The sequence below is a fragment of the Nannochloropsis gaditana genome (assembly GCF_000240725.1).
Source record: "Nannochloropsis gaditana CCMP526 unplaced genomic scaffold scaffold001, whole genome shotgun sequence".
Taxonomy (NCBI): domain Eukaryota; class Eustigmatophyceae; order Eustigmatales; family Monodopsidaceae; genus Microchloropsis; species Microchloropsis gaditana.
The window spans coordinates 166,336-233,313 of NW_005803952.1; the positions used below are offsets into that span (position 1 = coordinate 166,336).

Consider the following 66,978-nt stretch of genomic DNA (forward strand, 5'->3'; position numbering starts at 1 on the left):
CGTGCAAATACCTTTTATCTGAGGAAACTGGACTGTATAATGCACTGCAAATACAGATAAAACAAATAGCGGCCCCAGAACCTTAAACTACCTCTTGATGCTCGCGATTATTAGGATAGTTGTCGGGAGGGTGAATAAATGACAGAAAGAGATGAGAGTAAAGCTTATATTTTCAGTGAACAGCAACGTCGTGCAATGTCGGATATGGCGCCTTCTGACATAAAATTAAGTGCTGAAAAGCGGAGATGCCCAATCATGAACGCGGAGAGCGAGGAAATAAGGGCGAAGTGAGGCTCATACAACCGCCGCGATCGTCTTGAGAAAGGAGAGTGCGGGAGGATCGCAGTCAGGGAACGTAGTACATGTTTATACCTTTACTTCGACGGAACGTACAAGCCCTCGCGGTCCGGGCGGTCGCCGCAGCCTCCGCTTAGAGCGCTCTCGACGACTTGTGCGCATTGTCTGCCCTGATCTGCTGTGCTCGAGCTTATGTTCTCCAGAGGACGTCTTCCCGGCTAGTGCAGACTTCAGGAAGAGCTTGACGATATACGCTTGTTGTGTATATCATATTTACATGCCTTACTGCTTTTTGGTCGTCGGTCTCCTTCTCGAAGGCGCGGCGTAGCTGTCTTTCATCCTTCCTCCCGCCATTACACATTTTACAGGGGCGTTTGAGCACCAAATTGAGTGCGTACAAGCGAATTTAAGCTAGGAACAGTGTGAATCTGTGCGATGTCGGCTGATGAAATTGCGGGGGCCTTTGCACAGCACTACTACGGCACGCTGGACAGCAATATCGCAGGGTTAGGAGCATTATACGTAAGTCACCCGGGAAGAATGGAAAGCTTTCGTCAATGAGGATGAGAGTAGACATACACATCGTCATATATTAAGGTGTAGGTTTGTATCTTTACAAGTGTGAGATCTCTTTTTGAATTTTTCGTGTCCTTCCCGCCTGAGGCGCTTTAAGACTGGTGCAGAGTTCTAGGCTTGGAATTGGATGCAGGTGCTGGCGATTCCCTTTTGTGTATCCGTGGGAAGTCTGCCCTTTCTTCATCTTACTCAAACCGTTCAGTAGTTGATCATGCTAGGGCTGCTCAAGGGTCGCAATAGGTCTTATACTTTCTTCGTCACCGGAAATAACTTCGTTTTTCCTTCGACATCAACGTACCCCAGCGTGACGCATCTATGCTCACATTCGAAGGCCAGCAGTTCATGGGAGGAACCAATATCTCGCAGAAGATGGCTGGTTTGGGGAAGTTGGTGCACAATGTGCAGCGGTTTGATGTACAGCCGTCGTTGGACCCTTCAAATCTGATCATAGCTGTTGTGGGTCAGGTTAAGCTGGACGGACAGGAGAATCCGCTTCATTTTTCTGAATTTTTCCAATTGGTGGCATCTTCACCTGGCCAGTATTACATTCATAATCAGATATTCAGGCTCAATTACGCCTGAGCACGTAACCCACAATCATGCCTCAAACTTGAACGACGTCACATTCTAGGATCTTTTTGCCGATTTGAAGACGGAACACTAATTGAAACTGACTCGTTCGATACTGGCGAGCAGATGGTGTGCACCAGAGTAGGGAAAAGCATGATCTGAACAAAGCGCTCTTCTTTTACCGTTCTCTCGCTGATTTTTTTCGGACGTGTCCTTTTCTACTTTACAAAAGTTTCTCAAAATTTGAGTACATACCGCTCTCTCCCTCTCATCTGTGTGCTTTTCCAAGCAGCACCCGCCATTCAACTTTTTGCTGCGAGCGACAAAACATATCCCGAGACCTGCTTTGTCAACCGTGTCCACTAGCAGGCATCGGATCGTCCCTCCCATAAAAACCAGGAATATCCTTCCAATCTGTATTTGTCGCTACAAATCGTCATAGAGGTCAGCGTAGGATCCCGAATTACTTCGCCGCAGCTCACGACCCTCCCGTCCACTGTATCCTTGGTAATCGCGCAGGGGTGAATTCCTTGTCATATTCACGCCTACACCTGACAGCCCTCGCCCAGCTGCAGCGGTTGTGCTACCACTCGTTCCAGCCAACCCACCGCGGCGCATGAGGCGGGCCGTCTCCTCTAGGCGACCCAGCAACAGCCAGTTCGAAACACGCGCTCCTGTTGGCTCCCATCCGCGAGCTGTTCGACTCAAGGGCATGGGGTCCTCGTAGCCATGACTCGTAGTCAAATGCTCAACTTCGTCGGCTGCTACAAGATAAAATCCAAGCTCCGCAAAGCCCACGGCGCACAAGGTGGCAATGCCCGAAAGCGTGTCGGAGAAGTTTTGAAGACGCAATGCGTGATTTAGTCCTGATTCCCAGGTCCCGTGTCGCCAGGCAAACATTACAGAGGCCAATGCCAAAAATCCAAGACTGCTGGTGTATAGAATGATGCAGGATACATGCTGGGAAGAAAGGCGATAACGCCGGGCACAACAAGCTTGAATGGACACGTACACCAATGTGGCGAGTAATAGGATTTCCAGCGCCCAAAACGGTGTAAATGTCACCCATAGAGGTGCATTATGCGCAGCTCGTATGCAGGGGATGCTTGATAAGGGGAAGGGCGGCGAAGAAAAGCGCAGGCCGACCATCAAAGTAGCGAAGAGTATCAGTAGCCAACCCAACGCTTTGGAAAAGGATCCCGTCCTTAAACATATCGCGCTTATTAATGCAAGCATTTCCCACAAGACAATAGGCAAAATTGCCAACCACAAAGACACCCATGGTCGCCCAAAATTGCCTCCTCCGCTCTGCAGGAAAATGAAGAGTAAAATGTGCGCCGCGGTGATGCACAGTAAGAATGGTGTTGCATTAAGAAGCGCACGCATCACTATCTGGAACAAGGGCAACATTTCTGTACTTAAAGTCTTCTGAGCTTCTCTATGAGACGAAGGGGCCATAATTCGACTTTCATGCTGTACACCGCTAGTGCGCAACGAGCAAGTCCAATGCAAGGCCCAAAGCACCACCATCCAAGCCACGAGGTCGGCGGCCCAGAAAGGGGTAAAAATCAGCCAGTAACCTTTCAAAATTAAGCCCGTGCGAGCAAAAGGAGGCAATTTATCAAATTCCAGGCTCTTTAGCACGAGGAATACAACCCCCAGGAAAGTTAAGGCTAGATAAATGGCGAAACCTGTTAGTGCCCACTTCATCGTCCGCTCCAGGGGACCCACTCGGGGCAGATACACGAGACGAGAGCGTTTCTGATAAAAAGTAGGACTATTTCTATCCTTTATTACGTGATGCAGCTGTTTTTGAGGCGGCTGTTGCAGATGTGTCTCAGAATTAAAAGTGCCACCAATAGTCTGCGTCGTGCTGCCGGAAAGCAGCCGACCAGCCTCGCCTGCGCTCACAGGAACTCCACCATCGTTGCCATGACCGACAACTTGTCGACTCGAAAACATCCCGTAGCAGCAAGCGTCCGGTAGATCGGATCGAGAGGATGTTGAGAGAGGTGAGTGCCTGGGAAGGAGGGCGCCTGTTGCCGAAGAGATTTAAGGGGAGTTAGAGGAGGGATTATGCATCATTTCGGAGGACTTAGCTACAAGTGACATCCCAAAATAAGGACCGTGAATTTCCCCCCACATTCCTCCTGTGACGGCAACAAAGCGTGAAGTTTAGACTTGTTCCGTTCCCAACACAAAGAAAGCCAACCTCCTCTTCCTCGCTCCCTCACCTGGTCCTCGCCAACCTCCCCACCCGCGCCGTGCTGAGCCGATGTGTATTGGACACATCAAAAGAAGGCACGAAAAATTAGCGTGTTCGGGCATTTGAGCATGAAGAAGAAGAAATGTTGTATCCGAAAGAAAACCATTGCCGCACCCTTGCGTCAAATGTTGATAAGTTGATACCCGTATCTCGAGAAACTCACACAGCAAGCTACACCTGAGAGAGCCATTTTTGGCATCGACTAACTTAAAACTCATATGTTTACGCAGGGGGTAGGAGGAAATTGAGGTATGACATAGCTCAGCATACCTAAGTATAAGTGAATCTGGACCTCAGCTGTTGAAAGATGTAGACGATAGGTACCACACATGCCACACACTACTGCAGTCTGGTATTGAAGGTTAAAATCTCTTCAGACTCTCATTGTACCATGAAGTGTGACAAAAAATCGTTCGTAGGTTAGAAGCTACTTTATTGGACGCGCCTGACATAAAGAAAGACAAACCAATTTAGCTCGCGCGAAAATGCTCGTGGCTTAAGTTTTATTGATGCGTGTTCTATTTGCACACGTCCAATGATATCAAGGACAGGCTCGTTGACTCTCTTGAACCCAACATGACAAACATGCGACAATGCCCTAGGTAAGGGTGGCCCCATATATATGTCGTTTTTCAATTTCCAGACAATAGTATGGAATGACATTTGCCGACGACTTCACTCTCCCTCTTTTGACGTCAGTTATCGAGTTAACTCGTATTTTTGAGGATGGTGCCTGAGTCTTGAGAGACATATTCCCGAATTTCCAGTCCTAACCCTTTTGTAAATTAGTTGGGCTCAGCGTTTGGATGTCACGGCGTGAAAGCTTGCGGCCACGTATTGCACATTGGCCGTGTTGAGGCCTGCGATGGAGATGCGGCCATCGTCGGTTATGTAGATATGATACTTCTCCTTGAGCTCAGCCACCTCAGCGGGACGAAGTCCTGTAAAGCAGAACATTCCGATCTGATCAGTAACATGCCGCCATGAAAGCTTAGAACCTAATTTTTCCATCGAGTATCGCAGCAGTGAGCGCATCTCTATGATACGGTCCGCCATGGCCTTACAATCCTTGTAAAAAAGTGGCTTTAGCTCCGGGTCTGCAAATTTAAAAGGGGACATTACACGGTAAAGAAGGTTGAGTACAAATTTGCTATTGCCTTTGATGTTTTTGCCACAATGTTATCCAATCCAATTTCAAGCGTATAAGTGCTAAAAAACAAGTATAATGGAATGCAAAATGAGTTCCTATAGCATGTGCTGACATTAAAGAACCTACCCGTCAAGATAGTCGCAACCAAACGTGCGCCGTAGATAGGCGGGTTCGAGTACATGGGCCGTATCAGGATTTTCAGTTGAGACTCAACCCGCTTCGCTTCTTCAGCGCTCGCGCAAACCGCTGAAAGCGTTCCTACTCGCTCACCGTACAGACCGAAGTTCTTGGCGAAAGACTGGGCCATCAAGAAATTGTGCCCCTCCATCGCGAAATGCCGCAGAGCAAACGCGTCCTTCTCAACATTGCCCGACGCAAAACCCAAATACGCTGCATCGAAGAGGATGGCATGTCCCTTTCTTTTGAATAGTGCGGACAATTCCCTCCACTGCTCTTCCGAGGGGTCCACCCCCGTAGGGTTGTGCGCACAGGCATGGAGCAAGAAGATGGAGCCCTCAGGCGCCTGGTTAACATCCTCCAGGACGCCCTTGAAGTCCAAGCCGTTCGTCTCAGGATCAAAGTACCGATAGCGCTTTACCTCGAGTCCCGCGTCCCTGAAAATAGGAACATGGTTTCCCCATGTCGGGCTGGGCAAGTACAGTGGGCTGCCTTTGCCCATAAAGCGCGCGTAGAACTCCCCCGCCAAGCGACATGCCCCCGTACCGGAAATCGTTTGTGAACCTGCCACACGCTTTTCTTTCAAAGCGGTTGAATCTGCGCCGTATGCAAATTCGAGCGCTAACTGCACGTATTCGCCTACGCCTTGAATGCCTGCATATTCATGGTTCATCTTCGCCTCTAATACCTTTTTCTCAGCACGACGCACAGATTCCAAAACGTGAGGTTTCCCCTTGTCATCCCGGTAGGCCCCGACCCCAAGACTCACTTTCTTGGGGGATGTGTCTTTATTGAAAGCGTCCGTCAAACCAAAAATCGGATCCGGGGGTCCTAAGGGTATGTTCGCAAAGGTGGAGCCAGCACGATTCGAAGCAGCGAAAGATGGTAAAATTTTGCGCAAGGCTAAATTCGTGTGACAGAATGCTACCTTCTGAAACAGGAGCAGTGAATTTGCATGTGCCATTGTCTAGTGCTGTGCCGATAGATTGATTGATAATATCGTCATAAGTACCGGTCAATAGATACTGTTATGTTTGATTCTTCATCTTCATTGAGCTTGAGCTATGTGCATAGAAGGACGACATTGTAACCAAATGCTTCCACTGCGTGCTGTTTATTCGCCCCACGGGACGGTTTGCATTCGCGTGCTCCTCCTCATACACCACTGTCTCGCTTGCCCCGCCTATCCCTGGCCTTCCTCGCCACCAGCGGCAACTTGAGTTGCCGTGCCCGCAATCGCCCGCTCATCCGCTCGCCTCCCTCGCTCAAACGCAAGTAGGTCTAAGTCCACTAGCATCTCATGGTAGCCCGCCTACCGGCATCCCATCCATTGAACAGGAATGATGGACAAAAGACTCACATTCCCATGGTTGCTGCCGGTCATCTTGGCAGTAATGACGGCGGATGCCACCACGGACGCTTTCTTAAGTCACTTGCCCTCTCACAAAGGAGACCCGAGCATGAGCATGGTAAATGTAGCCGATGTTGCCTTGATTTCTGAAAGCCGATCAGGGAGCAACGACGGAAATTTTTTTATTTCGTATGGCATGGAACAAAACGGTCGCTTGATTCCTCTTCCTGTCCCCCACTCGCCTACCCTATCACGGCCTTCCGATGCGTCGCGAGTCTCCACACCACACTATGATAGCCGTGCAAACAGGTACTCTAGTATAATGTGGGTCATCAGAAAGCAGAGTGAAGTCCGGTCTATTGTACGAAACGCGAAACGAAGGCTGAAGACGTTATTGCACACTGTTTTCTTGCCAGTTGGGTTCCCGTCGAGCGTGGCTCCGGAATATCTGCGATATCAGCAATGGAATGTTGTACAGGATTTAAGCACTTACTTGCGTGGCATTTTGGCAACGCAGGCTATACTAGAAGGTGTAGGCGTAGGGCGGGAAGGGGCTACACCCTTGGCAGCGACACTCCAATGGATCACACGGGACGGAGCGTCTATGATGAGTGGACTCGTGTTTACATCCTTCTTGAGCACCAATTTTGGTGTCAATGCCAAAAGCTGGCGTCTCTTCGCCGATTTCATGGTTGATATTGGTATTACACTAGATATGTTAGCCCCACTTTTCCCCAAAAACTTTTTGCTATGCATATGTCTCGCCTCGGTTTGCAAAAGTCTCTGTGGAATCGCTGCTGGGGCCTCGAATGGCAACATAGTCGAGCACATGGCTAGAACCAACAATCTCGCCGAGGTACTAGCCAAAGGTGGGGCTCAGCATACAGCTGTGAGCCTTTTCGGACTCGGATTCGGGATGTGGTTCGCCCGCGTAGCCAACCAATCCCCTCGCCGAGTGTGGACGGCATACACACTGCTAACTGTCATTCACCTCACAGCTAATTACGCGGCCATGCGCGTGTTAGCCTTCACGTCCATCAACCGTCGCCGTCTTAACGTGCTGTTGACGGCATTTCGAGAAAACGCCAGCGTCTTATCACCAGCCGAGGTAGCTCGCCGGGAGACAATCATCGTGGACGTGGGGCGTTGGCGGCCCCCAAAGTTGTGGACCGCCTTATTTCAAAAGGGAAAGAGGAGGGCGACAGCAGAATTGGCAAAGGATGCTCATGCGCCTATCTGGAACATACGTTTGGGGGTACGTGTGAAGGACCTCACAAGGTTCGCCGAGGGGCTTACGGAGTTGCAACGCCTGTTTTCCCAAGAGCAATATATGTTGAACATGGTCAACGTCTTTGACGGTGAACTGCCGACAAGAAAAGTTACAAGGAAGATCCAGATTGCGGTGGCTTTACGAGAGGATGCAACAAATTTGACTCTGCTGAAAGCGTGTCTCCATGCCGATCTCATCGCGCGGAGAGGCTTTGAGGCCGTGAAAAGGAAAAAAGGGACAGAGAATATAGAGATAATCTCAAGTGTGATCTCTTCCACATATCAGGAATTGTGTCAGTGCTTCCCAAACATGGTGCAAGGACTTCGACGGCAGGGGTGGAATCTGGAACGCGTGTTGCTTTCACCCGAGGGATGGATATACCACAAGATAATTGAATGATTCTGCAGGAAAGAGACTTGGAAAGAGCCCTTCTTGTTGTACCTCTTCCTAATTTATATTTCTTTTCCGTCGGTCTATAGATAACAAATTTGAAAAAGCAGACGCCGGCCCTCTTTAGCCATGAATGCCTCGACAATCTCAGGAGCCTCGGTAGCCAGGTCGACGCTCTCCTCCAGCTGTGCAAATTGGATGAAATGGAAAGTAGTGAATAGTACCGGTGGTCGGGTATGATGGCGGGAATTATTACAACCGCTAAGGCAAGTCATAAAAGCCAGCAGATAGTCGGTTTCGGGGCGACATCGTCGTACTCTCACCAGTTGTGCAAGGCTTACGGCCACGCGGCCCGCAAGGACAGCTTGCTGCGGATCATCCTTCGTATCGATGCAGATGACGCAAATAGGCTCCAGGTCTTTGGCTTCGCGACTCTTCCCTCCCAGAAATAGTGACGAAGTGAGCTAGGCCTGCAAGTTGCTTGACTAGCATGGACCCTTAAGGAAAACGTACCTGCAGATCCTCTTGGACGGCATCGTATACTCTCAGGTCAAAGCATAGGATGACATCGTACGCTAATTCTTGAATCTCCTGAAGCCGCTCGGGTGCAGTCTTGATTCGCGCATTCCGACGCAAGATGTCCAGCAGTTTTGTCCGCCGATAAAAGTCTTGCAACCTGACGTCTGTCTCTGATTGGCTTTCAAGCTCTTTTAAAATGTCTGTATATGGCGTTCCAAAATCAAACGATATTTGGCCTTCGATCGTGGCTGCCGGCAAACGCACCATCCTCCCAGTGCCCAAGCTGGCTACTTTCGTGAAACCGGCATTGAGGAAAGCCGCGTGCGCCTCCATGGAGCGGTTCATATTACTCGAGCAAACCAGTGAATATCTAAGTTTGCAATTTGATCCTGTAGTCAGGGACTGCTGTCGACCAGGGTCACCCGTACTTTCATGTCCTGCTTCCGAGATTGAGGGCGGGACAGGCTTCTCTAGGTCCTTTCTGGGCAAATGCTGAGGCTCCTCGTCACTGCTCAGCTCCTCTTCATCGTCGTACTCTTCATCTTCGCGTTCTTCGTCATAATCGCGTGGTCTTTTACTGGACGAAGACATTCTCTGTGTAAGTGATGGGCTTTTAGAGCTGAAGCACGTCGTTGAATGGCGAATACTTGCCGTATAATCCAGCATCTAAAAAGCATAGCGTTGCTGCAGTACAGCAGAGCGAAAATACCCCAAAAGCATACAGGGCAACATCATACCGTCTTCTACAGCAACAAAATTATCTGCTTGTCCCATGCATCGAGACCTTTACGTTGGTGTACTGCTGCCTCCTGCCTGCTTCCACTTTTGTGGTTGCTCTTCACTATTTTCTGCAAAGAAATACCTCTTGTCCAGCCAAGAGTGACGTAACATCCAGTTTTTCTCATATCCTTCGCTTGCTAGAGCTCGACTCGTGCACAATTTTTCGTTCAAGTTTAGATGTGCGTGTGGGGCTCCTACACCTGTCCCTCAATGCCTCAGGCTAGTACGAGATGGAGAAACCCCGAGGAGGGCTGCTTTACCTATTCCTCTCCTTTTTCAGGCCCGACTCCTTCAATTCAACATTCGTCCGCACGGAATTACAATACTAAATGACTATTACATCATCGCTTGAGACAAAAACATTCTCTTTCTACAATACCCGTCTCTGAGGTTAAGGTACGGCAATGCGAGATAGGAGCTGGGGAAAGGGAAGGCCGCGGGTTTATGTGAGCGGGACGCGAGGCGACGCGCAAGTTGGGATGGAGCTAAAATTTAGAAAAAGCTTGTCTTGCTTAGTCGGGAGGCAGAGAGACAATTGGATTTTCAAACGGTCCTCAAGCAGCATGCATATTTGCTTGCGTGATGTGACGTCTTGCAAATTGACATTACGGGTCATCATCATAGTTACATGACACTGACGTGATAAAATTAAAAATATCTCAGGTAAAGATTTGAAGTTTAAGCCACATCATTCGCCTTGAAATCTGATCTATTATAAGAAAAGGTATCGTAGGTTTTGTTTTCAATCAATTTTCAGTTCAGCACATCCGTCAACTTGCTCTCAGTCTACCCCCGCACCTTTAGTAGTTAGCGTGCTAATATGCTCAGCTCCTAGTCCAGAGGTCTCATACATCGATAATCAAGGCCTACTCGGACCCTTCCTATGACTCAACCTTCCCGATTAGCTCAACATCTCGATCTGTTTTGCCACGTTCGAGACCAGGCCTCCGCGTAGATAAAATTAGCCCTGGAAATTCGGCACTGTCACAACCATCGCTTGCCTCACTCGAAAATAAAGGCTGGTCGGGTATAGAATCGGACCCATTCGGGTGGTGGCTGCCTGCACCATGCAATTCAAGATGTCCTTCACGTCGCGAGTCTTCCTCCTGGCTTTCTTCGCCGGTGAACAATGTGTTCAAACCTTGCAGCTTGATACTTAGCAGTGCAGCGCGGTGTTCTTCTTTTCCACATATGTCGATTGCTTCGCTGAGGGAGCATAGCCGACGTCGCCGCACAGATGATTCCGGCCACTGCGGAAGCAGCTCTGAGACCTCCATCACAAAGAGCAGCAAGTGGCATTCCTCGCCACGCTTGTTCCTGTAGCTTGTCTCTGAGAAAGGCTCAGCGTGAACCAGGCCATGTACGCCTCCCTCTTCGTACGTTTCTCGTGCAGCTGCCTCCCGGGCAGTCTCGTCCCTCTCCCAACCCCCCTTGGGGAGGATCCAGTCTCCCGTTCTGGAGCTGATTAGGACCACGTTCCCGTCTGAAGTCAGCGGAATGCATCTAGATGTCCAAATTTAATTGTGAAGAAGGCGGGTAAGTGAAAAGTTATGTCAGTGAAGGGGGTTGTAAAGTCGCATCACAGTGTCGCTGTAGAAGAGCCCTCAAAATAGCAAACGCTTGACTCTGAATCAAGCTCTGGCAACATGCACCAACTCCTGTAATGCCTCCCCGGAAAAAAAGGATACTTGTGCGTATCAAGCTTTTTCACTCACCCAGTGATGAGGCGGACGTTGCCATTGTACCGTTGCAATTGACGGCCCATGCGTGGAGTCGTCGAGACAGGTCGCGCAACCAACATCTTGCGAGTTCCTCCTCAATAGACTCACTTTTGATCAATTACTTCTATTATCGCCTTATTTTCTCAAAAATAATATGCGAGCTGCTCGATCAAAAATTGGGTGGCGAGCTTACACGAAAGCCAAGCAGATCATGTTCGCCATGGGATCCTCCTTGTCGAGACTGTGCTCGAGAGCTTTACTTCAATTCGTCACAGACGTCAATAAGAACTTTTTAATACGAATGACACAACATTATATCACTCAACTTTCCTGCTTTGCGAAAGTTGTGAGCAGGGACCGCGACTGCATGCTTCGTCTGCTAGTAGTGCTGCAGTTTTGGAGGAGAGATAAGCAAAAAGAAACGCTTGGGTATGCGCACCTGTTGTCAATAAGGAAAAAGAGAAGTAGGGCGTGGATATGAATGTATTGGATGCTGATAAACTTGCTAGACATGCACTAAAAAGCGAAACAACACAACGTCCCTCGGGGTCTCCGCACCACCAAGCAACTCTCGGTGTGTGACCAGCAACTATTGCCAATCAAAGGGGCGCCGCATATCCAGATAAGTCGCCCGCCAAACGTATGCAATATGGCAGGGTGAGCTGTCGACGATGTACAGTAGTCCTCGCGAGAGTTTTGAGCACTCTGACAAAGACGGTGAAGGCATCCGACCCAGTAATACGATATTATTGGGCGGGAGAAAGCCGCACTCGATCCGTGTGTGGCTCGCTGGCAAATTTGGCGCGAAGGTACCCGAGTTCTCAGGACTCCCCGAGTCTGGCGCCCGCCTACACTGTGCGTCAAGCAGAAAGCAGAAACTTTGCCTTCCGTCCGTGATTTTTACGTGAGTCTTCGTACATTGTTTGTTTCTTTCAATGTGCATGTCAACGGCCTAGTAGATTTGTGCTTCTCAGCGATTCTACTTTACGTAGGATGTAAATACACTACATATGCAGGAATCCCTTATCTATACGTTCCAATTAAAAAACGATAGACATATACCGAAAGCTTGAAGGGGACTGACGGGATGGCGAAAATCTAAGGCATAACGCCTTTTCCGTGTTTTGCCAAACTGGAGCACGCCCTCTCCATTATCCTGACCGTCTAAACAGATCAAAAAATTCTTTGCTGATGGCGCCAGCACGCGACCTTTATTGAAGCGCAGTACCAAGCTTTGAAGAGCTTCGTTCCACTCAGGCAGCTTGTTGTGCAAACGGAAATGTCTTGTTTTCAGTTCTGCATTATTGGATCTACGTGCTTGCTCCATACGCGGGCTGATGTAATGGTGTGTTTTGATAAAGGACAACAGTTAGGAGATATGTAAGCTCTGAAGAGGAGCAATCCAGGCCCAAGACCTCATTGGAAGCAGCCATTTGCAAAGAGTACTACGAATTCTCGACATTATACCAGCCTGTATGATATTTGGCGCTCACATTTCTACTGGATGATTCAACTTCTTCGCATAAATTACTTACCACCACACATCCCTCGTCTGCTGGTCCTCGTGCACCTCGGGTAATTTGACTGACAAACAACGCATATCTGCATTTGCCTCTTTTACCCTTTTGACAGACTGTATATGCATGCAGGCGAAAAGGAACAAATTTCAGAAAAGTCAGTAGATGTAAGGCGAACCGAGCCTTACTAATAGATGGTGACACAAATTGAGCGCATCCTCTGAATTGATGATATTACTGGATATATGTCCAGCATCCTTCGTCTTACATTTGCATTGTTTTTTGGTACGTACATGATTGATCTCTGCCAAAAGCTGTCGATTGTCAAAGCTATGGCCAGAACCACACGTATATTTGTCTGCCTTCTTATCGCACGCTTCGCACCCGTTGAGAAAAAGCTTGAAATATCCTTCCGAGCACGTCCGGAGGACGGCACAGGAAGAAACCTCCGGCACGCCGTTGATACTTTCAGGAAATGATTCATACTGTGATATGAAAAAAGAGTCCCCTACACGCTTGGCGCTGAGGACGAATCTGGGTTGAGCCTCATCCAGGTACATGCGAAAAGTCGATTTTCCGTTCTTGATAACGTTGCAAGTCGACCATTTTTTCACTGTTGGACAAGGAAGCAGGCATTCTTCTGTTATGTATTCACGAGCATGGCCACTCTCCTGCAATATATGAAGAAATGTTGTATACTACGTGAAGAAACCATGCATGATCTATATATTTAAATGACTCGAGCATATAAGCAACGGCGACAAGCCCTCATTGTGCAGCTTACCAGCAAATCAAGATCTTCGAATGTCTTGATATCTTTTTTAAAATTGGAATCAAACGCTTCACTATTCAAAGCTCCAACTTTTCCAATTTCTGCTTGCTTTTCTTGGTTCCTACTTTTGGCCGGCCATAACTTGTCTGCCACCCCGCCAAAAAGGTTTACCGTGCTCTGCACAAGCCCTTCCAATTCGCCGGATGCTGACGCTAAATGCTGTGTAGCCATTTTACGCTTCCCGTGAGGGTTGCAGAATGCGTTACCTTATGAACCTGCCGACAAAGATAATCTTTTTGATTAGTTTGGAAAGAGATAAGTGGTAAGGAGGATCAGTACTTGCCCTTGGAGAATCATGTTCGAAGTCAAAGCTTCCTTTCGAGGGACTAACTACTAACGAGATACAAGTTATGAGTAAGAACTTTTCTCATTCGACCCAAACCCTAGCGCTGCCTTGCTATGCTTTATTCAATTATAGGATTTTAAGGGTCTGCGCATACTCAACTACCAATTATGCATCAGAATGCATGGAACAAAGATCGGGCCCTCCAAATCCAGAAATACTTCTCTCATGGTTGTGTAACCGAAACATTAACGTTCAGCAGCTACATTCGTGCTACTGTTCACACACCCCGTGGTCTCTTTCAAACAATACGAAGGTTTATACTCTATCAAACCTTATTTAGGACTCAGATATGAATTGCACGACCTCAAGTAATGGAAGACTAATACAAAGGCCTCCTCACCAGAAAATAGAAAATTCAAAATTTAAAGTGGCACCTATTAGGTAACGGTTTTTCGAAACGGCCCATGATGAGGGCGACTTTTCCAATACAAATTTGGAGCGAAATGTTGCTCGTTGCGCTGCCTTTTTATTTCATCGACGCATTGGATTGAGTAATTTTGAGGCAGTGAGAATGTTTTTGCGTCAATGCATAAAGCAACCCATTCCCTCCTGAAAAGTCCATCAATGAAAAAAAAATGCGTCATGCAAACACGTGTGGTTTTGTACATCGACATAATTAAGTACGCAACTATAAGAGTGCGTGTGCACATATTATAACATGTGCCCCTCATCCAATTTTTCTTCCCCAAATTGGATAGACTCACAAAATCGCACCGCTCCATCCAGTGGTAGGTTCGATGCGCCTTCCGGACCATTTTCTTTTGCGTTCTCTGATCGATATGTGGTTTCTCGGAACCGCAGATCCTCCTCATCTCGCAAAAGAGCTAAGTACCATTTCGCTATGATATTTTGTCTCACAGGTTCGACCTCACCGAATACAATGCGTTTCAGCAGTTCCAACACCGCCACTCGTTTCTCAGGCGCGCCTATTAAACCTTTGAGTACGAAGCTTTCGGCCACGTCTCGAAGTATGGTTTCAAAAACCGTCAAAGGGCATATTAAAAGGGATTGAAAGAGTAGACTTATTAGGTTTCGGGTTGCGATATCCATTACGCTCGTGCCTTCTTCGTCCACTGCCCTTGATTTCCACAAAGCGAGCGCCCGCTTTTGCATGAGATAGGTGTAGTAGAGAACAAGGGCCTGTCCGGCGGGATCTGCCTCAGTTGGAGTCGCACCAATACAGGCTCCGACACAATAGGTCAGGTCCTTAAATTTTACAGTCTTTGGATATGCCTCAAGGGTAGCACAGACATAAGCTACCACTACACGCCTGCGCGCCTCGTCCCAGTGTTCCATGCGACCCGCCCGATAAGCCAAGAAAGTGGGATTGGAGATAAGTTCGCGCAGGCAAGCATGAACCTGATTTTGAGCTATATTTCCAGAAGGGAAATCAGGGCTAATCACATTTTGTAACAAGAACCGCGTCAGCTCCGCCACACACTTGTGGGAAGCTGGTCGTCGGGTCTTGATGAGCATGGTGAAAGCCAAATGAGTCAGAAAGGCCTCTCGCTTTTCCTCGCATAGTTCTTGCTGCTGCTGAATTCCTTGTTCTTCTTGTTTCCTTGCAAACCCTTCTCGATCTCCTTCGAGGGATGATATAGCGGAAGCAGTTGAATATTCAGCGGGAATACTGTCTGTTTCGCTTGTATTCAAGTCCAGAATTGCCAAGTCCCCAAGCGTTCGCTCGGAAAATGTTTTCCGCTTCCTTAGGGCAGTCATAATCCAATCGCGAGCTTCTCTGAGCCATGCATCTTCAACATCGTTCTCCAAAACCGTCTGCAAACTATATGATGCTTGGAAAAGCGTAGCATGCAGCGAAGAACTAAGACGTTCCTGCGCAGACGAGAGCGGTAACGATGACGGTCGCGATGAGGCGGGTCCTGTCATCGCCAGCGCAGCCGAGGTTTGAAGCAGCTCCAAGACATACATCGCTTGCTCTGATGAGTTAATTGCCGCAGATCCCGGGTCACATAATAGTGCGCAAATTCGCAACACAAGAAGCAGCTCCCAAGAGACACCGCTGCTCGACAGTACCAATTCGCGCGTCCGGGCGCGCATGAATGAGAATGCCTCCGTTTGACTTTGTGCGTCGGAGGCCTTAAAGAGCGCCGTGATAGCCTTGCATATCTCGTTCTCAGTTGGACCCAAAGATTCAGGACACAGTATTGTCGCAAGTGCGGTTACCTTTGGTCGCTGCGAATAGTCCTCGTGGCCATCATTTACGCCGCAAAAATCTGCCAAATCCCCTGCTGCTGTCGTCTCCTCGAGGCATAGCGATAATAAGGCCTTAAGACACAGCCCCCACTCTTTTGCCCACACATTTGACTCGCTGTCGGAAGAGCGCGAGCAGAATGGCGAGTTTCCAAGATGTATCAACGAAAGGGAGGTGCCCACGCTCGCCGTGCGCCATGCCTCTTCCGGGTTGGCCATATTTTTCAGGTCTCGGTCCAACCGCCTCTTTTGCCCAACCACATCATTCAACAAACCCAGAAACTTTTTCCATAAACGGTGGTCCTCAAATCGACCGGACAAAAGTGCTACGGCCCCGACACCAGCGGCTACTTCCTCTAACCACACGTCCGAAGCCTCCAGGACCGCTTGAGTAGCAGACTCGCGCCTCCAGCCCGCCGAATCAGCTGGCCAGAGGACGCCATCCACGAGTTCCTCGTTATCTTCAGGGAGCTCAGCCAATACTTTAGCCCAAATGGCCCACACCCATAGATGCGGGCTCTTCGCCACTGCCCGAAGACACACTCGGACCAGACGGTATTCGACGTCCATGGCCGTGAGGACAACCGCTTCTGCCTCCGCCAGTTCTAGTATTAGTGCCTTCGAAATATTTTCCCAAACAGAAGGTCCAAAATTTTCAAGCAAACTTGTCGTAGAGCCCGGGCATTCGAAAAGTCGGCTCACGCGGTCTACTACTTCCGCCAAAGGACACGCGGCAAGCCGTCCTGCGAAAACCCAAAGGTGCAACGCCCTCACTAGCAGACCTGCAGCCTGCACATCATTCCCTTTTGCTTGTATGGAAATTTGGCCTTTAAGATCACCTCTGCGGGCCAGCCACGTTTCCAAAGCTTGGAATGCCGCCTCGCTTACCAAGTCGGCGGCGCAGTGCACCACGTCTCTCGTCAAAAATGAGCTTTGACCTATGCTTACAGCAGCCCATCGCAACAATATTTCAGAGCAGTTCGAAAATATTTCAAGCGTGGCCTGTGAAACGCTGACAGTATCATGACTGGTGGATGTGTCAAGAGTTTGACGAAGAACAGATAACAGGATCTGCATTTCTTGCGGTGGCCAAGACTGGAGATGTGTCTCACTTTCTACATGGTTCAAAAAGGGCACCAAGATGCTACGCAGTCGATATATGTGCTCAGTCTGGCTATATGTAGGCGGAAATTGTTCCCGTAAGCTCGTGAAAAAAGCAATTGATAGGGAAGTAGAATCGGAAGTCCTTGTTGATGACCTGCAGTTCGATGACAGGTGCCTCACCAATCGCGACAAACGCCGCGAAGCTTCCATGACAGAAATGCTGTGGTATTTGTACCGGAATGTGACGGAGTATGACGAAATGTTTACAAGGATTTAGTTCTTCTAGCACGCCGCCTGCCGGATAGGCACATCACGACGACGCACGCGACGAACAGCGAACATACTAGTAGTATGTTTGCTTCAATTACCCTCCCACATCTCGACACATGACTTTGTGGTTGATCGCCTCTTCTTCAGCTGTAAACTCTCAATCATATGGACAGGCATATCGTGCGATGCTTGACGCTCTTCAGCACACATTTCGGCATCACTTATCGGGGAGCTTGGAGGTGTGTGCAGCCCCAAAATGAGTACCCATGTCGTAAAAGGTGAAATATGAACAGATCAAAAACCGATATTTCCGTTCACACCACCTTGCAGGGGCAATATACTGCCACAGTATACAGTTACATTAAGGGCGGAAACTACCATGGCGCAATTCCGATTCTGCGCGTGCAATTGCAGGTACTTCGATAGTACTGAGGATGCGATGGGGTAAACGAGGCTTGCATCCTCTCACGTCTTGCCCATCTCTGTGGAAAATTTTACTTTTGATCTCACAACAGCGTTTACCGCGGAGCCGGGCGGTACTTTCGCTGCTTGGGTTCTGTTACTATCACTCGCAGAACTACCCCTCTGCCATAAAAACATATGAAGCATTACTTCATCTGTGTCCTGGCCAAGAAGAATACAAAATGTTTTACGCACAGGCGCTTTATCACGCTGGTCTTTACACGGATGCTTGGCATGCCTCTGTGCGTGTGGAAGGGCCGCAATACTCACAGCGCAAGCTCTTACTGCAGGTGTGTCTTGAGAACTTGTAGTGACGGGAGCCGTAGATGGGTGACTGTGTCTTTTTGTATTCTGATTTTTCGTCATTCACCATTGAAATTGTGTAACCTACATCAGTGAGGATTAAGTGGTTCCAACTTAAATTATTGAAATATCCACCGTCTCGCAGAGTGCAATAAAATACGAATTGAACGAACATCCAGTCTGCAAATCCCTGATGGCCCAGTACGCCGCGGATGAGCCTACTTCCCTAATCAATTTCGGAGCCATATTATATAAAGAGGTAAGCATACAGTGTCTTGCATTTCTGTAAAGGATTCAACTCGCATATAACGCGACCAAGGTTGATATTTTTTCAATCACCGTCGGCCAGATGACTAACTAGCTTGCATCAGCAATTCCTGTAAAGCGCTCGTTCTCTGTTGCCGCTAAGATTTTAGTTTAAGGCTTGTAAAATTTTCCTCCCGGCCCAAATACTTTTCTATTTTACCAGGGAAAATATGAAAATGCTCGAGAAAAGTACATAGAAGCTCTCAGCATGCTAGATTATCGTGCAGATCTGGCGTACAACATTGCACTTTGCTCGTATCAATCGAAACAGTTTGGAGTGGCATTAAAATACATCACGGAAATAATAGAGCGCGGTGTTCAAGAACACCCGGAGCTGAGCGTCGGCAGTAACGCAGATGGTGTTGAGGTTCGTAGCGTGGGAAACTCACCAGTCTTGCAAGACACTTACTTAATCGAGGCTTTTAATCTAAAGGTAAGGGAGACGCCTTCTCAAAACTGAAGTCGTACTTTGCTTCGGCCCTGAAACACTTTCCCAATTCGATGCGCCAACCTCTCCGGCATCTTTTTCGCCATTTAAATGTCGAGTACGTGTTCGACTTTTAAAAATGTTGCAAAGCCCAGGTGACAGAGGAACGCCTCTGTTCAATATTTATGACATCAATCTCGTAAACACAGGCCGCGATCAATTTTACTTTAAACAACATGGAGGGAACTAAAGAGGCTTTGAACGACATGCCACCTCGTTTAGAGGAAGAGTTGGATCCTGTCACTTTACACAACGAGGCTTTGGTACACATGCCTAATGACCCAATTCGAGGTTTCCAGAAGCTGAATTACCTGTTAACACACCCACCATCTCCATTGGAAACGTACGGTAATGTTCTTTTACTGCTCTGCAAATACCGATTTTACGACCTGGCAGGAGACTTGTTAGACGAAGCAGGGCGTGCACCGCATACAAAGGTCTCTTCTGACCTCAACGAATATTTGGAAGCCACAATTCTGAGTTCATGTTGTCCTGAAGCGGCCTACAAGAAGTTTGATGGGCTTACCAACAAGCACATTGATCAGCTGCGAAAGCTGACGAAAGCGATACAAGACGCCCGCATTGCTCGTGACAATGAAGCGATAAAACAGGCACTACGGGACTACGATGATGGGCTGGAACGCTACATTCCCGTGCTGATGGCTATGGCTCGTATCTACTGGGAGCGATTGAACTATCCCATGGTGAGCGGGGTTGTGTTCTATGCCTTCAAACCTCGAATTGTTTACAAAGCCACCGTTATGCCTGCAGGGACGGGACGAAACGGGTTCCGCATGTCTGGAGTGCGTGCACAGAGGCATGATGTCTTTTTTAAAGAAGACCTTTTGTGTTCTTCAATGCAATAAATATCGTTTGACAAAAATTTATCCAACAAATGCAGGTTGAGAAACTCTTCAGACAATCTGCTGAATTTTGCAGCGAGCACGAAGTCTGGAAACTGAATGTGGCTCACGTCTTTTTTATGCAGGTCGGAGCGCAACCCCACCAAGAAATTCTTGACTCCTCTTATCTCACGTGTACAATGTGTTTGCTTGTTTCACCACGTAGTACAATTCTGTGTTTAGTGTTTTTTAAGAATATTTTGGCGCTGCTTACTTTGTCATGTATTCGATGACATGAAAAATTTCGTCACCGTGCTAACTTTGCCTTCACTTTATACGCCATCTCGTTTCTACTTCGACGAAGGAGAACAAATGGAAAGAATCTGTCCGATATTATGATCCCATTGTGCATAAAAATGGAGGCGAACAGCTCTTAAATGAGCCACCTATCGTACTCGCCAATCTTTGCGTCTCATACATTATGACGAGCCAAAATGAGGCAGCTGAAGAGCTCATGCGCAAGATTGAGAAGGAGGAAGAACGTGTCATTCTCTCGGATCAACAACCTATACACCATCTATGCATCGTGAATCTGGTGATAGGAAAACTCTACTGTGCAAAGGGAAATTTTGAGTTTGGAATCGCCCGCATTATCAAAAGTTTGGAGCCGTATGATAAGAAGTTGAGCGCTGACACATGGTACGTGTGTTCACATATGGCTTGCCCGCAATGTGGTAAGGCTGCCTTCGTTGGGGTTAAACTGCGAACGATCTAGCTGAGCGGATCGCGTCACTTGCAAGACTTCTTTGAATTTACTTATGCATGACCGCTTATTTGTTGAATTTTGATGCGTATGATAACATTATCCCTCCTTATTTTTTTGGCCAAAAATAGGATCCATGCGAAACGCTGCTTATTGGCGCTCGCAGATAATATGGCCAAACATCTAATAACTCTCAAGGATCGCTCTTTACAGGAAGTTTTGGAATTTCTAGATTCTGTAGAAATGCATGGAAAATCAATAAAGGCTGTCTCAAGCACCTTGGGCTTTGGAAGCCAGCATAAGAGCGAGAATCTCGGAAGAGCGACGTTGCATAGCCGTGGTACCTCGTCTGTGTGGCCCAATAATACGATTAGCTACGAAGCTCGCCTGTTAAAGTGTCTTTTTATTAAGCTAATGGAGTAGTACCTACAATTTCTTAAAAAACATCTTTGTCCTGAATGGATGGGTCAATCCTGATATTCAACCTTAGAATTAAGACTTCCTAGTCTTCAGGAACAGTCTGCATATGTCAGGCACACATTGAGTTGCCAACACCCAGTAGATTGCCGTAGTTTCTTTCCTCCGTGGAGGTTATGGCAATGATACATGAGAGAATTTAATTTTAACCCTGACTCTAATTATACAATGGATGCCTTAGAACGCTTTCTTTCTAAAATATGTCATCCTTGATCCCTCCTCTTGCTCGTCTGATAACGAGAGTGGAAGCCAGAAATTTTTGAGTGGCGCCACGAAGCCCTGTTTGTCGGGACTCATACCTGTATCCAAAAGGCATGCAAGGAAATTTGCATGTGTTTTTTTTGTGTCTTCTGTTTCCAATCCTAGACATTTTTATTGGAAAATATACATGTCATGCCAACATTACCAAAAATCTTATCCTTTTCGTGGCGTTTTCAAGCTAGCAATGCATGTGGAAGCAAGTTTTCCTCTCATAGTATTTATTAGTGGGTCTTCTCAATTTTTTCGATATTTTTCGTAAGACTCCTGCACAAGTACGTCTGAAGCCTTTATGTTCGCCCCAAGTATATCAGGGCTGCTGTGCTGCCGTCGTCTCGAAAGGAAAGAAGGGCCGACTTGGTGAGAAACTTAAGGAACAGACCGGCTGGCCCTCACAAGTTATAAAAGCCAGGGGAAAATAGCCGAAAGGATTTTTCACTCTTTAAAACATATTTTAACATTTGAAGTATCACCAACAGTGCTATTTGGAATCATTCTTTTTGCTCGCGCAAGCAAGTCACAGTTGGCGGGCTGAATATTTCCCCCTTTTTCTGTCATAGTTATTCCTTGCCAATCAATAAGATTCAGACTCCGTTGCTTGTACCTGTAACTACAATCTCCCATACTTTACAAATAAATATTTCGAGCGAAACGGTAATTCAGTTCCTTTCACCACCACACTTAATCCGAAATGAGCGAAAGGAGCCTTACGCCTTCACAAACCTTTTCCCTTGTCTTTTCAACCATCTATTCGATAGTCTGAAGATTGGCTACTTAATAAGGAGTTTCTTGTCAGGCCAACCATACAAGCCCTTGTAATCGTCAAAGAGTGCGATAAGTGAATCGCAGAATTGGGCATGAATGGTGTCAATCATATCCTGCGTGGGTTCTCCTTCCGCACGGGGCACAACGATTGGCTTGGCCATGACCCCTAAGACGGGATGCCGATGCATGAGGGGAAGACCAAAACGACCCCAAAGTAGCAGTATCCCAAATTTGAAATAGCGGGATATCCCTTGAAGGGCTCCAGCATCATCATACCACGCTGAGAGGAGTTTGGTGTTGCCAAAGATGTAGGACGGGACGAGGGGAGTCCCGGTTTGAAGGGCGAGTTTGACGAATCCTTTGCGCTCTTTCATAAGGATAACTTCATCGTTGTTGTTGACTTCAAAAATCTCCGCGACTCCACCGCTGGAGATTCCTAGCGACCAGCCTTTGTCCAAGTACTTCCTTGCGACGTGTCTTGAAGCTGGGATGGTCCCAACCAGGCCTAAGTCTACTCGTAAGGGAGGAAGCGAAGCGCATAAATGGTGGAACTTATTCTCTACTATGTGCAAATTACTTACAGTGTCGAAAAATAGGAAGTCTTAAAGCTACGTCAGTAGTCAAACCGCGGAATTCCCTGTTAGAATCAGAGGGAAATGCGAGCCATACATGTCAAAACTGCTATCAAAAATTGAAAGGACACTTTACTTTCATGAGCTCAAAAAGCACAGAAAGTATATGCTAATTTTAAAAAATGTGATCACAAAAGCTTGGTACTTACATCCCTCCACAAGATTTCATGGCATGAACCGTCAGCAGGTTCCCGAAGGGCAAGACTCCGTGAGGGGGCGCGACGAAAATATACTGTCCTTTGCTATCGATAGGATAGTCGGAAGCCATCTTCATTGAGAAATACTTGAAAATAAAATAGTTCAAGGGAGAGTGAACCATGCTGTGTACTCGTGAAACGGGGTGCAGGCTCAGGGCGACGAAGACCACTGTCATAGTGGCCCATGCCACCGCACTTCGTACGAAGATAGCGAAAATTACCACGGCTATAGGCAGCCACAGCATACTTCCCACAACAAACAACAAGAACGTTGCGGCCACAATTTCCTCCCAGACTGTCATGTGCTCAATTTGTCCAAAACCTAGCTCTCCGGGCTTGGCCTCGGCTACTGGCTTCGAAAGCCTTTTCAGGACTGTCAAGCGGTCCTCATCTTTCATATTGTGTGCACCAATGGCAAAAAGCTCGGTCATGTTTACGTAGCGTGCATCAGACGGAGCCTTGGCAGCCTCGCCGCCTGCGGACTGTACTTTGCTCATACCAGGCTTTGCCTAAAAGCTCGGAGGGAGCGGTAGGAAAGGAGATTGAGGTGAAGAAGCCAACCGTACCTATATCGTGTAATAGCAACAATGTCGACCCATAAAGCAAAGTGGTGTGTTACAATTTTCAGGTTCACACGATGTCCACAACTTTTTTCCGCGCAAGCAGAAGTAGCAAAGCAGACCTGAACCTGAGTGCACATGCGTACTCCTACTCGACCTCCCGCCCCCCACACCTCGCGGGCGGTCTGCTGTATTTTCTCGTCATCCCCCGCGCTGTCCCCCCCCTGTGAGACCCTCAATCGCATGTCATGCTCGCCTCCGATCTGGATCAGCCAGGCCCCCCTTTGTGCCGTTGGAGGACCCCAAGGATGAGCATGCATGGCCCTGAGGAGTTCGTGCCTGGAGCATTTTAGCGAAGCAGACGATCGATGAATTGATATTCCTTTGTGCTTGACGTCCCACGTTTCGTAAAGCGAAACCAGAGCACATTCTCAATCACGCAAGATACCACACTTCTCTCTCGCAGCTTGAAAAAGAAAGCGGGCTCAGTGGACGCCGCATTGTGCGGAACACAGAGCCGGTGGGGAAGAGGTTCGTGACTCGGTAGCCGCTTACCCTTTCCATGGGTACGTCCACTACCATGCTTAGGAAGATAGAACTATTTCCCGATGCGAACTTGTTCCCAGCAGTTGAATATCCTTACTTTAAAGAGCAGCTCATCATCACCTCTACGCTTACCCCGGTGGAGCCCTTCCGTACCTCCATTTCTCTCGCTTCGACTGCCAACAGCCTGGACTTAGTCTTTTTGATTTGACAAGCACTCCTTCTCTTGCGCACATATTTTCCCCAGGGGTTCCCGCTTTCTTTAGATGGCTCTCCGAGAAGTACCCTCGGACGGTGTTAGACATGGTGGAGCAGCGCCCGCAAGTCGTCGATGGCGTCCCCCTCCCAATGGACCTCAGGGCGCCCAATCCCAACAACATGGAGTTTGACAACCTTTATATCGATATGAACGGTATAATCCATCCCTGCTCGCATCCGGAGGATCGACCCACCCCAAAGACGGAAGCAGAGATGTTTGTGAATGTCATGGTGTACGTGGACCGGATCTTTGCCGCTGTCCGCCCCCGGCGCCTCGTTTTCCTAGCGATCGATGGGGTAGCCCCACGCGCCAAGATGAATCAGCAGCGGACGCGGCGCTTCCGATCGGCGGGGGACGCACGAGAGCGACATGAGATTAAATTGGCGACCCGACAGGAGATGGTAGCGATGGGCCTGCCCGTGCCACCCGAGGAGCTGGACAAGGAGTGGGATTCAAACGTTATCACGCCTGGCACGGAGTTCATGGTCACGCTCGCCAGCTACCTCCGCTTCTATGTCGCTCACCGCGTGAACACATGCAAGGCCTGGCAGCAGGTGAAGGTCCTCTTCTCGGACGGAAGCGAGCCTGGAGAGGGAGAGCACAAGATCATGGACTTCATCCGCAAGGAGCGCGCCCAGCCCGGGTACGACCCGAACACGCGGCACATCCTCCACGGCCTGGACGCTGACCTCATCATGCTGGCCCTTGCTACGCATGAGCCTCACTTCACCATCTTGCGGGAGCAGGTCTTCTTCGGACGGCGCGGGAGGGATGGCCCCCAAGTGAGCGCGGCGCAGTCGGCGTTCGACGCGATGCAGGGCCAGAAAGCTGACGACGGTCTCGCCCGTGGGGAAGGGAGCCGTTTCCCCTACCTGAAACCGTTCCAGATGCTCCATATCCCCACCCTTCGGGAGTACTTGGAGGAGGAGTTCCGGAGCCTGCGGGGCCTCCCCTTCGGCTACAACTTCGAGCGGGTGGTGGACGACTTCGTCTTCCTCTGTTTCTTCGTCGGCAACGACTTTTTGCCACACCTCCCTTCCCTAGATATTCGCGATGGTGCCATCGATTTCCTTCTGAACGTGTACAAGCGCGTGCTCCCAGCCATGGGGGATTACCTGACGGCCCCGGGGGGCACCGTGAATCTGGAGCAGGTGGACATAATTTTGGCGGAGGTGGGGCGCGTGGAGGACGAGGTCTTTCGTCGCAGGCGCGCCGGCGAGGAGCAGCATCAGGCTCGTCTCAATCGGAGGGTCCGAGAAGTGGAGCGCCGACACGGCGGGACTGTCCAAGAGCTCTCCGCGCGCATAGTGCCCGCTGACGTGCAGCCCTTGGGCAGGCCCAAGCTGCCACATCCGGTGCCGCGCCTTTCACCCGTGGCCTCACCCTTTCTGCCTGCGCCTCCTGGTCCGTCGCCAGAAGAGAAAAATATGAAAAATAAGAGCGTGGCTCAACAGTTGCGAGAAAAGCTTAAAAAACCCAAGAAGGAGCTCGAGAATGGAGTGGCCGGGGTCGAGGGGGGCCCTGAGGCGTCAGACGCCCCTATAGGCGACGACTGTGAGGCAGGTATGAAGCACGAGCTAGACCACACTACAAAAATGGAGACTCCCGTCATTGAGGCATCTGATAGCGCAAAGCCAGTCAAGCGCGTAAAGACGGAGGACAGCAATATCATGGACGATAAAGCGGATCTGGTCACTCTGAAGGAGCCTGGAAGTGTGACGGCCCTTGGGATGTCCGTTGAGATGTGCCTGGAGACAACTGCATCCGCGCAAGATTCTCAAGAAGGAACAAAAGAGCTTGAAGAGGATGATGAGGATGTCGGAGATGACGCGATGGGCGAGGAGGAGGGTAAGGAGGAATTTGAAGACCCGCACATTGTGGTGCCGCCCGAGCTTGAGGGCACGGAGTTAGCGGCGGCGCAGAAGGAACTTGCCGAGCGCGTCAAATCCAAGCAGGAAGCTCGCCTCGATCGGTTAAAGGAGGAGATTGAGGACACCATCAGGTATCACGAGGCCGGTTGGAAAGACAGGTATTACCAGGACAAGCTGAAAAAGCAGAATTTGGAGAAAGGGGGTGGGAGGGAGCACATGTACCGCACCTACATAGAGGGCCTGTGCTGGGTCTTTCAGTACTATTATCGGGGGTGCCAGGCTTGGGGATGGTTCTACCCCTTCCACTACGCCCCCTTTGCCAGCGACCTGGTGAACATCGAGCGCTACCACGTGGCCTTCGAGGCGGGCAAGCCCCTCCGACCCTTGGAGCAGCTGATGGCTGTGCTGCCCCCGGAGAGTGCCGATGCTCTCCCAGTGCCGCTGGCGCGCCTTATGACCAGCCAGGACTCACCCATCAAGGATTTCTACCCGCGCGACGTGGAGGTTGACCCGAATGGCAAGGCCATGCCCTGGCTCTGGGTCACGCTCCTGCCCTTCATTGACGAGGCTCGACTACTGGAGTCGATAGCTGCGGTTGAAAGTCAGCTCAGCGAAGCGGAAAAGAAGCGAAACGTCGTTGGGGGCTCACTACTATGCCTGCATGAGTATCATCCCACCTTCCGGGCCATCGCTCGAGTGCTGGAGGTCGAGGGTGCGCAAGACAGAACGGGTGTGGAGGTTGAGGCTGCCTCAGCTCAGGGGTTCTCGGGAACATTGCTGCCTCCGCCCCCCGACGCAGCCTTGCGACTGACTGCCCAAGTGGTGGCACCTAAGATGCCTCCCTCTGTACTCCAGGACGTCGAGGATAACCGAGTGCTCGTTGCGGGCTTCACGCTCCCATCACAGACCACTCCGCACGCCTCGGCGCTCTTGCCAGGATTGACCCATCCCCCACGTCGCCTGACGGATCGAGACCTTCAACCCCGCCGGCCGCCCCGTCTTGGACGAGGAATCAACATTGCGGAGCTTGGCACGCAATTCGGTTTCAACGAGGTCCACGCCACGGCAGCTCACCGGTTGATCGTTCAGAACATGCCGCGAGGCGCTGGATCAGGGTCCATGCTAATCTATCAGCAAAATCAGCAGCAACGCATGTCATGTGGAGGTTATATTGGCAGCGGACAGACTGGGACTCGCTCCTGGGGAAGCTTTGAGCCACAAAATCAAGGGAAGCAAAGGCCCCCCCCTCGACTGCCAGCCCCCTCTCTATATCCCGGTCTAGGGGGCGGACTCGCTTGCGGAGCCTACTCTGCGACGCCCAATTTACCACACCCTGCTCATATGGGTCCTCGCCCTCCGTTGTTATTCCCCGAGCCGCCCATGATGAGCGGCGGGCCTCCATTCCCTCCTGGTCCTTACTCGCACCAGGTCGCGCCGCATTACTCAGGGCAAAAGCCTCAAAGCCAGCAACAGCAACAGCAACAGCAACAGCAGCAACAGTATGGACAGCATGCGTACCAAGTCCAACAGGCGTCTGGATTCCCCCCGACACCTCTTTTCCAGGGCATTGATGCAGGTCTGATGAACAGTCTACGGCGGGGCGTGGCACACGCTGTGGAGCAACGCAGTCACGAGGGGCGGGGGGGCCAAAGATTACATCCTCCCCGCCCCCTGCACTCAAAAAATGGACAGCAGCACCAACGACGATGAAAGAACTTTGAAATACGCTCAAATGTGTAATGGAAGAGATAAGCAAATTGAAAATTGTGGTACGTTTTCTTTTTCATTATTGTACAAGTCTTATCGTAGGATTCGTCTCGATTGTTCGAGCAAGCTTAATACTTTCTGAAGCCCACCATTTTGTCATTGAAATAAACAAGATAGTTCCTTCGATTTGCACGCATGATTTAATGTTAAGAGAGATTGCCTGTGAATGTCTAATTCATTCGTTTTGCGGCCTTCGATGGAACGACACGTCACCGCGACTCTTTTCGAGGGCTTCCTTGTTCCTCATCTTCGTGTGCGTGCCGCCATCATTATTCGTGGATTACCCACACAACATATTGGGATTTCATTAATTTTTGCATAGCTGCGCAGGAATTGCTTCAGAAAGACTCATTGACTGTGGTTAGTCTTCTACATCTGCTTTGAAGTATTTTTTTTCAAGCTGGAAAAGAAATTGGAGAAGCCCGGGAACTGAGGTGGCGCCTGTGTTTTGTCCCCGCAACATGAAAGAAACATGATGAAAGTGACGGCAGAACACGAGAAGCATTTCCATCCCTAGCAAGGAACATATTATCTGGTGGTCAAACGCGCTTTGTTGTTGCTCGTGAAGGGAATTCTCTTACAAACACTAGTGCCTCCGTAAAAAAAAGGAGCTTTTTTGCTATGCATAGCACGCCTGCTTTCTATAGCAGACAACGAGCCACTGAGTGGTACTGTGTGATTTCTGGTGCCCAGAAAATCTTTTAAAGCACTTATGTCGGGTCGAGGAGAGGAGGTTTTATCCTTCGCGAGATACTTCGTACGTCGGGCTCAGACGGCCGAGGGGTCGCAAGCGCGCTGAGGGAAAAACAAGTAGCACTGCTTATGAGATGGGCTGATTTTGATTTGAAATAGTCTAGATCCTATGAGACGAGCGTTGATTAGATTGTCCTCAAGGACCTCTTCCATAGCAGATTCGTGAACTCTAACGGCATTTCCCCCTGGTAGCTAGTTGTTGCTGGCTGTTTCTGGGCTTGGCACTGCTTCTCATTTTGAACCTTTCATGCTCCCTGCCGATCCCTTGGTACATTGATGGCTCCATATTATGTGGCGTGTGAGCAAAAGTGTGCTTACGGCAAAGCACGAATTTATTGCCAATAGCTGGGACCAGGTTGAATTATTGAAATAGGGATTCTTGGCGGACGACTGGGGTTGGGTGGTGGGTGATAGCGTTGACTTTTTGCCTTAGCGCAAGTACGGTGGAGCAAAATAACATCACGCCCAAATGATGCCAACATGGATACAAAATGACAGGTCAAGGGGCTGAAGGCTCTATGATGGCCGCGCCCAGCCGTCTACCACGAAGAGTTGCCTCGCTGTCTTGGGGCGCAACTATGTCTGCCATCTTGGCTGCGGCTGCCACCTTTTGGACGCAAAAGGCAGTTGGAGCGACCTACTCAGCAAAGTGGAACAACATCAACAGACCTCGGATAATGCGGGAATGTTTTTTATTACCGAAATGCATCGCGCGTGGAGACCCCCGCTGTTCTCCCCCCGGCTTGACAGTGTTTACGGGCTTGAAACGAGGTCAGTAAATGGGAAAGACTACGTTCTTCATCCACACAAGCTTGCGAAGGCCATGATTATTCGAACAATTATCCCTGTCTGACAAATGAGACCATCGTCTGTGAGGATAAACTAAAAAGGTAACCTGACTGAGCCCAAAGCTGCACCGTTTCAAGTGCGGTGAGTGTCGTTTGAGACCCCCTTTTTGACGAATTAAATCCAATGACATGTACTAGTTTCATCATTGAGCTCCTGGTCTTCGGTAGACGGAGGGAATGGATCGCCAAGCCCCACGACTGCCTCGGCCTCCGGCCTGGCTCCCCCCACGGACCCGACGCGCCCGCCCACATTGCCGTCTCAAGAATTCCGACCGAAGCAGTCGCTGGGGCAGAATTTTCTCTCAGACCAGAACTACGTGCTCAAAATTGTGCAGTCTTTGGTAGATAAGAGTCCAGGGGGACGGCGCGTGGTTGAGCTGGGTCCGGGGCCTGGCGCCTTGACGCGCGTTCTTCACCGACGCTATCCCGACATGCTGGCCGTTGAAATTGATCCCCGGGCCGTGGCGCTCCTGAACGAGGCCCTTCCGAGCCTCAAGGTCGTTCAGTCAGATGTACTTCAGGTGGACTGGACGGCGCTGGCGGAGCTTAGAGGGGGGCCTCTCTCGGTGATAGGAAACCTGCCTTACCACATCACGAGCCAGATCTTATTCTGCCTTCTCGACAATCATCGGACGGTGCGGCAAGCCGTTGTGACCATGCAACTGGAAGTAGCACAGCGGATTGTAGCCCCAACGCGATGCAAGGACTACGGCATACTATCTGTGCTCTTTCAACTCTACACACGACCGCGAATCAACTTCAAGCTTCCGCCGACTGTCTTCTACCCGCAGCCCAAGGTCACTTCGGCCCTTGTCACTCTTGATTTTCTGCAGCCAGTTCACGGGCAACCTATTTTTGACGTGGAACCTGGAGCCCTCAAGCAAGTTCTTAATTTGAGCTTCCAGCAGCGCCGTAAAATGCTCCGCCAGAGCTTGAAGGGCTTGCTCGCTTCCCGAGGGCTGACTCTGGATGAGGAGTGGGCCACGAAGCGCCCCGAGGAGCTAGAGCCTGCCCAATTTGTTGAACTTACGCGATTGTTATTTGGTTCTGCGACTGAGAAGCATCATAAGGGCAGCGAAGATAACATTGAAAGTGAAGAAAGACATCTAAAACAGGAGCAGACACGTGTGTGGCGAAGAGCCCGGCACGGGGGTTTTGACGAGACGGATGAGGGAGATGAAAACGATAATTGAGTGCACAGTTAGAAATAAATAGGAATGCAAAGTCCAATGTGTATAATTCCAAAGAAGCAAAGGGAAAGCGATGTATGGCGCGTGGGCCTAGAAGGCAAGGTGGCTGCGGCCCATAGACGGCAGGACATTCTTTCGCCCTGGCCCGACTTGAGCTCGGTCACTGCCCAGATCGCACACGTAGCCCCTGCCGGTCCTACGCAGGTCTCACCCTCACCGACAAGTCCACGTGACAGGATTGGTTTCCCACAGCGCACGCCACCATCTCACTCATGGTGGCGAACTCGGGCTGGAGATGTCGTAGTAAACTGGGATTCGCATTTTCCTTGACGTCCACGATCGTTCTGATCTCCGCCGTGTTGCTTCTGTGCGGGCAGCCATGTTTCGGCTTCGGCGCATTACTCAGGCACAGCCCTGGTGTCTTCAAGAGCAACACTCTTCTCGGTACTCGAAGGTAAGTTAGTGTGCACGAGGTGGGTCGGGGCCTTTCGCTGGTCTACGACATGACTCAAACAGAAGAGATTCTCAAGTTCTCAGATTTTTCATGTACGCCCTAATTTCGCACGACAGACTCTCGCCAATGCAAAGTACCCTCAGTGACGATGAGATAGCAGTAGTTACACAGGCAGAAAGCGCTGTAAATGCTATGTTCAAGAGGCCATTGCGCGTAGGGCTGTTGGTGGAGCCGACAGTAAGTCCCATGCTCTCCCCGAATCTTCGGATTCCTTGTTCTCAACTGCTTTCCCCGCTGTGTTTTGTACATCGTCGCGATGGGAACCCCCTTTCTGTCACTACCACATTGTTTTGAGCGTGTCACACGTCGTAGCCGTGCATCTCAACCCAATGACTGAGAGGCCCCAAATAACTGGACACGAGCCTGCGAAACTCCTCCCGCTTCCATTACTGGGACGGGCCAAAGCATGCGGCGACCCCTCAATTTAGTGTTTTACAAGCCAAACGTATCGCTGCAATATGAAGTAATTTGCTTACATGTTTGATCTAAAACGAAATTCGGCTTTTCTCTTTTCCCACCACCCTTCTTTCTTTCCTTCAGCCCTTCACGCACGTGAGCGGATACGCCAATCGGTTCAAGGAAATGCTTAAACACTTACATAGAACGGGAGACCGCGTAGAGATTTGCACCACCGATGATGTGCCATCTGCTCCTCCCAAATTTCTAGACTACCGCATCAACTATACACCCGGCTTTCGCTTCCCCCTCTACGACCACATCAGCCTCAGCTTGGACGTGAAGCTCGTAGCCTATCAATTGCTAAAAGTCTTCCGGCCTCACATAATCCATGTATCCACCCCTGGCTTCCTGTGCTTTGCAGCTGCCATATACGCCCGGATCTTGCGTATTCCCTTGCTCTTTTCCTACCACACGCACCTCCCGATCTACGCTCGCGACTACATGGGCTTCATCCCGGGCATTGTAAGTCTGACACGGTTCGTCATTCGCGTCGTACATAACTGGGCGGACCTGACGCTGGTCACCAGCCCGCAGCTGAAGGATGAGCTTGAGAGTTTCGGGGTCAAGCGCGTGGCGGTATGGAAGAAAGGCATCGACACAGATCGTTTTCACCCCCGGTTCCGCGATGCCGACATGCGGACGAGATTGACAGACGGACACCCGGAAGCGCATCTTTTAATTTACGTAGGAAGGCTGGGGGCAGAGAAGAAGCTTAAGACTCTGCGTGGAGTTCTGAAGCGGATCCCGGGAGCAAGGCTTGCCTTGGTGGGGGGCGGGCCCGCGGAGGGGGACCTGCGGGAGTATTTCAAAGGAACGAACACCGTTTTCACTGGATTGTTACACGGAGAAGAGCTGAGCAAGGCATTCGCCTCCGCAGACGTCTTCCTTATGCCCTCGGACTCGGAGACACTCGGATTCGTCGTCCTGGAGTCCATGGCTAGCGGCGTCCCCGTCGTGGGAGCCCGAGCTGGTGGACTTCCCAATGTGATAGAGCACGGAAAGACGGGCTTCTTAGTGCCCGTGGGAGATGAACCGGCCTTTGCAGCACGGGTGCAGCAATTGCTGGGGGATCGCGGTCTGATGCGGGATATGATGGCGGCCGGCCGGGAGGAAGCGGAGAGCCTGGACTGGGCAAGCGCCATGGACCACCTGAGGAACATTCACTACAAGAGAGCTGTCATGATTCATCGCCGGCGCACTTTGAGCGCTTTCTTGGCCTGGGCTGGCACATTTAAAGAACGCACGGTGCATAATTTGAAGCAAAGCATGGAAGGTATGTTTGCAACTGCGACCTGAGATTTCGAAGGTTAAATGTGTACGCTCTCAATTTAAATTTGTAAACAGAACGAAATTAAAGGAAAAAAGAAGAAAACAGTGGCATCATCGTGCTTCCCAGGATATTGAAAGTGTTTCTTCTGATTTGGTCACATTTATAGGATGCACATGAAACACCAAGTGGCCTGGTAGTTTTCCACGACGCATCTTGATTACCAGCAAATCGTTCCTTTGCCCATTTCATAAGCATCAATGTACCCTTTCCCTAAACAAGAGCTGGCTGCAAGGCCGAATGGGAACACTGCCTTTTATACTTTAGGATGAAACCTGCTTTGGGATCCAAGAAATAACACGTGATGTCGTTACTTGACTACTAGTCTACGCACGTATTATTACGTGTTCACACGCAGACGGATTTGTTTTCAGGGGGCGAGGGCTACACAACGTATATTGACTTATGTAGGGTCTGTCATGCTTAGTATATTTCACAGAGAACGCCCAAGATTTATTATTGAATTGAACACCAATGCTTGTCGAGGATGGGGGTTACATCATCCATGTTACGTGCCCAAACAGAGTTACTGCCTTGCCCCGTGAGAACGTCGCGCTGCCTCAGTGTGTTTGTTGTTGTGTGTTCAGGCATGTGGAGCATTTCGCAACCGTTCTGTTCTTGTTTGATCAAACGAATGATTTTACGATTTCTTTCGAAATGAAGAGAGGCATTATTGTCCTGTGTGACCCGCCTCATAAAGGATAAGGAGTCACGCTTGAAGTCCCTCCAGAGAGGTTCAAATCCTGAACGTCTCACCAATGCCCTGTCTGCTCCAATATGACAAACAAGCCAAACACAGGTATGCCTCCAGTGCAATAATATCACAGGAAAATCCAGAACCGCCCACAGACCAGGGTGTTGGTTTTGCTGCAAACGTGCTTCTGGAGCGACCGAGGGCACGGGCACGCCCCTGGGGGAAGAAATTCTCTTTTACTAAAAGGCATGGGGATCTCAGGATTGTGGAATTTCCTCCGTGACCAAGGCCACGTTCGCAATCTTGATGGTGTGGAGTTGGCGAGGCATGTTGAAAATAAGGTCCTGGCTGTGGATGCCTCCCTTTGGTTGATGCAGTGTCGGAAGGAGAGCACATATCTCCACGACAAAAAGCACATCAAAGTGGTGTTCGAGCGCGTGATTCATTATTTGCGACTTGGTGCCCTGCCTGTCCTGGTCTTTGAGGGGTACACCCCCCCGGCCAAGCAAACAAAAATGGAGCGCCGTCGTAAGACGATGTGGAAAGGCATGTCGTCTCCGAGCCAGCCTTACGTGCCGCGCTGTAACCACTCCCTTATGCAGCTGGGAGAGGACGTGAAAAAATTGTTAGATGCGATGGGATTGCCTTACGAGCAGGCAGGCGGCGAAGGGGAGGCTCTCTGTGCCGTGATGTATTGTCAAGGCCTGGTGGACTCGGTAGTCTCGAGCGACGGCGATGCCCTGCTGTACGGGGCCCGCCGCCTGTACAAGGACCTGCGTCTGCACGCGAGGCTGCTTCCGGACAATCACTCCGGAGAGTGGGTGGCCCTGGAGAATGATGATGGTGTGTCGATCTCAGGGCAAGACCTGATGGCAGTGTGCCTCCTGGCTGGGTGCGACTTCCTCTCGGAAGGCCTCCGACAGGTCGGGTGCATAGGGGCATGGGGAGTAGTGCGTGCCCTAAAGGCCCGACGGGCGCGAATCCTACAGCAGGGGGAGGGTAGTGCCGCTAACATCGCGCTTGGAAGCAGAAGCTTGGTGGACTTGCTGCGCTCCTGTCTATCGGAAGCGGTGGATGAGCCGATGACGGCGCCTGCAGCAGGCGCATGCGTGACCTGTCGAAGTCATCCGCATGTAGAGGCAGGAAAGAAAGTGCGCGGTACAAAGGGGTGCCAGAAGTGTGGGATGCTGCCCAAGGTGAGGGGCGGCGTAGGAGAGGGAGGCTGCAATCGGGGACAGACGCAGGCCGATGCCGTGGGCGTTGGAGGCGTGTTTGTTGGGAATGACAGCCCCTGTCTGTGTATGTCTTGCCAGCGGCGAGACGATGGGACACTCCAATTACTGGCCAAGCGGGCAAGAGACGGCCAGGGAGGTCTGCAGGGCTATCTGCGGAAGTTTGACGAGGCACACGCCGCCTACAAAGCGGCCTCCGATGCGGCCATGGATTTGACCAGAAGTCTTCGAAGTGCCGGGGACGAGGCGACTGGCACGGACGGAAGCGCACCGGGAAAGTGTCCAGCCCATTTTGAGTGGCGTAGGCGACCGGATGTTGCGCTTCTCAAGGAGATGCTGGAGCCCGTCTACGGGAAGGGAGGGATGGGAGGGAGGAACCTGGCGCGGAAGCTCCTGCCATTGCTCCTAGAGTGGGACGCACGGCACATCGGCGACGTACTGGGGCCGGGCCCTGACGCCCAGGAGGTGGGTGCGAGAGAGCTAGCCCTTGCGACCCACCAAGGGTATCTGTTCGCGCCCATCCGCATCGATCGGGTTTGCCAGATCGGTGGCGGCGGCTGGCGCTACGCGATGGATTGGGTAGCTCTTCGCCCGGAGGCGGAATCTCTGATTGCGGAAGCGGCAGAGGGCATGCAGAGAGCAGCGGGCAGCCAATGGACCAGTCAAGGGGGAGGGAAAATGTTGCCATCCCTGAAGGAGGTTCTGAGCGAGGGCCGCGGCAGCCTCCGGCGCAGCCTAGTAGAAGCCAAGTATCCTTACCTTGTGAGGGCGTTCGAGCAAAGGTGCCAGAGGGTACGACCGTCCCGGCCGCGGAAGGAGCAAGGCCGTGACGCACTTGCCTCCGTGATCAGGCCGGAGGGCAGGTTGGAGCACTTTTTCTCGCCCCTCAAAGCAGCGTTAATTCCACCTTCGTCCCCATCACAGCCCCCCGGCGTTCAGTCCTCCGAGTCGCCATCAAAATCCTCACCGCGGGTCACTCCCACATTGTCTCATACTGACTTCCACGTAGAGTCTCCGGTCTCTGCGCCTTCGCCCACTGTCCGACTCGGCACCAGGTCCTCCCATTCGTGCTGTGTCCCGCGGGCTCCGCGCAAGGGCAAGCCCCCGGATCTTTTGGACAAGGGAATTGAAAGGCAGGGCCTTGGAGGGAGGAGCGCGAGGAGAAATCTCGACCATTTTTTCAAGCGCGCGCGCTTCGACGACCACCCGGATCCCTCGGACTCCTCCGTGCACGGCGCTCCCCGCCAAATCCATGTTGACATCAGGTGCGTCGACGAGGAGGAGACGGATGGCGAAGACTTGCTGATAGACTTGACTGCAGACCCTTTACCGCACTTCTCTGAGGTCGCGGAATTTGCTACCACAGAGGAGGACTGGGCGGTGCTTAATATCACTGGGACTGATGAGAACATCGTAGACGTGTCCAAGGAGCGACGTATGCGGCGAATCGATTGCTAGGACTTTGTCACTCCGCCTAAGTCTCAGACACAGGTTCAGGAGTGGTGAAGCTGCAGCATCTTTACGCTAGGAATTTCAAAATCAATTTGGCGTGAAAGCAGAGCCGGACAGGCACATAACACATAAACCCTAAAATAAATGAATTACTTTCATTACGTGTCACACTCTTGTCGAGCTGCCGACCATGTCACCCGCTCCCCCACAGGCTCGAAGTCAGCTTCTCTAGTAAAGGCTTCGCGTTGTTCTCGGCGCCCTCACGCAAGGCTATCAACTTCTCCTCTTTCGTGAAGCGCTCTGGTTTGGAAGCCAGGATTTTGGGGGGGCCCAATGCTCCCTTTTGAGCGATTGACCATTCCCCTGGATAGCTTCTGTAAAGTAAGACGTTGTCCAGTGTCTTGACTGCGGCGTCGTTCAATACATTCAGGAAAAAGACAGGCTCGAACTCGCTCAGCAAGGCGACGGCCTCGTCTTTAGGCAGATGGGGCGATGCCTCCTCCAGAGGAGTGTTGAGAATGATGAGGAGCGTGTCGAAGCCCAAACTTTCGCTCAATCTCCTCACTGCGCTTAATTCTTTGGGGCCTGGAGCCACTACAATGCACACCTCAGTACCCGGAGGCAGCGTGGTCATCTCCCCCCCCCCTTCAGAAGCGCCGAAGCCGCCCCCCTTCTTGGCTTTCTTATTTTTTCGCTTTATGGCTGACGATGTCATCTCATCCAATGCCATGGTTTTCACTAGCGCCGTGCCCCAGATGCTGGCCGCTCGACGGGCTTGACGGCCTTGAGAAAATATCACAACTGTGTTGTCAATTATGGGCTTGAAGAGTTCCACGGTCAATCGTGCCAGCTCGCGGTCTGATTTCTCATATTTATCGTCGTCCGCCGAACCCGCTCCTGGGCCTTCCACACCCAGCGGCGTCCCCCGGGGTAAATTTATCTCTGCCCTTGATTTCCTGTCCCGGAGCGCACGTTGCATGGCAAAGCGCAGCCCATTTATACCGTCTTTGATGGACCTTGGAATCCCTTGAGGCTCGCCCCCGCCACCTAAGAAGTTGGCAATCATGTATGACGGGCATATTCGACGCCTGTGTGACCTACTAGACTGGGAAACTTGATTTAAGGGCGGCACAGTGAAGGCATAGGTACCGAGGAGGAGGTACAGGGAGACGACAAGTGCTGACTGCCGCAAGGATACTCGTGTCATTTTGTTCTTTGCGACGCCGAGCAAATATTAGGGAAATGGTGACGAAAAATTGGTCAGAAGAAAGAGAGCAAAGCGAGAAAGGGAAAGGGAGGCAGTGCCCGGGTCGTGCGTTCAGGCGTGTTGCATGCCTTCGTAGCTGTGATGAAAATCAAAAGGGCAATGAGGGAGGAGGGACAGGAGAACGCAGCATGGAAGGCAAAGGATTGAGGAGCCTCTTGAGTGGTTATAATCATGTTGAAAGAGGGGCGAGAGGAGTGTCACATGCCGAGGCACAAACTAGATGCTGGATGCTATGGGGGGGCACGTGGGGGGGCGAGAGAGAGCCTCCTGAGGGGGAGGGCCCACGGGGTTCGGGCAATTGATAACAATTTTACGCGCACTTTACGAGCTCGAGTTTCTCTAAATATTGATCCCTGCATAGAATTCCTGAGGTTCGCGCGGCACCTGTATTTTTGCCCCGATTTTTGAGTGGTCCCAGGGCAAGCATGCCATTGAAAAAGAAGGCGGGCGCAGCAGGAAGATCAAAAGCCGCAGGTGGACATGAGAGCAGTCCTAAAGCCTCGACGGTGTCAGAAGTGTCGAAAGATGGAGCGCCTTTGCAGACCCCGTCTGGCTCGAAACGGACAAGGAGCAGCGGTGAGACGGCTGAGACCACCGGCAGCTCATCACGTAAGGCAGAGAAGCGAGATGAAATAATGACGGATGACGCTTTCGAACATTCGACATCACCGAAGCCTAGCCGGCGGGGCCCTAGACCCACCCTGCTAGAGCAGGTTTTGCCATCATCTTCGGTCAGAGCAAGTCGAAAACGGTCCTCCCTGGGGGGCGAGGATGAGCAATCGGTGGAGGAGACAGGAAAGGAGCAGCATCTTGTCGAGGTTCCGCCCCCTCCTGCCGCAGAGAGTGTGTTATCTGGTCATGTAGGCGGTAAGTCTTGTACAGGGCAGGAGGATGGCGTAGGGCGGGGGATAGACCACACGGCACACGGAGACTCTCAGCCTGTGCTGCCGACGCCACGGACTGAAGTCGAGGAAAGGGAGGATCATGGAAGAAAGCATGTCGAGAATGGAAGAGGAAAAGAGCTACCCGTCAAAAGGAGTAGTGCTGCATCAAGGGGCAGATCGAAGCGCCCGCGGGTTCAAGATCAGGGCGTGGACAGCAAAGAAAATCCGACGAAGGCGTCTGAGCCCCAGGGGGGTGGTGAGCAGGCAGGGGATAAGTCAATGCGCAGACAATTTGCCTTGACGGCCGAGTCGGAGGATCACGCGGTGAAAGGCAGCGAGCAAATTGGAGAGCCCGACACTGAGGGAGCGGAAGAGGAGGCGATGGCAATTGGTTTCGCGATAGTGAAGGACTTGGAGCCGAGACTGAAGGGGTCAGCCGAGGAGGAAGCCCCGACAGGTGAAGACACCGTGGGTTCCCAGTCTTCTCCCCACTTGATTTTGTCTCCAGTGCAAGAGCAAGTAATGGGCATGGCGGCACGAAGGCCCGCGTCTGGCGGGGGACGGAAGGGCGCCGGCAGCGAGGGCGCCGGGGGAGGGGGTTCCCCTTCATCGCCGCCTGGGCCGGCGTCTGACGCGGCCCTCTCGGGACTAGACAGGGGGGCTGACCCAGTACCGGGGTTCCCGAGTTCCGTACCGAAAGAAGTTGCCTCCGCCCAGGAAAGGTCGACGGGAGGGTCGAGCGCTCTGCCCAGCGACGAGTGGGATCTAGTGGGGACGGAGACAGACCGGGACCGGAAGAAGAAGCTTAGGCTCAAGCAGCAGCTGGCTTCCGACGCGCGCGCACGGCCCAGTCATGCCCCGGTCTTGGCTTCACTAACAGCCCCTGCCGTGGCCCCTGCGCCTCGAGGAGCAAGCTTCGCGTGGGATAGTGGACGCGGCAGGGAGCCCCCCGGAGCCCCCGCGAGTGCGCAGGCGTCCTTGTCCTCGACCATGCCACCCCCCTCGGCGTCTGCGAACCGTGGGGACCAAGAGAGAGGTGGGGAGGAAAGGGGCAGAGGCCGCGGCTGGGGGGGGCGAGGGACCGACACGGCGCACAGAGACGAGGAGGGGGAGACTTCGAGTACATCATGGTGGGGAGCACGGGGGAGAGGAGGTAGACAGAGAGAAAGGGCGCGGGTAGGAGGGCGAGAGGAGAGAGGGAGGGGCAGCGAAGAGCGAGGCGGAGAGCACGAGAAAGGAAATCGCAGCTGGTCTAAAGAGCCAGGGCGGGAGCGTGAGGGAGGAGGATGGCCTACTAAGCGACATCTGGGGCGAGAAGAGTCGGGGACGAGCAAGGGCAAGGAGCCCTCCGGTCCAGGCGCACATTTCTCTAGCCGCCCCTCGCTGCCATCCTGTAACGTATCTGGCGGCGGCGGGAGCGCCAACGACACTAGCAGCAGCAGGGATGGTGGCGTCCGTCAGCCCCCTGTTGCGGCCAGCGACAGCGCGCCGCCTGCGGGCGAGGAATCTTTTGTAATTCCACGCTGGGAACCTCGGCGCAAGGAAGTGGTGCAGGACCTGCAGCAGCAGCTTGAGGCCGCTGTCAAGGACTGTCGCATCCTGCAGGTCTCCAAGCGGCGAGACCGGGTCATGGAGGGCTCTGCCATCGATAAAGAGGCCTCCTTTCTCCGCCCCTATCTGTCTGGATGCACCGTGCACGACTCTGCGACGGGGGAGCCCCTCCACGAGCCCAAGGCGCCGCACGAGGTACCGCTTCTGGAGGAGGATTTTGCGTCGCGCGGAGGCCAGGAGAATGACTACAGATGGTGGGGTGTGCAGCTTACTGCGTACGACGATGAAGGGAAGGGGGGGGGGGGAGGGGCCGGCGGCGGTGGCGGAGGGTTAAGGAGTGCAACGTACAGACGTTAGTTGAAAACCAAACCACACATGCAATGAATGACAACAACAGTAAATGTGCAAATTGAAGTTGAAAATGAGCCACGTAGAAATAATTGAGATGTTTTCACCAGGATGGATGGGGCTCCGAGGCTGGCAACATATTCAAATAGAGCAGAGGGCCCGGATTCAGGTTTCTAGCTCACTGGAGGCGGTTTTACTGGCGGTACTTCCCAAGGAATCTGCTTAAGTAGTTCGGCTAGCTCCTGATACGGCATTTCACGGGCAGCGTTGCTCATGGCGGCCGCCCCGCTCGATGACGTGAGGACGAATAGCTTTGTCTCATCCGCATTGAAAGGGAAGCCGTCGGGCCGGGCGCTCTGGAGGCCGTAGGAAATAGATATTGATTTGTACGCTTTGGAATCGAAAAAAAGTTCTCTGAACTGACGTTTGCCTGTGAATGCCACAATCTTTGGGGGTGCTCCCGCCCGTCTCGCGTGCGATAGCAACCGCTGATACAGACTTCGACGCCATGCGTGCAAAACAGGAGCTTTAAAATTTGAAGAATCTGTGCCCGGGTTCCCGTAGCCCTGGAGCAAAAGATGACGAGGCAGGCAAAATTACGGTAACATCACGAGGCATAGAATTATATGGAGTAGTTCCGCAACGTAACACCACTGATCACTCACCAGGTCCGTGAATCCGATCCCGCACGTCGAGGGGCAGCGGTCATCATCTTTGGCAGTGTAGCCCTCAGGAATGATTTTCACATTTCTCAGCAATGACCACATTCTGTTGGATGGATTGGAGTAATAGTGCCCGTCACGCCACGCGGCTGCTGAGGGGTTGTGGCCGACGAGGACAAGGCGCAATGGCCGTTCAGGATCGCCGTATTTCTCACGAAGTCCACCGCAATTCTCGTGCGCAGGCGTTTTCGATTTGTGCAAAGATATAGTAGCAAGGCCGCGTCTCTCTCGAAATGCGAGCGCCGTGGTCGTCAATGCTTGCGACTTCCGTCGTGCTACACCAACCATTATGAAAGCGTAGTTGACTTCCCACAAATCAGCGGAGACAGCAGTGAAGAAAAAGAGGGAGGCGCAAAAGCAATATAAAATGCAGCTGCGGCGGTCAAAATGCATAGAAGGCGTGCCTGTTCGTGTCTGAAGGGGTTGTACTTCATGGAAAGTCACGAGGCAGGTAGCGGCTCGTTGGGCCGCGCAAAGGCCGCTTGGTAGCTTGTCCTCGGTTGTCGTCTGACATGGCCGGGAGGTTACCGTTCCAAAACACAACCCAGTGAGTTTTTTTATACAATGACCTGCGTGATCCGCTTTGGCTTTTTTCAATTGATCTCCTCGGTTTCTGTCACATCTTTCTTCTGCAGACTTTCGAGCATCATGGATTACAGAATCGTTTCGACCATTTTGACGGGGTTTACAAATTCGCTTGCTGTTCCACCTCCTACCATGTACATGTAATTGTAAAACAGACCGCATGATGAACTAAGAAGACATGTTTTATTCATTATCATCGAAGGAATATACAGCTTGTGCAGGTTAGCAACACTCCTTGCCCCCTGCGGGACCAACTCCAGGCCCGATCTTGACGTTCTTGCCGCTGGCGGTCAAATCAACTTCATTATCAATCCTGCAGTGCAAGATTTTTGTAAGGGGCCATTAAATCTCGGTATGGGATTTCTAAAACTCTTAGTACATATCTGCAAAACAATTGATGGGCTCGTCTCGTGATCGAAGGGATCGTCTACGGTTTCCGGCATCGACCCCACGTAGTAGAGCAAGATAAGATCTTACCTCAGTGCAATATCCCTAGCCACAGTATAGAAGGCCTCGTCCACATTCACATTTTCTTTGGCTGATGTTTCGAAAAATTTAATTCGATACTCCTCTGCCAGTTTTCTTCCTTGTTCTAATGAGACGCGCCGATCAGCAGGGTCCACATCACACTTGTTACCAATCAAAATTTTATTGACGCTTTCGGAAGCGTGCTGCTCGATTTGTCTCATCCAATTTTTTACATTTGCAAAAGAGCGCTCGTCTGTTACGTCATATACCAAAAGAATGCCCATCGCGCCACGATAGTACGCGGTTGTGATGGTGCGGAAACGCTCCTGACCGGCAGTGTCCCAGATTTGTAACTTGAGCTTCTTGTCCTCCAATGGCAAAGATTTAATTTTGAAATCGATGCTTCATGGGAAAGAAAATTGAATCGTAAGTTAAAATGCACAAAGGAAAGCTCCTCAAAGCGCGTTGCCGAGGCGTCAGATGGAATAGAACACTTATCCATTTCGTTGCAAAAAATCTTATTCCACAAAATAGTGTTACACAAAACTACTAACTTACCCGATAGTGGTTATGAAAGAAGGGGTGAATGAGTCTTCCGAATACCGAAGCAATAGACAACTCTTACCAACACCTGTCAAACCAAGAGCGGAAAATGATTTCGTGCGAAGATGTTGTGTTTTCTGCTCTATTGCTTCTATGCCGAGTTGTATGCCTCTGGCCACAGAGATCAGAGACGGACTTGGACAAAATGAGTACCGGAGAGAGTTTTTCTTAAGATTTAGCCCCTCAACAAATATTTTGTCACTTACCACTATCTCCAATCAAGAGAAGCTTGATCAGATGGTCATATTTCGACTGAGCACCTTGCTTTCCTCTATTTGCCATCCTTCGCCCTGTCCGATATCAATGAGATAGCGCTTCGTGCTATTGAAAATATGTCAGTAGAACACGGTGCCTATAAAATGCGTCTGCTTAAGTAACAAGAATCATCCTATCTCTCATCACCCTTGAAAGTTTTGCTCAAGTTTCAAACATGGGAATATGGCAACTACGTAATGCCGCAGAGAGGCTTCCTCCAAATGATGGTCTTATAGCAAATATTGAACGGCTGCGACTCTCTTCCACAGATCGCTTTCGGAATTACACAAACTTATTTTAAATTCGTTTCTCAGTGGACATGGGGTCAATTTGGCTGGTACATACATCCAAAAAGCACCGCAAGGGAGTGGTTTTTGAGGGAACCGTTGGACACGCTATGGGCCGGCGGAGGCTTCCGTTCGCGCCAAAATTCCGAGGAACGTCATCCATCCCTCCCCTTGTTGCTGTTGCTGTTCTACGATATGATACTACTCAAATTTCACCCCCTCCTTTCACATGTGCACAGACAATGAGGACTCTCAGCTTGTACCTACTTCTTGGAATCATTTTACACGCTGTTGAGGCGTCGCGATTTTCTCTTAGCCCTCCGGCATTCTTCAATCGGTTTTCAGATTTTGAGGAGGAGTATGAGGAGGAGGAGGAGGGTCCTGGGCTGGGGGGTTTGCCCTTGAAAGCCTTGGTGGGCGCAAGTGTCGCAGCAGTTGGAGGTGTTGGTGTATCGTTTGCTCGACGAGCAATCAAGGCCAAGCAGCAGCGCGTGTCGACACCGAAGCAACAACGCTCTCATCTTCCAAGCAGCAGCACCGTTGGAAGCAGCACTCCGTCATTTGTCGAAAGCGGCATCAAGGGTGGCAAGAGCGATCCCAAAATAGCACGCGGTACAACAACAATGGCACCACCATCGTCTACAGAGGCTGATGGCAGCGGCGAGGAAGCTGAGAAAGAGCCTGAGGAGGTTTTCGATGTAGAGCCCGTGGTCGAGCTTGACGAGTCCAAGCTGTCGGAGGGCCAGAAGGAGCATCCCTACGCAAAGCTGCTGGGACCGAAGCTTGTCAAATATGATTCCAAGCAAGGGAAACTTGTGGAAGTGGCAACGGCGGACGTGTTGGACGGGAAGGTGACGTCTCTTTTTTTCCACGCTCAGCAGGTGGAGCAGATGCTGGAGAAGATGAAGGCGGGAAAGGTCCTTCCTGGACTCAAGGAGGTCTACGCCGAGCAGCGGGCGAAAGGCAACAACTTTGAGGTGGTGTTCATGTCGCTGCCTGATGGCCAGGAGGGGCGCTTTCAAGCGTACATGAAGGACATGCCCTGGTATGCCATGCCCTTTAACGCTACCGAGCGCCTGCGCGACGCGTACAAGGCCTTCAAGATCCAGAACCTCCCTGCCGCAGTGGTGGTGGACGAGCAGGCTCAGGTTTTGAATGAGAAGGGGTTTACGTACATGCTTATCGACAAAGAGGGGTTCCCGTGGCACCCGAAAACTCTCTCCCAGATGCTCGGCTCTACCTTCCTTAGCAAGGACCGGAGCGTGCCAGCCGCCGAGGTTGCGAAGAAAAAAGTTCTTGCCCTTTACTTCTCGGCTAACTGGTGTAAGCCATGCCAAGAGTTCACGCCCAAGCTGGTGGAGGCCTACGAGAAAGTTAGGGCGCAGGGGAAGGACTTGGAGGTGGTGTTCGTCTCCATGGACGAGACGGAGGAGAAATTTAAGGAGTACTTCGCGAAGATGCCATGGCTGAGCCTGCCCTACGAGGATAAGACGGCTCGCTCGCTCCTCATGACGGAGCTGGAGGTGAAGGGGCTGCCGACGCTAGTGTTGCTGGACGAGGAGCGGGAGGTAATCACAAGCAAGGGCCGAGACTTCGTCCTCAAAGACCCGGAGGGCGCCAAGTTTCCCTGGTACCCGCAGCCCTTGAACGAGATTTCCTATTCTTTCGACGGTATCGCGCAGAAGCCCTCCTTGGTTCTCTTCATGGAGGGCGCATCGGCCGATGCCCAGGCGAAGATGGTGGCGGCCATGCAAGCTGTGGCCGAGGAATTCACTGCCAAGAACAAGCTGGCGCCTGAGGACGCGGCGCACCGGTTCAATTTCTATTATGCCCAGGAGATCTCAACATTCTCTAAGGCCCTCCGCTCCATCGCCGGGTTGGAGCAGCTGAATCCGAAGGACAAATTTCTGAAGTCCAAGGCGGAGGCCAACAAGCCGCGGCTGGTGCTCCTGGACATCGGCAAGGAGGTTTGCCACGTATCCCCCGCCGAGGACGCGGGCCCAGTGGAGGAGACGACCATCCGAGAACTGTTGCAGGCGCGCGTGGAGGGAACGCTGCCCATGGAGACCTTTCGACAACCCGAGCCGGAGGAGGCGGCGGCCTCTGCCTCTGCGAAAGGGGCGGGGACGGTCTGAGAGTGTTCCGAGAGGTCTAACTTTTGAAAGATGAGAGAGATGAAGGCGATAGGCTGTAACAAGCTTGTTCGTGTCACGATAGCAAAGACCAAAATGAAGAGCGTAAGAGAAAAATACACAGGCAAGAGGCGGACAAGACACAGCCGAGAGGAAAGTCCAATGGATGAAGAAGCCGAGCCCGAATGTGGGCCTCAGATTCGGGCTATCGATTTGTTGTTTTCGCTATTCCCGCCATACCACCATGCTTTCCGTGGGCCCCAAGCCCGTCTTTCCCCCTTCTTGCCGTTATCCGGCTCCCGCCCTCCTCGCGTGACCGAGGGACAACCGCTCGACCTCCATCATCCTCCATCCATATGTACAGTAACGTTTGCGTCACGTGTATTACAATCTACGGTGTCCCCTTCCCGTGCGGAATCCATCATTCCCTTCTTGCCCCTCCTCCAAAGTCTTGCTGACCCAGTTAGACATCCTTAATCTCCTCTTCCGGCGCCCCGAAACAGTAATGATTCACCAATTTTGTCAGCTCAGAAGCAGGCATTGCACCCTCCACACGGTGAATCAGCTGGCCTTCTCGGATGAAGAAAATGGTGGGCAGGCCGTACACCTTCAGGGCAGAAGCGATGCGGGGTTCCTCGTCCGAGTCTACTTTTAACACTCTCAACTTGTCCTTGTACAAACCCTTAACCTTATCGAGCTCCCCCGCTAGGATCTGACAGGGGCCGCACCACTGTGCGTACACATCCAGGAGAACCGGGCTTCCCACTTCCGCTAATTGCTTCTCGAGTTCTTCCCCACTCACTTTGAGCACACCACTCTCCCCTGCCATCATGAGGGGCCTGCCCTTGGGACCACTTACGTAACGCACTGTATATATATTTTAAAAATGCCAGTGTGCTTAAGAAAGAGCATCGCTCGCAAAATTGGTCCTCGGAGTGATCGTCATGAGCACGTAGGAAGATACTACATGCTCCAATTTTCTCCTCAACAAAACCGAGCGCGCAAGCATCACGCAATTAACAGGCATCTCCCGAGATGACCACTTCTCACCTGACTTAATCTTTGAAACAGATGTAGGGACAAAGGCTTGCGTGAGGGCAATAAGCACCAGAAGGCCGGCTACAGAAAGGCACTGCTTCCTCAACAGAGGCAGTCGGGGTCCCGTCATCGGCTACGGCTTGGCTTGCGAGTTGATAGACTTGAAGGCGACGATCCCCTCGTCTGCAGAGTCATGTGAATGAAGTTGAGAGCCTTTCATGAGAGAACTGAGGTGGTCAGAGGCATTCTCGGGCGGATATTGTCCCCGAAGGCTCGAGCGTCATCGCCCGTTGATTACTCCGTGCCTGATTTCGTCTGAGGAAGGCGATATGCGAGAGGCAACATGGCGGTCCTCAATTGCTTACACCACACGATCACAGGTGACCTTTGGTAAGATCCTGGTTTATCAGCAGATGGTGGGCCCAAAACGACGAACCTCCTTGGTCTTTGCAGTATTGATGCTGAGTACAACACGTAAGGATGTCGTAGGGGAATGGGTTGGATACTACTTAAGCGTACGTACCCCGTGCTAGGACTCTGCCCTGGCTTAATTTGCATTATTTCTCGGGATATCTTTCTCCTACTTTCACAAAGGATCGTTTATCGCTTCTGCTTTCTCAAATGTACAAAATGCTGGGTTTCTGGGACGAGGAGGAGGTCAGATACCTGGCCGCGTCTTTCGGACAGCCGAGCAAAGAAGAGGCTTGGTCCGCACGCCTTCGAGGGCGCCTCCCACAAAAGAGCTCTTGGTTACCTCCCCAGATGAAGATACCACTGTTTCTACATACAACATGGAGGATATTGTGAACGTCTGCAAGCGACGAGGTTTCGTGTTCCAATCTTCCGAGATATATAATGGCTTCAATGGGTTCTACGACTACGGGCCCCTGGGTGGTAAGTTCAGTGCATGCACCATCTAGAAAATGTGCCCTTCTTGATGGATAGGTTTTCTTCCTCTATCTTTCATAACAGTGGAGCTCAAGAATAATATCAAGCAACGCTGGTGGCGGGACATGGTGCACAGCCGTGACGATATGGTCGGTCTCGACTCCTCCATCATCGCCTCCCCCCGGGTGTGGGAGGCCTCCGGTCACGTCGCCGGGTTCGTGGACCCCATGGTTGATTGCCGCGTGTCCAAGCTGCGCTACCGTGCCGACCAACTCTATTTCACCAAGGTGGAGCTGCAGGAGGACGGGGAGGTGATTGGGTACATTGCTCTTCTGGACTCTGGCGACCTGCACGGCGAAGCGAGGAAGCTAGCAGAAAAGTTGAAAAAAAAGGCCGGAAAAGAGGGGACGATCAAATTTCCCCTTGACATCAAAGATATGACCAAGGCTACAGTGGCCGAGATGGCGCTGATCCCTTCCCCAGCCACCGGGGAGCCGGGGTCCCTCACGCCGCCGCGAGCGTTCAACCTCATGTTCCAGACCTCCGTGGGCGCGCTGGCCGACGCCTCCTCCACGGCCTTCCTTCGGCCAGAGACAGCGCAAGGTATTTTCACCAACTTTAAGAACGTCCAGAGCACTGGTCGCGTCAAAGTGCCTTTCGGGATCGCTCAGATCGGTAAGGCATTCCGTAACGAGATCACTCCCCGCAACTTCATCTTCCGGTCGAGGGAGTTTGAGCAGATGGAGATCGAGTACTTCATTCCACCTGAGGAAGAGGTTTGGCCAGACTTTTACAACAAGTGGATCGAAACGGCCTGGCAATGGCTGACGAGCATCGGCATGCGCGAAGATCTGATGGGAAGGGATGTGCACCTCAAAGGCGACCTCGCCCACTACGCTAAGGCGTGCACTGACATTGTCTTCCGATTCCCGTTCGGGCAAGTTGAGCTCCAAGGCATCGCTGCACGAGGAGACTACGATTTGACTCAGCATCAGACCTCATCGGGCAAGTCCATGGAGTACTTCGACGAGGCCAACAAGCGCCGCTACGTGCCACACGTAATCGAGCCTTCCATCGGAGTGGATCGCCTCTTCCTGGCACTCATATGCTCCGCGTACGCTGAGGATGAGATCGAAGGCGAGAAACGAGTTGTCCTCAAGTTTCACCCGTCTATGGCTCCCATCAAGGTGGGCGTTTTCCCTCTGGTGAAGAATAAGCCTGAGATAATGGAAAAAGCTCGCGCTATATACGACCAGCTCAAGCGCCGGTACAATGTGTTTTGGGATGTGAGCGGAGCAATCGGTCGGAGGTACCGGCGGATGGACGAGGCCGGCACGCCCTTCTGTATCACTGTGGATTTCGACACCTTGGAAGACGACTCTGTCACGGTGAGGGAGCGAGACAGCACAAGACAGACGCGGATGAAAGTGGATGATCTGCTGGCCTTCTTTGATAAAGAAATAAATGGGTAGGCTCCCTAAGTCTCCCCTCAGCTTATGAACTCGGGGCTCGAAAGCATCATCTTTCAAAGAACATCGGCACCGTGCAATCTTTCACTCTCATTGCTTTGCCACGATAGCTCTTGAGCTCCACTCTGAATTGCGCACTCAATTGCGCCTATGCTTCGCCTTATTCCAGTCTATAATGTGATGTCCTGCACATTTATCTGAAACAAGGGGGGTATAAACAGCTTTATTCACTTTCCTCACGTTCTTTAGCTCAAACTTGTTCCGGTGCGTGTCCATCTTCCTCTTTCTTCGCGCCTCTACCATCGCATTGATCAGATTCTCGATGAGGTGGTGAAGAGGCTGACAAGGTCGGGGGCGGTGTACCTATGCTTTTTGGGGGTATCCGAAGTAATCCCGCGACCTCGTTTCCACCTTCACTGCTACTCCGCGACTTAACATTTACAACCGCTTCCGCTGTCCGTGCTGGCGTCACATCGTGTCCCTCTTTCTCGCGCTCCCTTCTCCCCGTATCAGCAATGTCGCCCTCTTCCCAGTCCTCAAATATCTCAGCCTCCTCCTCGTTATCGTTATCGTACAAGTCTCCCGTCCTGGCACCGTGCTGCCGAGCCACAGCCAAGGAAATGACCCATCGAGGTAACCAGTCTTGATGCCGCTGCAAAAAACCGTAAAAACGATCGCGAAGGCGCGCACGCCACTGCTTCAAGCCTACCTTGAAATAGTCCCATCCAATCATGCGAGCTCGATACCTGCCCGAGAGCCACATAAGGACCATTGCTGTGCCCAAATAGAGGATGCAAATATTGATGAGCATCTGCTGGCAATGCGCGACCTCTGTGTCCACCACCCGGGCTTCAAAATTTTGAGGAAGAGTGCCCTGAGTCAAGGCTTCACTGACGAATCCTTCAGAGGCCAATGCACCCACCGAGGCTAGAGCTTGACATTGCGGAGCGAGTGAGGCGTCCTGCAGGAATAGAGCACCGATGGACCAGCGGACATACGAAAGCCACATTCCCATCTTGCCGGGAAGGCTCGTCTGCAAGGTTTTCACATCTGGGGTGTGGCCGCCGAAGAGGAAGCCCACAAGAGCGATGACTACGCCACCAATTTGTGCATTCTTGGGCTCAAGAAGCAGGGACATGATGACTCCCACGCCGAAGCAGACCCACGCCGCCCAAAGGAGGATCAGATAGTAGAAAATAAAGGAAACACGCGGGAAACCCATGTTGTAGTAAAAGGAGAGATAAGCCAGGGGATACAGCGTTGTACACGGTAACGCTGAGAGGACTTTGCCCAGGAAGTACGCAGGAATTGAGATACCCGCCGAGCACTCCCGCCAAAACACCACACGTTCAGCAGAAAAGAATCGAACGCCTGTTAGCGTAGAAGTTAGGCCCATGCAGAGGACTGAAAGCTCGTACTGCTTGACACCAAGGTCAAACAGGCCGACAAGCAAACCGAAAACCATCAGCATGGCTAAGTCTTGTCTCACGACCCCGAGATTATTGTGCTGTTGGACCAGGCTGCGGCTCAAGCAGCTCCACACTTGCGAGTAAAAAGCGGGATATCGCCGTTGCGGAAGCTGTTCTTCATAGACCACCCCCAACAGCGAGTCCATCTGCATGGTAGTGTATCGCCGGCCCTCAATTGCGAAATTTCCGCCCATGTTCCACCGCTGACTGTGTTGATATTGCTCTTTTTTCCCACCATACTGAGACGCCGAAGTATGGCACCCAGATCGGTAGATGCTGCTCCCACTGCTGCTGCTACCCGTGCTGAGGGAGCGCCTCCAATCCTCAGCGCCGTCGACTCCGTCGTCGCCGACGTTGCCTGCTTCCGAAGGAACCCAGTATCCGAATAGATCCCCTCGTCGCAGGTCTGAGCCATTCCTCGCGGAGGAAGAAGAAAATATCTGCCAGGCCTCGTAAAGGGAGTCGTCGGCTTTCGTGATGATATCAAGGATGCGATCGGCTGGATTTACAGTTGGTTCAAAAGGAAAGCCTTGCTCAGTAAAATATTGTACAGCGTCCCGTGCGGAACCGTAGTAAGCTACTCGGCCACCACGTCCCAAGAAAATCACGTCATCGACGCCGAGAAAGACTTCAATGCGAGGCTGGTGTATGACTGCTGCAATGGTCAGCCCCGTGCCCGTAAGACGATGCAGATACTGCATGAGTTCGGCGGAAGTTGTGCTGTCAAGTCCGCTCGTGGGCTCGTCGAGGAAGAGCACGAGAGGTTTGCTCGTCAGTTCCATGCCCACGTTCACTCGCTTCCTCTGGCCGCCCGAGATCCCACGGTCCTCTGTTGATCCGATAAGGCTGTGCCGGCTCGGGAAAAGGCCCAATGAATCGATAACACGATTCACATGCTGCCGCTGCTCGGCTCGGCTCATGCTGGGATCCGCGCGGAGTTGGCAGCAGTACAGAAGGTTTTCCTTGACAGTCAAATCTTCGTACATAATATCATCTTGCGGGACAAAACCCATGACGTCATGCAGGGCTGTAGAGGACTCGGGACTTCCGTTGATAAAGGTCCGGCCTATTACCCTTGTGCCCAGTCCTAGCCGATTGGAAAGGGCTGAGATTAGCGTGGTTTTGCCGCATCCTGACGGGCCCATTACCGCCGTCACACGCCCAGAGCGGAAGCCACCCGTCACTCCATTCAGCACTTTGCGCCGGCCGCCGGGTAGCTCCACAGTCAAATCCCGAAACTGCAGGTCTATGCGGTCCACCTTGTGCCGTTCCCGCAGCACGGGCCCTACGCTTGAACGGCCACCAAGGCTTGGGCGGGCGACACCAGGGCCTTCCTCTTCCCCGCTAATGCTGTTCCTCTTTGCAGACCGCAGGGGGGTTGTGGTCGATTTCGTCGACCCTAGCGTGGATATTGCTGTCTGGGTTTGTTTGATTTTGTTGCTGTGATTGGCGCTGCTGATGTTGTCACTGTTTTTTTCACCATCCTTTTCGCGATCAAAGATCTCTTTAATCTGTAACAAGGGCTCGTGCAGCTCTTGATAATGCGTGCCTCGACTAGTCAAAAGGCCTCGCTTTCGCCTCTCCGTGTCGCGGCTTTGGCGGTAGTAAAAACGACAACGAAGAAAGATTTTGTTCAAGACTGCCAATGCCGCAAATGTGCTGAAGACAAGAACAAGGGCTACTACCCCTGCTGCTATCTTATCGGGGCGCTTGAGTCCAGGCTTCCTGCACCACATCCACCAAGTACAGGGCACGATGGCGCTGCTTCCGACGGGACACGTACCCTCCCTGCTCGCATATCATCACGACTCCGGGCGTTGGACAGTAGTGACCCTCGGCACAACACTCGGGTCGCGTCATATTCGGAAGGCAAAAGTAGCCCCCTTCTAGAGGACATAGCACTGCCACACCCTCAAATGGGCATAGGGACCCCACGAAGCAGCAAAAACTCATGCTCGCGCCGTGCCCGCCCACCGGCAATCCCAGAGCTTCCGACCGTAGCAAGCTCTCTGTCTCGCTTTCCCAGCATTCAGGCCCTTGCAAATCCGCATCTTTCATGCTTATTAGTGACTGAGCCTCCACAGCCGCTTCCGAGACCCCTTTGAACCATGAAGAGCCTTCTTGAAGGTGATAGTGGCTGTTCTTCGGGAACTGAAGCGCCCCCACATTGCCCACCTGAGTTATTTTCCCTCCGAATAAAACAGCAACGCCGCCCAAGCCATCGCGTGTAGCATCCCCACCGCTCCAATCAGAAAACCTCGGGACATGCAGCAACGTGTTGATGCCCAGGACGGGCCGTGTCCACACACTCTCAGGACCAGGCGGTGGCGTCTCGGTTGCATTCGAGACCATGACATCCAAGGGCTGCAGTATTACAGGGCCGTTCACGTTGCCGCTGCTGGGGCCAGGAAAAGTCATGGTGGCCAGAGGGAAGGACATCAAGCCCCATGGCGTGGCATTGTGCGTCTTTAGCGACACGTCGTCCCAAGCGAAGGCTTCAAGGCCGTCGAACCATCCACCCACCAAGGCTTGCGCACAGCCTCCCCCCCCCCCGAAACTTCATCCTCCACCTCTTCCAAGCACACGGCGCTCGTTACCGGCCCGTTTGTGCCCGCGAACCGGTCTTCGTGGTTACCATCCACCACGGGAAGCCTCCGCCAGCCCTTCGGATCCACCACCTGCCTGCCCGTGCCGTCCCCCGCGGCCGCCAGATCGAAGTCAAGAACAGCCAGGTTGGCGGAGACGACCCCCACAGGGCTTGAGGCCTCGGCAAAAGAGCCGCCCAGGAGCAGGCGGCCCGAGGAGATCGAGAGCAGCACGCGGATATCGCCTGCGAAACCCTGACAGCAGAACTCGGGGGAGAAGCACGACATGGAGGACAGCGTGGAGGCTGCCGGAGGGGTATAGGAGACGCCCGTTCCGTCCAGCTCGCGGCCTAGACACACCAAGTTGTTCTCAACCCGGTCCCAGAGCACAAGACTGGGCGCATTGAGTGCCCCAGCCCTGTCGAAGCTGCCCCCCACAGCCACATACCTGCTGTCCAAGACAGCCAGGGCGTGGACGGCACCGTTTACGCCGGGCAGAGGGTCAAGAAAGGTGCCCATGGCGCGGTAGGGCAGGCACTCGTCCTCCTTCATTTGTCCGGCGGCAGCCGGAGGAGAGAAATCCCGTTCGCCCGCATTTGTACCTCGGCTTTGTGCCCCGCTGCCTCCCCGACCGTCCGGCCCGTGCAGGGGCACGCTTTGCGCCGAGTAGAAGTGCTCGTCAAAGCGGAGCCGGGCGACCGAGAAGGCGGTGGTTCCCAGAATCGAGTTGAAAGAGCCTCCAACCAGCACGTCTGTGCAGGCCTCATTCAAGCAGGCGAGGGAGGAGACGAAGGCGCGAGGGGCCTCTCCCGAGGGCCCCGTCAGCTTCTTGTAGGTGTCCACCTCCAGCAGAACGCCGGGCGCCCAGGGGCTGGGCGGCGCGCCGGGAGGAATGCACCGCACTTTGGCGTATTGATCGTCAGGCGCACCGGAGGAAGACCAGGGACTCGAGGTGGAACGAGAGGTCTGGTTCGAGACTGGAGGCGCCAGCGCCAGGTCCTGGACGGGGCACAAGTTCGAGGCCTCAGAGTCCAGCAGCGGATTGGGCTCCACTCGGTAGACTGCCAGATGATTCAGCGCGCGAGGCCCATCCGCTCCAACGAAAGGGATGCCACCCGCTCCTCCCAGACGCAGCCCTCCTTTCGAGAAGTCACCGCCGATCAGAACCACGGTAGAGCCGTCAGGCAAGGGCGGGGGGCAGACCACGGTCAGAATCTTCCCTTGGCACTCCGAGGAATGCAATGCCCCATCATTGTACAGCAGGCCCATGGGGTCGGGCCCGATAGTCACGGGGGGCGACACCCAGGAATTATTTCCTCCTCCCTCCCCTGCGCTCGTCTCGAAATACCCAAAATTGAAGGCCACCTCCTCGCCCACAAGGTTGAATCCCCCTCCCACATAGACGCGGGAGCCAGACCTACAGGCTGCATTGACGTAATACGACACATCTTGCCCACCCCCATTTGGAGTGGGTAAGAAGCGATAATCGTCGACGTCCGCATGCACGCTGCACGTCTGAATTACAAGTAGAACGACCAGGGGCAACATAAAAGATGGCATATCTGCCAAAGACAGAAATCCAGAAACGCACGAGTACCTTCTCATGCTCATATCTAATACCTCCTTTGTCTCAGCGACATGTTCTCTTGATGACCAGGAAGGCACACCCTGTCTTGGTGTTTTGATGGAATTTCCGTCATGAGCGGATCAGCACTTTTCCTCGCCTTTTCGATGCAATCCTGCCAATCCACTCGGCTCTCGCCATGGCATAAAATTTGTACAACCTTAACGTGTCGCATGTGCTTGGATGAAAATGCTATAAGAACGCAGCAGCGGTCGTGCAAGGCCAGCATGGGACCTTGAGCAGCACGTGGGCCGCGCGCTCGCCGGAAAGTCGCCTTTCCGGCCTGCGTCTCGCATCAGGGGCGCTTTGTAACAAATTGTTTGGTGCTTGCGTTCCCGCACGCGAAGCGCTTGGATGGCAACAGCAACAGCTTCCCTTCATGAACACGACTCAATATTACTCGTCCGACACTGTTGCTCGCACAGGTCATCCTCACAGGCGACAGGGTCTTATGCCCGGCTAAGGAGTTCCGGCCTGGCACCGGCCCTTCTCACGTTCTGGTTCAGCGTAGCGCCCCCGCCCTCAATTATTGTGTCGCATCATGTCGGCTTCGGGTGTGCATGGCAGTGAAAAGAACAGCCCAAAGCGCAGTGGAAGCTGTCGGAGCCATAGCGATAAGAGCGGAGCTTTTTTTGGCACATCAAGCCTAGGGGCCAGCACTTGGGGCGGAGGGAGTACAGGGAGCCTAAGCGGAGGCGGAGGCCATGGGAGCGCCAGCGCTCCGTCGCCTTTAATGTACAACTCGCCGACAAAACGATTCGGCTACCCACGCTGGCCTCCGCTGATCTCCCCAGTACCGCAGGACTGGGAAAATGTCGGCAGGGGCGACGCGGATGACTACGTCGAGGTGCGTCGCGAGGTGGGTAGTGGCGGACACAACCTAACAAGCGTCATGATGGACCCCAGGGCGCCAGGAGGCGTGAGCGCGGAGTTGCAATTGGCTTGGGTAGACCAATCTCACGCTGCGACAGTGAGTGCAAGCGGGCCTGGGGCCGGTCGTGTACAGCTAGCGTTGCCCTCAGCCCAGGAGGTCCGGGCTCTCCTGAGCTTTGCTCGGCGCACAGGCTCGGTCATGGAGCGTTACCGACAAAATCATCACGCGGGGCCGGGTCAGGAGAAGCTGTACCGGCCCGAGCTGTTGTCCTCGTCGCAAAAGGCCGCAGACGGCGCGGCCGACCTGGCCGAATGCTTCCGCGAGGTGCCCGCCATCTTCTTCCACAGGGATTTCCAGCTCTCCGAACCCGCCCTCTTCGACAGGGTCGTGATCAGGGCCACGCCGGACACGCAGGAGCGGCTCTCGCAGTATCTGGACGTGGTGGAGACATGCCTGCTCAAACAAATCTCCTCCCGCTCTCAGCACTTCTTCGAGGCATTGATAACCTTGCAGGACGTCCGGGACCGCCTCGCCCAGGCATGTGGGCAGGTGCTTCGACTCCGCTCCGGTTTGCATGATATTGACCAGAAAACTGTGCGGGGCATGATCCGCATTCCACGCCTCGCCCAGCGCAAGGTGAACCTGGCGGCCCTCCTGGAGAAGCTCCGCCTCCTCCAAGATGTGCAGCGGTCCACCACGCTCGTCCAGTCCTTGCTCGGTGCCGGCGATTTTCTTGGGGCTCTGGATGTCTTGGAGGATGGCCAGGGTCTGGTACGGGAAGGGGGGCTGGCGACGGTGAGGTGCACGCGCAGGCTAGCCCGGCAGCTGGGCGAGTACATGGAGCTGGTGTCGGACCTGCTTGCCTCCTCCTTCATCGGCCTCGCGCTTTCTTTTCAAGGTACGTTCTCGGGACTGGATGGCCTTGCTCGGAAAGCATGGCGGGGCTAACTCATGACTGTCTTGTGAGGCGGAGGCCATGTCTGTACGTTTAAGCAGGGGCTTCCGTCTCGATCCTCCTGACCTCCCTCTTTCGAACAGCGGACCCGGACGCTTGTGTACCGGACACGCGCTCCTCCCTGCCCTCGCCCTCTTTGTTGCAGAGCGAACATTCTTGTGTGCGCTTGCCCCTTCAGCAACCGGAGTTGGACGAGGCGTTGAAAGCGCAGCTCGTGCCCCGGGTGCGGGGGCTGGTGCGCCTCTGTCGGCTGTCCAAGGCGCTTGAGCGGTACCGGGGACGGTTGACGGCCTCCTTGAAGGAGGTGGTGAAGACCGTGCTCACGGAATACCTGGGTGTTGCGGAATATCAGCGAGGGGAAGATAAGGTTGGAGCAGACGGGGCTGTGAACACGCCTGCCGAGGCTGCCAGCCCCCCCCTGCCGGTCAACGGGACCAGCGGCTTGCCGACCGCAGCAGCTGCGGCGACGTCAACAGAGGAGAACGCTGGCTTGTTGGGCAAAGGCGTCAGAGCCATGAAAGCAGAGTCCTTCCTGGGGTGTCTTAAGCTTTGTTTCGAGCAAATGCTCCTCCCCATGACGGGCGTGGGCCTGATTCATACTTTCTTAGAGGAGCAGATCAGCGAGGAGCTGAGTCGGATTTTGGACCGCCGACCAGTCCCTTCCTCCTCTCTCCACTCCACGCATCAATCTCAAGGCGAATTGTCCACAGGGTCTCCCGGAGAAACAGGCGGAGAGGGGTCCTTCGGACATGTCAACCGGGAGCCCTCGCTCCCTCCCTCTTCGAGTCCTGCGGTGTCCAACTCATCCAGGACAGACGCGGGATCAGTTCCTCCGTCTCCAACGCCCAGCCCTTCAAACAAGTTTAAAACATTTTTAGAAAAGCGGCGATTGGAGACAGGGGGCGGTGCAAGTAAGAGCGGTACCAGTACTGTGGGCAGTCTGGGGATAGGAGGTAAACAGCAAACCCAAGCCCCTTTCAAGGACGAGGATCAAATAAAAGTTTTGGAGTTGCAAGCATGCAAAAAGCTTAACGACGAAATTTTGAAGACCCTGTGTGATCTCTGTTATCGTCACATCGTTTCCCTGTTGGTGGCTCGGAGGGAGGCCAACGTTAGCATGGACCTGGCAGAAATAAAGGTTTTATGGGACAGCACCATGTCTTTCTTAGGGGCTGTGGAGCAAATTTCTGGTACAGCTGGCTTCGGCTTGAAGAGCACACTGCTTACGCAGGCCAAGCAATTCGTTGAGCATGTGCACAAAGGGGGTGTGGGCCGACTTTTGGCGGCCCTTGACGCAGAGAGGTGGGTGCAGACAGATGTAGGCGCGGAGCGGCAAGCCGAAATTGATCATCTTATGGCCGGGAGGGCCGTATTGGCCGCGCGTGCATCCTCGTCTGTTCAGTCTTTGCAAGAAGACCGTCTACTGTCGTTTCCGAAAGAGGACTCGATCTCCGATGTGCAAGACCTTTCTCATTCCAGGGAGTCAGGGGAGTTGTCTATCAGTAGCTCTATCAGCAATGATGGGCACTCCGAAAATCGGCACAGATTTGTGGCAACCGTGGTTATTATTGGAGAAGAACGTTACAAAGTAGTGTACAGCGCAGTGCTTCTAATCTCTCTTCTGAACAGCTACCTAAATGTTGCCGCAAATTTCCCCATGCTCGCCATGGATGTGATGCAGTGCGTTGTCAACTTGCTTCGGCTTTTCAATACGCGTACGGCGCAATTGGTGCTTGGTGCGGGCGCTATTCAGGCGACGGCTCGTCTACGAAGCATAACAGCAAAGCACTTGGCACTGGCCTCCCAATGTTTGGGACTGATACTTGTGCTCCTCCCACATGTCCGTGCCGCCCTTGCCGCCCACTTGCAGACCAAGCAGCAAGCCTTTCTGATTGAACTCGATCGCCTCCGTCAGGAGTACGCCGAGCATCAGGAACGAGTGCTTACGAAGTTTGTAGCTATCATGGGAGAGCTGATAGCGCACAGTGCGGCCAACACAGGCTTGCGGGAGACGGACTGGGATGCCCTGGGTAGTGCCGCCTGCCGATTCGTAGAAGAGGTTATAAAAGGGACTACAACCATGCATAGGGTGCTTTATCAAATTTTGCCTCCCACGCAGGTCCAGGACATCTTTAATCGTGTCTTTGACCTGCTGGGTCATCGGCTGAAAGAGTATCTGGATCACGCGCGCCCCACTACTAATGCCGGGAGGGAACGGCTGGTGGATGAAGTATCACATCTCGTCACATCTCTATCTATGCTCCGGGGGGTGAATGCACAGGCTCTTGCGGAGCTAGAGGGAACAATCCGAGAGAAATTTTCGCCGGCCTCATTTTTGTCGTCACCTGCTACTACTTCAAATTCGCCATCGCCAACCTCCCTCACCCTGTGCTTGCCTCCGACAGACTTAAATGGCGGTTCTGCCTCACACGAACCAATCCTCACTCCTCCGCGGACCTCAGATGCGCCTGCGTCTGCATCATCTGCCTAAATATTGCGTTAAATGAACACTGCCAAGAGCAAAAGAGCAAAAGAAATGACTGTTTCGTCAATAAGCAGGACGTCTCGTGCATTCTCGCTAACATGACTTTCTTTGCTGTCACTAAGTGTTAATCCAGGCTATGAAAGCAGCCAATTTTTATGAGAGTGGCTATTGTTTCAATTTCTCGCGCTTTGGGTGATGATTTGGCTTTTTTTGCTGTGCCGCGTCTCCTTGACTGTCCTTGCCCACACTGTGATTTGCGTCCTTGCCACCGCCTCTACCTGCCTTCGCTTCAGCTATTTCGCGAAATTCGTTGTCGCGCGGACGTTTTTTCCCTTTATCTTTCTGGTGATTCTTCCCGCCCCTAACTTGAGCTTGCTTGACAGGCTCTCCCACGTCTGCACTTGACACGCCCAACTGGCGAGCGACGTTTAGACACGACATCCTCAGCCCGACACTGGAAGTCTTCTTTTGCAACTCGATCAAGGAGCGACCCAGCTCTGAAGCGGCCTCCGCCATGGCTACCTCCTTCGCTGCTTCTTTCTTAGCTCCCTTATTCTTCTTTTCCTTTGACTGAGTGGGCGGCAAACTTCGCGAAAGACCATTGTCTTCCTGAATGACAGTGGCCACTGTTTGGCAGCATTCGACCAAGGGTTTGAGGTGCTTGCTATTCACGTCGCCGCTCTGCTCTGTCGCTACTCGCCTGAGTGCATCCAAAAGACCAGAAATTTCGCGCTGCATAACTTGCTTCGCGTCCGCCCCAAAGACGCGACGTTGCGCCAACAGCAGAGCCACCAACCGAAGCGCCTCTGCTTGTCGGAATGCTTTCGATACCTCCACAACATAGGTCTTTAGTGGTTGCAGCAAAGTTAGACATGCTGGAGAGGGGAAGCGAGCGACCAATTGTTCAAAAGGGGTGGCGGTCAAGCTAGTCCGCGTGGTCATGTACTCTCGTAAAGCACCTCGATAAAGATCCACCAGCCACGCAGGAGGAGGAGCATTCATGCTAGTGCTCGCGAATAGCGTCGCCCGCGTGCAGACATTCAAGCAGGTCAGAACTGTGTTCGCACGGTCCTTGGTAGGGGCCCTCCTTAGCTCGCCCACCAAGACTCGAGTGAGTGCCTCCACCTCCTCGTCTGCCATCCCGCCTCCTCCCTTCGCCACTGGGAAGAGCCTGGGCCGTGTCTTGGCTAAGCGTTTGTTCAAGAAGTCAGACAGGCGGTGTGAGAGATTGAGCAGCTCCGCTGGCCTCCCAGGCCCCGCTTGAGCCTGAAGCTTTCTGAGGGCTGTCAAGCAGGGCTCGACGCTGAGGAGCAAGAGGCCAGCATGCGGTTGTTTGGAGGCAACTACTTCGAGAAGGTCCAATGTCCGTAGCCGATGCTGCAGCGCTTGTCGTTCGGCTTCAGTGCGAGATTCCTTTCCGCCCTGATGGCTAGCCTGGCGCAAGGCCAGCATGTGGTCGAGGTGACCCTGGTTTTCGTCGTCTCCGCCCAGCAAACGCCGGAAAGCCTCGGGATCGCTGCCATCCACGACAACTTCTTGCTCTTCTTCCTCGCTTTCCGAGTCGTCCGGGCCACCCTCATCCGTTGCGTCGCCGCTTGTAGCCATGCCCGTGGAACTGAGAACTTTGTCTAAGGCGGCCAAGGCGGCGTCATTTTCGCCACTATCGTCGTCGCTTCCGTCGCTCGACTCCGAATCACTCCCATTATCTCCTGTCACCCCGTTTATCTCATCATCCTCGAAACCCGACGTGCTGCATACAACTCCCAAAAGCACCTCGAGTGCCGGGCGAGTAATGGGAGAGGACGCGCACACCACCCCCCATGCCTTTCGGACATTGTCGCGGAGATTACGCACCGGCACGCCTGCCAGTGAGGTAGACAGCACTCCCACGCACAGGTCTGCAAGCACAGCCATGGCGTCGACACCACCCTTCACGTCCCGTCTCTGGGAACGAGAGTCCTTGGTCGTGCCCGCAAGATCTTTGTAGCATCGACACAGATCCCCCAAGAAGTCCTCCTGCCCACCTCCCGGTTCTGTGTTCAGCTGGTAGAGGCCAACCTGCATGATCAAAATAGCAAAGGCTTCATCCGTTTTACTCGCTGTTCTGCTCCCCGTCTCCTTTTTTATTCTTGCGAGGATCTCCTCTGTCAGTCCCAACATTTCGTCACGCGCCTCCCTCGGCCCCGCCTCCAGGGGGATGACAAGCTCCACCCCTTCTGCCTCCAGGTCTCGCCATATCTTGTGGGTCTCCCAAAGCCATGCCAGGGCTCCCGTGCCGGCACCTGCAACTTGAGATGGAAGCATGTCCCCCTTTCCCAGCTCGGCCAGGAGGCCGTGGGCCCGTGCAGCCGCCGCCCTCCGGACTTCCTCAGGCACAAAGCCCCTGACCAACTCCCAGGAGGCTACCTTAGTCTCTCCTTTATCCGACTTGCCGGCCCTCCGGCCCCCTTTCTTGACACGCTCAGATGCACCCGTTTTCTTGTCTCCCCTGCTCACCCCCTCGATGTCGAAGTACGCCAACGAAAAGAGCAGCCGCAGTACTTTCACCACCACTCCTTCTCCTCCAGGCTTTGCGACAGCCGGCATCCTGCTCAGCGCGTAAAGCGCGTCCACAGCCCAGAGCTTTTGAGACAGTATTGTGGATGCCGCATCACTTTCATCCATTTCCCCGCTCCCATCCACCCCCTCCTTACTCTTGCAATCCTCCCTCTTTGCAGGAGACAAAGCCGCTATCGACGGTGCCTCCGCGTCGTGGTAGGCCTTTACCACATGCCTTACGAATAACAAGAGTTCCGACGTACTCAAGGCTCCCACTAAATCCTGTAGAACGCTTGTACCGGTCTTCTGGTCGAAGTTCACGTCGCAGCGGGTCAGGAGGGCACAGGCGATGAGGAGGCGTTTCTCCGGCGCCGCCTCACCAGTCGCCACCAGCGCGTCCAAGGTCTGTTTTGCCAAAGGTCGTAGAATCTCGTCCGCAGTCCCTGCCGTGGACAAAGACATGAGCAAGATTTTCAGCACGTTGGGGGACAGACAGATGGGAAGCTGCGTTGCCGACGCCCGTCCGGCCACGCGCTGCAGGAGCATCAAGGCCAGGGCCTTTCGCTCGTGTGTCCCGCAGGCCAGCACCTCGTCGACCATCAGCGTCCACAGGGCTTGAAAGCTAGCACCATGGTCGTCTCCCTCCTCATCTTCGCAGCTCCCGCCGGCCCCGTCGCTACCGCCTGGGCTTGGCAGCAGCCGGTCTAGGAGGCGGTCCCAGAGCGGGTGCACCTGAGGGAAGGCGCTTGACGAGGCTTTCAGCGGCTCAATAAGCTTGTGTATTCGTTTACATTTGAGGATACGCTTGGAACTCAACAGCCAGCGCGGGAGCCTCCCTTCCAGCCCTTTCTCCTTGCGGATACCGTGTTGGCGGAGATAGTCTTGCAGGACGAGCGCCAGCCCGAGCTGGTCAGGATTAAGGGCGTCAACGTCTACTTCTTCTCGCACTCCTTCATCGCTGTGCTTGGTAGTGTCCTTTGCGCCGAGAGACTCCCCCAATTCGGTCAACAAATCCAGAGAATCGAGAAAACGCTGAGGCGGCAAGCACTCCAGCATGGCAACTATAGCCTCTGCGGCCAACGACCGTAAGACCTTGCGCTTCCTAAAAATCCCTATGGCAGTCTCTAATAATTTCATGCCTATCGGATCCCACTCTTTGATGTTGACATTCAGTCGCCCTGACCGCACCACCGCCAGGCACGTAAAGAGTCGGCCGAGGAGCATATCCCGCTCGTCTTGCCCGCGCACGGACCCCGTCACGTCGGTGGAGGTCAGCATGTGTTCATGGACCAAGGACAGTGGAACATCCGGTCTAACAGCAAGCACCTCTGCCAAGCAAGAGGCGAACCCTTGACGCGCTGCTTCAGTGGAAGATGACAAGCCCCGGACCAAGCGCTTTATGGCGTACTCAACTTCTGAAGGCAAAGGAGATGGACGCCTATTTCCTTCCTTGGGACGAAAACTCTTGGACAAAGACTCGACAAGCTCATAGCCCGCTTGGATGCGCTTGTCTGAGTCGGTCGACACCAGCTTCCAGTAGCATTCCAGCGACATCGTCTGTTGTGGGTGGATGGGAGGGGGGTGAGGAGGTCGATGGTGAGCGGAGCCCCGCGGATGCTCAGCCAAATGAGGAGTCAAGAACGACGCAACGTAGTCTATGCCTGTGAAGTCTATCGTAAATGCGAGTGGCTGTCAGAAGATGTCTTTACTACTCCACGTCAGATACGTGGTACGCGCCTCTATGCCCGCAAGATACGACCCCGCAGCGCCGGAAAGGAGCGAATAAGAAGCTCCGTGCTTGACATCGCGTTTTACGCTTTATTATGGCTTGACCCTTGCCACGCATCACCACCATGTCTTTTTGTTCAACCGCAGTAACTATATTTTACTAGGATGCCCACGTATGTTCACATCTAATGAGCAGGTTTTATATCCATTCGCGGTTATTACACTTTAGCTCCATCTCCAGAAGCAGCCCCCAGGATTTCTTCGTGAGGTTCTGCCCTCCCTACAAGAAACAATATGTCGCGATGGGGAAGAAAGGCCCGCCCGCCGCCTGGGTTTGACTACTTAGAGCCTACATTGGCAGCCTTGGAGGCCGAGCTACGAGAAAGTACGTACATAAACCTTCTTTGCAATCGACGGCATGCACATGTCATAATCTTTCTGATGCTTTTCGATCGTTATCGACCACAATCAGAGGTCAATGAGGGCCACGAAGGGAAGCGTAAAAATGAGTCTTTGTGGCCTGTTCATCAAATTAATTGGCAGCGGAGTCGATATATTTTCGACATGTTTTATCGCTATGAGAAGATCAGCCGTGAGGTGTATGAGTATTGCGTGCAGATGGTACGTAGGAATTTTATTTTTCATGCCATAGACGTGTATTATGCAAGGAAGTTTTGTCAAACTTGTTCTTCTTTGGTTGGTTTGCGAATTGTTCCTCTTGCACTGCCTTCTCCAGCTCGCGGAGTGTCTCACTCTTTTTCCCTCGGTTTCCCCTCAAATTTCCTTCCACTCCTCCCTGTTTGCCGTAGAAACTCGTCGATGCAGCTTTAGCAGCAAAATGGAAAAAACCAGGCTACGAAAAGCTCTGCTGCACTTATGCGATCAATACTAAAAATTTTAAGTTTGGGACGACGAGTATTTGTCGCGTACCGAAGCAGGTCTTGAACGAGGGCACCGTGGTGGAGGACGCGAACTGCGGCTGCCGAGGGTGCTCCTCAGGGGACCAGGGAGAGAGAAATATCTTTGGAAATAAGTATGGGCAATACCTCGCGGGCATCCAGGTGCGGCGGGAAAGGAAACAAGCCAAGGCAGCCGCCGCAGTTGCAGGGGTGTGGGCTGAGGGCGGAGGGGAGGAGGACGAGGAAGAGGAGGACGATGAAGCAGAGGAGGAGGAGGAAGAGGAGGAGGAGGGGCACGGAAAGCGAAGCGTACATGATGAAAGAACAGAGGGTGGGCCAGAGATGCACATTCATAAGAAAGTCAAAGCATAGAGTAAATAGCGACGATTGGCACTGGCGGACCGTGCACTGTAGGCAAGCTGACGAAAAGCAACCTTTTGGTCCTGAATGCATGGCCCTGCAAGCACAAGTATCCGTTCATTTCTTTGCCAAGAACACTATTTGCTCTCTCGCAAGTCTTCGCATCGACACAGAGGCCAGCCCCCCCCCTTTTCCGGCCCATCTTTGATTGACTATGTACAGCCGACCCCCTCCCCGCGCCATTTCACCGATGAGGAAGGGAGCACCGGCAGACAGGACACTCCAACTTGATGTCCATCCAGCGCTCCAGACACTCCCTGTCGAAGACGTGATTGCACGGCGCTACCATGTAGCTCCCCAAGCGCGTCACGTCCACGTCGTTGAAGCAAATGGCGCACTCCAGGGCCCCGCCCTCCTCCCCATCCGCTTCTCCCCCGTGTCCCGGTCCCTCTTCCAGGTCCATCAACTCAATCTCCTCGCAGCCACCACTGCTCCCACTGCTTTGCGTGTGCACCAACCCTCCTGCTCGCACTGTGGGTTGAGGACCTTGCGCTCTCCCCCCCCTTCCCTGGGGCACTGGGCGATAGTAGTTGTACTTGGGCGGTAGGAAGCGCGCTGGGATCATATACTGCGGGCCAAGGTAATCTTGCGAGAGGAGGACAGCGACTTGCGCCCCCACCCAGACGACCAGGGCGAAGCAGAGCCGGTAATCGGGCCTGTAGCCCGAAAAAATGAGGTGAATAAAGTTCTCCGGACAGCCGTACACGTAGAGGGGGATGGCGAGGCGCGCCAGACTCATGCCAAGCACGTAGGTCCGATTGAGAGGACGCCGGAGGCCTTTGCTGGCGTTCATGACGATCTGCGGAACCCAGAAGGAGTAAAGGACGAAGACGAGGACCTCCAAGTACTGCGCCAAGAAGTAAACGAGGAAGAGGAGGAGGAAAAGGACCGCGTAGAAACGGGCGTGGAGGGCGGCTAGCTGCCGGCGAAGGCCGTTGAAGGAGGTGGCAGCGGCGGACTGAGAATCGCGTGACTGGTGGATGATGAACATGTAGCGGATCTCGAAGATGGAGAAGATGACAAGCTTGAAGAAGGCGATGGAGGCGAAGGCGGCGAAGAGGGGCTGAAGCACAGCGCACAGAAGGAGGTGGGCGATGCAGAGGAGGGCGTCTAGGATGGCTTGCTGGCCGATACACAAGAGGGAGACCCGAGAGGCCGCTGCTTGCGTGCGCGAGAAATAGAGCTGGCGGAAGAGGAGAGCGATTTGCAGGACGCAGACAAGGGTGACGATGATGGAGTAGTTGACGGCCTTGCGATAGGCCTGAGTCCAGTCGAGGCGGATCGCCTGTGAGGACACACTCAGAGCCACGTCGCACTCGGGACTGGTCAGCGTCCCTTCGAAGCCATCCGCCAACTCAAGCCGCGCCTGGCTCTCCGCCGCGGCAGTGGAGGAGGAGGAGGAGGCGTCGCCCTGGGCCCCCGTCTGGCCCATGACCTGGCTGGCGTTCAGGCGCGGGGAGGAGCGCGCGTCCAGGGTGAACACGCAACGCCGCCCGTTGCTCGTCTGGTGCCGGAAGTATCTCTCTTTGGTCCTGTCTGGGATCAGGACTGTCTCCAGCAAGCCGCCGTCCGGAGCCGCCTTCTCCTCCATCCCCGCCAACAGCGCCCCACCTTTCAGCACCGTCAGCCCCACCACTTCCGCCCCTTCACTCTCATCAGCTCCATCCATATCCAGCTTCTTGTCGGCCTGTAACTGCATTCCGAAAAACACGTCCGCTTCCTCTGCCTCTCGCCCTGCCGCCCGATCCTCCAGGTCAGTACCTGCGCTCGCTGCAACCTCCCTCAAGACGGCATCCAGGCGCATCTCCACATCCGGGTAGCTTGCTACATCTCCCCAGACACCTGCTATCCGTCTCTCAAGGCCGGTATCGGCGTTTGCCGCCATGTGCGAGGGAGAGGCCTGATCACTCGCGTCGCCGGGATTGCCCTCTACCCCCTCTCCGCCCCCTAGACGCTGGCTCGGCTCTCCTAGGGTCCGGGTCGCGCGCCCTGCAGGTTTGTCGCTATCGCTGCCTTGGGCCCGGAAGGTCTTGGCCGAGGAGGCCGGGAGGGTGTAGGCGAAGCCCAGGGTGCCTGCCTGCTTCTGCGAGACGGTTCGGAGCAGGAGACGGCCATCACGGCGCAGGTACACGCCCTTGAGGACTGCGAACACGTCGCGCTCGGAGGAGAAGGGCCCGTCCAGGAGCTTGAAGTAGCCATGCACCAGACTCAGGTCGGTCAGGCCTGCCACGGGATTCATGAAAAGCTGCACGTCCACGCGCCCCTCTGTATGGTGCAGCCGCATGCCCCCTGGCACCTGAGCCCCCGTCTTGGTGGCTGGCCTGCGGCGAGTCTCCTCCGCAGAGCCGCCGAACCTGCCCGCCACCCCCGGCAGCCCGTCACTCCCCCCGGCCTGCATGAGGCGGAGGCGGCGCCCGGGATTGGCCTCTAAAGCCACAGGCGGTTCCACCTGCTTTGTCCAGGCCCCGCGGTAGTAGCCGGTGGTGTTTGCAGCGTAGAAACATCCTTTTCCTTGAAGCCGGACGAACTCTTTCAATCGCTGCGTCGCCCTGGCTGGAAGGACCACGCCCTCCCACGTGGCCTCCTCCCTGCCCCC

At 53.0% G+C, this 66,978-nt stretch overlaps 5 protein-coding genes across 5 annotated transcripts; 2 read left to right on the forward strand and 3 right to left on the reverse strand.

The window, feature by feature from the left end:
• Positions 1-1,619: 1,619 nt before the first annotated feature.
• On the reverse strand, positions 1,620-3,272 carry NGA_2119400 (uncharacterized protein; the record flags this gene model as incomplete). Its single annotated transcript, XM_005856345.1, has 1 exon — positions 1,620-3,272. A coding segment is annotated over one exon (1,403 nt), but the record flags the coding sequence as incomplete, so codon positions are not given.
• Positions 3,273-6,369: 3,097 nt separating this feature from the next.
• Positions 6,370-7,191, forward strand: NGA_2057300 (uncharacterized protein; the record flags this gene model as incomplete). The annotated part of the gene is made up of 1 exon (XM_005856337.1): positions 6,370-7,191. A coding segment is annotated over one exon (822 nt), but the record flags the coding sequence as incomplete, so codon positions are not given.
• NGA_2040500 (uncharacterized protein) lies at positions 7,175-7,717 on the forward strand (the record flags this gene model as incomplete). The annotated part of the gene is made up of 1 exon (XM_005856336.1): positions 7,175-7,717. A coding segment is annotated over one exon (543 nt), but the record flags the coding sequence as incomplete, so codon positions are not given.
• Positions 7,718-12,080: 4,363 nt separating this feature from the next.
• NGA_2084600 (tubby-like protein) lies at positions 12,081-12,551 on the reverse strand. The gene has a single exon (XM_005856340.1). It carries the CDS (start codon positions 12,392-12,394, stop codon positions 12,095-12,097), a length of 300 nt encoding a protein of 99 aa, XP_005856402.1. The 5' UTR covers positions 12,395-12,551; the 3' UTR covers positions 12,081-12,094.
• Positions 12,552-34,233: 21,682 nt separating this feature from the next.
• On the reverse strand, positions 34,234-34,614 carry NGA_2068900 (uncharacterized protein; the record flags this gene model as incomplete). The annotated part of the gene is made up of 1 exon (XM_005856338.1): positions 34,234-34,614. A coding segment is annotated over one exon (381 nt), but the record flags the coding sequence as incomplete, so codon positions are not given.
• Positions 34,615-66,978: the final 32,364 nt, after the last annotated feature.

Coding starts and splice junctions, on each gene's coding strand:
- NGA_2084600 (XM_005856340.1), bottom strand. CDS start 12,394: ATGGAGCAAGCACGTAGATCCAATAATGCAGAACTGAAAACAAGACAT.